Below are 63,269 nucleotides of genomic sequence, written 5' to 3' on the forward strand. Positions count from 1 at the left end.
ATCCCGTGATGCAACTTTTCAAGATGGCGACGGCGACCAATAGGAGCGGGTGTTTTAGAGCGCTCTCAATTATAGAGTGGTCCGCAATACGGCCCCAAGTCTCAAAGCCATTCCCGCCAGCCTATACGGAACCGCCACTCTGGGACGGATTCTTGTTCGCCATCCAGTGACAAGAACATTAAAGGAAAGAAAGGACTAACATGGGCAGACCGAGCCAAACAAATGCCACCCACACTCCATCCAGAGGCCCGCGAACCTGGACAAGAGGAGCTCCGGGCCCTGAGGGCGAAGGTAAGTCGACTAACCGCTCTACTCCATAACAGCCCCATAATTCCGGTTCCACAACACCACACCCCTCCCTCAGTGCCACCTCCACCCACACCTGACGCCCCAATGGAGGTGAATCACAACCTAGTGTAAGATAACTCTCAAGAAACCAGCTCCAGCCCTCCAGCAAAAAAGCAACGCATTACCCCCAACCCAAAAATGCAAACGATTCCATTCCAGCCAAACAACCCAACAGCAAATTCAGAACCTAGTCAAACAAGCTTCAAGGCTTGCCCTTACCTCTAGAGTCAGTATCAAACTCTGTCAATAAAGATTGCCAAATATAACGCTGGCCTAGAACGGTGCATGGAAGCCCATATGGAGGCTATGTTTGAGAAACTGGTAGTCATGCAATCGCCTTGCAAGCGCTAAATCGACCCACACGCCAACCTGCCTAGACTCCCTCTGACAAGTTTGGGGAGTCATCTAGGCAATGTTAAAACAGCCTGAAATCAGACTTTCAGCCTTTATCACAGAACAAAACTTGCCTTTAAATGCCATGGGGCATTCAGGTGACGCTGTCGATTCTGCATGAGATAGATTGCAGATCACAAGAAAACAAGTTGCAGCTGGACAAAGTGCACTGCCATTATAAGGAATGTTCTTGGAATGCTTTTGGGTAATCAGAAGTTCAGTCCTCTTGTGGATGAATCCCCTGCCAGAGGAATGGCGGAACATTTTACCCTTGTCCCCAGAGCAATGAAGGCCAATTGCGACGTAGTGGATGCGATTCTGGACCTAGTATCAGAACGAAGTAATGAACTCTTCTCCTGAGAGCGAGCGATCACAAGCTGTTTAAATGCACAGAATACCTCATGCTGCATATGCGTGTAAGGCTATGGTACTGCTGCTGTTGGCTTTTAACTTCATGTGCGCTTGTCACTGCCGTAATTATTCCTGCCTGTGACACACTGCCGTAATGAGTCCTGCCTGTGATAGGCAAGACAGTTCTTTCAGCAGCTGTTATCTGCACACGATTAGCTTGCCATGAAAGTAAAGCAAATAAAAAAAGAGTGGCACCACAGCCCAGCATTTCATCATTGTTGCCACAGTGCATCAGTGGTCCTTGCTGTTAAACAACCTCTGAGCATACAGGAGCAGTGATCTCCCACTCCCCTGGTACAAGAAATTTAGACATGAATGTAAAAAATCTTTTTTAAGATTTCTTGCCAAAGGTAACATAGAAGGCTAATTCAATTTTCTCGCATGACCATCCTCTCCGGGACAGCAAACAGCCAGCGCGCGTCCTTGACGGTGGGCCGCAGCACAACCAGCCGAGAGTATAAAAAGGCAGACCACAGCACGCCCGCGGCAGTGCACTCTGGGGAGATATAGTCTCTAGGCCCAGTCTCGCGGCCACTCGCTCTTCACAGAGCACGCGCTCAACTCATCGTTTCTCATTTTGTACGGCCGCCACTACCAATCAACTCTGTGACTATGACGCCTCATTGAACAAGAAAGCTGTGAGAATTCCTTTTCGCCACAGACTGTCGGTTAATTGAATATTGTTTTTGCCTTTGTTTAAACCCTGATTTGGCTTAGTATTTTACGCCGTGTTTTCTGTGAAACTCTTGCCCCTACTTATGTCTGGTATACCTGCTTTGTTATCGTTATAGTCTTATCGCAGTGTTTGTTCATTATGAGGTTCTTATTCCTCTCGTCATTTGCCAAGTCGTTGTTATCACTATCGGGTCATGGTGTTTCTTTTTGTGTTCAATTATTATGCATTGTAATTTAAGCTACTAGCTATTAATATCCAAATGTTTGTAAAGAAGTGACATTCTTGAACTTATTCCTCAATCACACATACCAACACACATACTTCATGGGTTGACAGGCCTAACTTCTGTGTCTTCAAACCTCATAGAGGTACGGCGGGTAACCGTAAAGGGGATAACTGCACTTCTGTTAACTGTTGGCCATAATGGGGGGTTTGTGATGCACACACTTTAAAAATGATAACAGTACTGTGCAGTAAGTTATGTGAGGTATTAGGGAGGATAGTATGCACAAGAGTATTCTGAGGCAAGACTACAGAAAGTATATTTGATGATGCAGAGTTATTTTTGAGCACGTCAGTTTCTGAGCTATGACTGCTTACGAAATGCTTATAGTATTCAATAATATGTGGCATAGAAATGATTTTTTGGGACTGGAATGCGAGATAATTGTACCCGTGTTATACCGATGTCTTCAACAGCAGTTCAGGCAGTTGAGCGTTTCAACTGTTAACGGTGATTTGCCTGGTGCTCCACAAGCAAATTCAAGTTCAGTCAGTTGAGTTCAGTTGACGTAACCAAGTGACCTCAAATCTAGAGCGAATTAAAAATAACAACAAACCAGCATATTGCTGCGAACCATTGGATGTTTTATTTGTAGTTTTGTACAACTACCGGCGCACGGCCTTATCACTGACTAAGGAACGACCTTATGCTAGTTGTCGCGAGCCGCAGCTTTATCACTTTCCAGGTAGCGCGAGATGACCAGAGATTATTTTTTAATGAATACAGCAAAGCACAACTGTTTCTGTATCGTTCAAGATAGTTCTTCACCCACTGTAAATTTGGCACTGACGACTGCCGAGCATACTTGCTGCTATCACTGCCATCAATTTCTCAGTACTTTTGCGGGCGCAAGTCAGCCCAATAAAGAGTACATTGAGCGCAACTCTAGTTTTTTCATTTGTCACTACAGCATTGTCACTACTACGCGGCATCCGGCGAAGGCACTGATCTGCATCAACGTGGAATACCTTCAAGGTGCCTGACAAACAAAAATCACCTCTGGTCTTTGCCCAGCCCCGGGAGCACACAATCTTCCAAGGACTGCCCAGAAGACTGGATGGACCTCTTCGACTGCGCAGCAGCATTCAATGGCTGGAACAGTGCGAAGCTAAGGCAAGTTTGAAAGATTGGGAGACATTCAAGACTGAGTTTTTGATGTCCTTTGGAAGTGCCGTCCAAAAGGAAAGAGCCCAAGCTTTACTTCAATTGAGATCTTAAGAACATTACCGTTACTGTGTGCGAAACTGTTCTCCTACATATCGATTTATCCACGACTTGGATCCCGATCCCGATGATTCAAGATCTACTCTATTCACCGAGCAAATTGGAGGAACTAGACGATGTAACGGACTGTGGATGGCTGCCACTCACGGAAGTGGAAGTCATGCTGAGCGGATGGGCCTCCCTGTCGAAATATCCCGAAATGAAGCCTTATAGTAGGCAAAAGAGATCAATATAAGGATCCCGAATGGATTAAGCAGACACACCCACATTGTCCACTTACGCCCTTGGTCAGGACAATACTGTCCTAAACCAATGGGTCCATTATCTGTCAAACGAAGAAACCGACCATCCAGAATCTTCAGAAACATCACCGAACAGCATTTTTGCAACCTCGTTATGTACCTCCACCGTTATCCCAGGCACATGCGTATATGTGAAGTCGGCAATACCCCAGTCCACTTCTTACATCATCCAGGTAAGAAATTATTTAATCATTTATTATATACTAATGTACATATTACAGACGAAAATCTGGAAGATGTCCAACCAACAGGAGAGTGGAAATCCGTATGGCCCAATAATCTACAGGGCAACTGTCTGCTGAACTCACCTACTAGCAGTGTGATTATTTTTGTCATATTATGAATGTGTTCAGAACATGCCAGAGTCGCTTGAAATGGTCGAAACCATTCTTAGCTTACAAACTAATGAAAACATAAAACACTTTGTCAATGAATTGTATTTAGTGATAGAAAAGTTGTTGCCCCCAAAAAAATACTATACATGTTATTTCTGAACCAAGCTCTGGAAATAACTGTTTTTGGTGCCATAAGGAGTTTTTAGTTGAATACACGCCAATTGGGTGATTTCAATCGGAACACTTCGTTTCCATTTCAAGACTGTGATTTAAGCAGAGTTATCCTTTGGAACGAACCAAACATTGAACCCTCTTATGAGACAGTCAAAAAGTTTTGAATGCTTCTGTTCATTTTTCATCACTACTTCAAGGACTTTCCATGCAGATCACTGCCATGGAGACAGGTAATGGAGATGAGTACTCGTTTCAGCTTGATGCTGAGGAAGCTAACACACCAGCTGCTGCATAAGTCTTTACAGAAGATGATCACACACAGCGACAGGGCGCAACAAACCCCAGCAGAAGCCAACAAGTAGTTGTTGGCACTACTACCAATAGCTGCAAAAGCAGAAGCGAACCTGGCTGCTGGAAGGGGAAAATCAGCTGTCAATGATAGCACAGCACCTCCTGAGACAAGGCTTGGAGGATTACCCTGGAAAATAGCTTGAGCTCTGCGAGCAGCAAGTAACCGGGTACTTTCTCTAGAATACTTTCTAGTACACCATAGTTTTATACACTTTATCAGTGGTGTGTATTTATTTCGGGAGAAAGGTTTGTAAATAACTACAGCGACACTTAAACTCCACTTTAGACGCATGGCGTAACAGTGGGATGTGGTCATCTGGGGTACTTCTGCACTGAGAAACTGAGCCAGGACGCTAATTATCACCAGCAATCCGCACGTCCATAATGCTTTTTGTAAAGATGAATACGTTTTGCGTCGCAGCACGGCATCAGCCAAACTGCAACGAAAAGTGCGTATTAACATGTAGGCACTTCACGAGCCACTACGCCTTAAGTTCTGAACCAATACATGCGTTTCAATACCAGCTCAGCCGGGAAATCTTTACAACGTTTTAACGAGGTTTCACTATGCAGTGGCAACATATGATCTTCACATGAACAACAAGCCGCCAGCCAGTCATTCACACAGCCAAATTCACTGAAAGGATTGACCACCTTTTCAATATAGCTAAAACAGCTCACAGAAGTGCACAAAGTTATTGTTTATGGGATCAGTTCACAGAGATTTGGGAGAGTGTATCTCAGTCTTCCAAAAGCTGGAAGTGCTTGGATCTGTGCGACCACCACTCTCCATTCGTGGCTTTTGCCCGACGTGTAAGGTCGGTGTGGTCGTTCTCAGGCACCTTCCATTCCACCCCATTACTGTTTCCAGTACCATTTAACACGACCATTCAATCATGATGCTCTTGAACACACATTTGCCATCATTCCAGGGCACAGTGATGCTGAGAACTTCATGGGTTTGCTCCCTTTCTGCTGAATTAAAGAATTAATTTGGTACCATAAAAAAATATATCTTTTTGCATAACTGCAGGTATCAGGTACTTCCGATTTTTATAACCTTTTTTTTCATTTCAAGTAGAACCTGAGATGGCCGGGACACAAGCAAGTTTCACAACTGTGAAGTTAAGGTCAACATGAAGTTTTTTTTTTCTGCAGGGAGAGTCTGAAAAGGGCATTCACACTGAGATGTCGCAAACACTTGGAGAGAAGTATCCTTACTTAAACAATGCCAAAACCTGTGCTGCTAGCTTCGAGACGAGGTGTTCAACTGAGGAGGTTCAGACCTGTGGTAGATGCCGCACAACCTCAACAGACCCGGCAATGAGTGATGCTGTCCATAAGCAGATTCTTGAGGATTGGCGAATATCCACCAAAATGATAAACCAGATACTGGACATCTCCCGGCTGCTGCACGCTGGTTTTATTATTACTAAAATCCTACATACATGCAAGCTCTCGGCAAAGTTGGTGGCAAAATGAACAGTGAACCGAAGGAGGTACAAGTTGAGGCATCCAGAGCTGCTATGACCCATTTCGATGCTACAAAAGAAGTTTTTGGATAGATTAGTTTGGATAGATTGGTGGCTGAGGATTTGGAGACGTGCAGAAGGGGCATGGGGTTGAGACGACCAAAAAGGGAAAAGACAGAAAAATTGTGCGACAGGAAAAGCCTCTCTGGAAGAGAACGACTCACGAACGCAGCCAGAGATAAGCTTCAAACTTACTATGCTTGGCCATAAGAAGAAATCCCGGAAACATATTAGATGGAGAAGGCCGGTTGGGCAACCAGTTTTTATCTGTCTGACAATGAACAATGCCACAGGCTGTAACCTATGGTGCCTGGCACCTAGTGTGCCTACAAGGAAGGTGTGCATAAAGGTAAACCGTTCGTGCACAAAGACAATCTTCCGTCACTTGTGCTAGACACACCGAAATCCGCTTATCGGCAGCTTTCACAGACAGCGCTTCTGGCAAAATGCCTGCACGGACAAACCCAGCACCCAAATGAGTCCTTCAATAGCGTTGTGTGGGTTCGTGCTCCAAAAAAATATCTTTGTGGGACTGAAGCCGTTAAGACAGCCACATGTCCTCCTAACATTCAGTAAAGGCAACGCAACAAGAACTAAGACAGCCGGGATTCGATCCTGCATGTTTGGGCAAATTAGTCGAGTGCCTAACCACTGCACCACATGGCAGGGGTATTTCAAAGAGGCAGGCTACCACCGCAAACATGTCCTCCTCGGTGCATATGAGGACAGCTGCATCAAGGCTGCTCAGTGGGTACTGTGGTAATGAAGGGCTCTGCTGCTCGATATGACTGCAGGTATGCGATGAAAGACAACTGCCAGAGCCCCTGCGCTGAAGATGATTTCAGTATTTGGCATATTACGATAGTCTGAGCAGGACGCCAGCAATGTCAACATATCAATTAAGCAATACGAATTCTTTCCAGCAGCAAGCAACAATGCAGACGAAAAGAAGCCATTATTATTCCAAAGGTCATTTGGCAAAATGGAACATGTCTTGCTTCACAACCTGCTGGTGTTCGAAATGCAAAGATAGGTGAGCTTCAGTGCAGCTGTCACTGCACTGCAAGAATATGCAACGAAACGCTTGGCAGTCATACATAAGGCTATCGTTTCAATCAGCAAAGGGGATGCAGACAAGAAAGCACACCACAGGCCAAGAAAATGGTGAGCCCATGTAATGCCGTTATTACTCCTTCCTCGTAGTCCAGCATTGTCATGAGCCATCTCCTTCGGGTTGACTGAACGGTTGTTCTCTGGCCAGGAAGTGATGGGCACCCGGAGTGGTTGCACCACGGGCAGGCAGGTCAGCTTTTCCAAGTCCCATCACATTCATGTGACCAAGAACTTTTGCAATCTGGAACATGGAAGTGGGTGGCTCTGCATCTGCCCCTGCACAGAAGGCTTCGCATTACTTGTGGGCTGGTTCATGTTGCTGTGGGAAAAACCTCAGCAACCCTACAGATGGCTGAATCCAGTCCATTTGGTGGAGCATGTCTTGGGGTCTTCGAAGAGGCACTGCATCGCATTTGCTACCACATTTATTACAGAGTAGCTGGAGGAGCTGTGGCAGCGGTGTCAGGCCGACACAAAAGTCCAGAGCATTCTGTATCGCTTGTGTCAGCACTGCCTTTCTCTTCTGCGTGTAGCCAGTGCCAGCCATGCGAGTAGCTACAAGACCTTTTTTTTTACTGCAATTAGGAGTGGCTTCTTGGTCTATAACGCTCGCAGTTCAGTTGCTCCACTTGTATCATCGAACTGCTTTTGCACCAGATTTCATCTGTCATTGAGGGAGTGCTGCCTGAATATGAGGTAGACAGCATCATCAATCTGTTGGTGCAGTCTAGCATGTCAACTATGGGTGCCTTGCCATAAAGCATCCTTCCTTAAAGGAAACGCTGTACCGGTAGGTATGACATGCTTGTATTTTTTGCATTTCGTATTTTCTTTAAGACTGGCAAAACACTGCTTGTTCATATTTCTTCAATAATTATTTTGTTGCCATTCGCTTTTTAACTCTGTGCCATGGGAACAGGCTAGTTAAAACAGAGCACGGAGCCTCGTGAACACCAAAGCCACTCCGTGTGACTTTCCCTGGAGCTCTGACAGGGTTTTAATGAAGCTCTGAATCCCTGATTCTGACAGTGTATAAGAAAACAACGCATGACAACTATATGGAGCAAGGCCAAAGTAATACAATGTACCGCAAGCATACGCCAGAGGGAAGTGTGCTTCTGGGTACTTTCGAATATCAGTCCCGGACAGTCCAGGACTACCTGATGACCACTGTCCGGCGCTCAATTTTTCAGCGCTCGATAGTAAAGCTCCTGGGCCAGCGGCCATTTTGAGTTAGACTCCAAGCACATTCTGAGTAGTTTTCTTGTTCCTACATACGGGATTGTGCGCTAAACAATGACAATCTCTCTAAGGTTTAATAATTACTTCACAAACATCGGCCCAGAGCTTGCAGCTAATATCCCTAATCTATCGTGCTCTGTTAATGACCCGCGTGTTCATGACACTTTCTTACTGCAATCCATTGACGATTGTGAAATCACAGCAATCGTGAAAACTCTCGCCGCAAACAAGGCAACAGGACATGACGGGATTACAGTGAGAGCGTTAAAAGACAACATTCACCATCTTGCACCATTCCTGGCAACACTAATGAATCACGCAATTTACGAAGGTATTTATCCGAATATTTTGAAGATCGCTAGAGTTACACCAGTTTACAAAAAAGGGGATTGTAATGATCCAGGCAGTTACCGTCCAATCTCGGTTTTGAGTATCATTAACACTGTGTTCGAAAAACTTATCGCAAAGCAACTAAATGACTACTTGGAGAAAACTAGAATCATATCTCACTATCAACATGGCTTCAGGAGTAACAGGTCTACATCTACAGCAGTAATGGCATTGTCTCAGGAGCTATGTTCATCTTTGCATAATAATGAAATGTCCATAGCCTTGTTCCTAGACGTAAAGAAAGCATTTGATACTGTTAATCATAACATTTTAATTCAGAAGCTAGAGCACTATGGTTTTAGGGATTCCACTCTTGATTTCTTTACTAGCTACCTTACCAACAGAAAACAATTTGTTCATCTAAAACACTTCAAATCATCTCGACAAGCTGTCTGTGCTGGAGTGCCCCAGGGGTCAGTTTTAGGCCCTGTGCTGTTTTCTATTTATGTCAACGACTTTCCTCTCTATTTGCAGAATTCAAAAACGGTGATGTACGCTGATGACACTGCAATAGTTTTTACAGGCAAAACTCTAACTGAAATTGAGGCTAAGACACGCGATTTAAGAAACATCTCTGCATGGTTTAAGGCAAATAAAATGACATTAAATGCTGTGAAAACAAAGTACATCCTGTTTAGGTCAAGGCACAAACATATCACAGATACGCGATTACATATTTACCTCGACAATGTTTTAATCGAGCAAGTTGACACCATTAAATACCTCGGCGTAACCCTAGATAAGAACCTTAATTGGCATGAACATATTGATAGCCTGTGTTCCAAGCTTGCTTCAGCTTGTTACATTCTATATAGAACACGGGGGCTGCTAGACATATCTGTGCTGAAGATAATCTATTTTTCTCTTTTCCACTGCCATTTGACGTATTGCTGCGAGTCATGGGCTAGCACATACAGATCTTACATTCATCAAGTTATCTCTTTGCAGAAAAGAGCACTAAGAATATTAACATACTCTAATAGGTATCAGTCCAGTGCTCCTTTGTTCAATAGGTTACAGGTTTTGCAGTTTCCATTGTTATATGAAATGAGAATCGCAATGTTAGTAAATAACATTATACAAAATAACTACCCGCTTTCAATTAATATTTTTGTGTTGCCTATCAGGAGCACTAGAAATGCTAGCAATATTAACTTTAATTACCCGGTAACCCGCAATGCCTATGGTCAGCGCCTAATTCAATACTGCGGGGCGAAAATATGGAATAGTGTACCACTCGAAATTAAAATGGCTAACAATTTCCTGTTTTCAGTTAAGCGCTTCTACTTCTCGATGATTGAGAATTATGTTTGTTGATCTTTTTATATCTGCTGTTGAGTGTTGCTCGCTATTACTTTGTTCACTGATCATTTATAACCGAGTCTTATGTTGGTGTCTTCTGTTGCTGTTATAACAAATGTGTACAATGGGCCTATACTAGCTTCGGCTATTGGCCCAGCAGTTTTTGCAAACGTTTTGTATATGTTATGTGAAAATAAAGAAAAGAAAAGAAAAAGAAAGCAGCTGTAAGAAGTTTGAATCTTGAGTCTTTCATTTCTTATCTTATTTCTCTACACACGGCAGCATCCAGAGCTGTGAGCCCGGATTGTTTGTTCATGTAGCCCAGAAGTACACCTTTCTCACAATCATTTCAGCGTGCAAGTCTGAAAGCACCGCAAGCGACTGCTTTGTGCTGGAGCAGCTAACTCCTGCTGTAAATACTTTTGCAAATGCTTTCTTCTGCTTTCGAGCGAAGTGAGGTAAGCCCTTGGAAGAACCTCATGAGTAACAATGACAAGAAAACCCTGCGAGACTGAGGTCTGTAAAACGCTCCACTTTCAGGCATGCCACGCTCTGTTCGCGAAAAGCACCGATTGATTTGCGCCTCTGTTATTCATCTTTAATATTATACATACACCAAAAGATAAACGTGTGTGCGGCGCGACTGCAAAAAAACTGAGTTGTGGTGAGTGATGGTTGGCATCGTCTACTAAGAGGGGAGCTTGCAAGGTCATGTGACCCTCACCTTCTCGAATTGCGGCGCTGAATAAAGCCCGGCAGGCTGAACAGTTTCACTGCGGCATCTGTTGAAATGGTTGTTAGAAGCATATTCGCCTTTTTCTTCAAGTTTGGCATGCCAGTGGAGTGAAAAGATGCCTGTGCGCTGGATGCTAAGGATTGTTTTCCACCGCGCAAGGCGGACGCTGCGGTGAGGAAGGCCTAACGTTCTCAAACTGCGACTCCATGGCTAGCTCGGCGAACCATACTGATTCCCTGTGGCCTTTTACTGAAATGGATACTTGAGGGGCACCTTGGCATCCACCTCCAACAGCTTCCGAATGCAACAGAGAATCAGTGCACTGAGAATGAAGCCGCCTGTGTGACTAGTTCACTGTAGTGAACATCGTGAACGGTCTGTTGGCTCTTGCTTCATTCTGACTCGATGCTGTTGTGTGCGCACCAATACAAGTTCTTGTGCTTGTTTTGTCGTGCCCCTGGCCTGCAGAATATTTCTGCCTTGACATAGCAGCCCTGAAGGATATGCTTGAAACCAAGTCATTGGGCGAAAAATGTCATCGTAAGTGTTTTGCCTTGTTCTGTCTGGGCAGAATATGCAACTAATTATTTTTGCATCTTGCATCATAATAGCATTATGCTGGCAGTCCAGAGTGATTTCGCGTGCTGCAGAACGATGACATATTAAAGCAGGTAAACTGTTTCAGGACATGTTGCTTTTGTCATTTGTACAATTATATGCCTGCACTCAAACGATGCATCATTAGTGCACTGTCAGTGAAGTATAAGAGTTAAATTTTGCTCAACACAGCTTATGTGCTCTGCCTAATCTTCTCATATGTCTGCACTGATGTTGTTGCTAGTGGAGATAGCTTTGCGGCATTTTTACTCAATTATGAACTCTCAGGAGTAATTGCCATTTTTGTTTCCGTGCGTATATGCAACATCTGCAGCCATTCACAACCTTCTTGCCTCATCGCATAATTGGGTGCACTTGATAGCACTTAATGTTTTTAACTGATCATTTCTTCAAAGGCCACAGTTCCTGGGAGAAAAAAAGTTTACTACCATGCGCGCTACCCCAAGTGCTCTTTGCCATGCTAAACATTTCTGAAGCGTGTTCTTGTGGCTATCAAGTAAACACTGTCACGCACGCTGGTGGTCAGAAATCCGATTAACTTTTCATTCACCACTGTTTGAAGTCGACTGTTTCCTGTGGCAACTTGTTTTAATGAATTACACTTTGAAAGCTGCATGTTTACGGCTCTGCCCCTCCTTCAAAAGTTTCCCTTTTTCATGTTGACTCACTGTGTTGGGTGTTTGGCATTGTTCATTTGCTCTGAAATACATGTCCAGAGTCAAGGGCATAACATTGGGGCACACGCTTTAGCTGTCAGAGTTGTTACGGCTTACCAAACGAAAATTAGAAAGGACTTCATACATTTTTTACCACATGCCACTGGTGCATTAACATGAAACTAAGGAACCGTCATATTATCTGTACGAATGTGCATGGAAGTTTCAAATGCTGAAGCATGCTGCCTAATTTTTTTTTTTTCTTCAGTCTCTGTATTCTAATTACTTTACTCCTGCAAGGGGAGACGCAAGTCTTAGAACGGTCCAAAATGGTCAAAAATCGGTTTCGTGAAAAACACATTTTCGGAACATTTATCCTTTCCACCACCTGCACCGATCTCCGTTCATGCAGGCAGTAAGTAGCCTCACAGGATTTGTGAGCGGTGCTGCTGACTTCTTCAGAGCCAAGAAGGGCACTTCAGCTGATTACCGCTCAGAGATGGACAGCAAGTACTTCGAGGAGTGGTTTTCGAGCAAACTGCTGCCAAACATCCCTAACAGCAGCATTATTGTTATGGATAATGCCCCCTACCATAACATAGTGTTGCGCTCTTTTTAAGATGGCAACGGCGACCAATAGGAGCGGGCGTTTTAGAGCGCTCTAAATTATAGAGCAGTCCGTAATACGGCCCTAAATCTCAAAACCATTCCCGCCAGCCTATACGGAACAGCCACTCTGGGACGAATTCCCGTTTTCCATCCAGTGACAAGAACATTAAAGGAAAAAAAGGACTAACGTGGGCAGACCGAGCCAAACAAATGCCACCCACACTCCATCCAGAGGCCCGCGAACCTGGACAAGAGGAGCTCCGGGCCCTGAGGGCGAAGGTAAGTCGACTAACCGCTCTACTCCATAACAGCCCCATAATTCCGGTTCCACAACACCACACCCCTCCCTCAGTGCCACCTCCACCCACACCTGATGCCCCAATGGAGGTGAATCACAACCTAGTGTAAGATAACTCCAAAGAAACCAGCTCCAGCCCTCCAGCAAAAAAGCAACGCATTACCCCCCACCCAAAAATGCAAACGATTCCATTCCAGCCAAACAACCCAACAGCAAATTCAGAACCTAGTCAAACAAGCTTCAAGGCTTGCCCTTACCTCTAGAGTCAGTATCAAACTCTGTCAATAAAGATTGCCAAATATAACGCTGGCCTAGAACGGTGCATGGAAGCCCATATGGAGGCTATGTTTGAGAAACTGGTAGTCATGCAATCCCCTTGCAAGCGCTAAATCGACCCACACGCCAACCTGCCTAGACTCCCTCTGACAAGTTTGGGGAGTCATCTAGGCAATGTTAAAACAGCCTGAAATCTGACTTTCAGCCTTTATCACAGAACAAAACTTGCCTTTAAATGCCATGGGGCATTCAGGTGACGCTGTCGATTCTGCATGAGATAGATTGCAGATCACAAGAAAACAAGTTGCAGCTGGACAAAGTGCACTGCCATTATAAGGAATGTTCTTGGAATGCTTTTGGGTAATCAGAAGTTGAGTCCTCTTGTGGATGAATCCCCTGCCAGAGGAATGGCGGAACATTTTACCCTTGTCCCCAGAGCAATGAAGGCCAATTGCGACGTAGTGGATGCAATTCTGGACCTAGTATCAGAACGAAGTAATGAACTCTTCTCCTGAGAGCGAGCGATCACAAGCTGTTTAAATGCACAGAATACCTCATGCTGCATATGCGTGTGAGGCTATGGTACTGCTGCTGTTGGCTTTTAACTTCATTCGCACAGTGACAAGCGCATCTGCGCTTGTCACTGTCGTAATTATTCCTGCCTGTGACACACTGCCGTAATTAGGCCTGCCTGTGATAGGCAAGACAGTTTTTTCAGCAGCTGATATCTGCACACGATTAGCTTGCCATGAAAGTGAAGCAAATCCAAAAAGAGTGGCACCACAGCCCAGCATTTCATCATTGTTGCCACAGTGCATCAGTGGTCCTTACTGTTAAACAACCTCTGAGCATACAAGAGCAGTGATCTCCCACTCCCCTGGTACAAGAAATTTGCCTAGACATGTATGTAAAAAATCTTTTTTCAGATTTCTTGCCAAAGGTAACACAGAAGGCTAATTCAATTTTCTCACATGACCATCCAGGAAACTTGTGCTGCACTGTGAGAAAGGCTGTAAGCCTGTCTACACAATACTATCACAAATCCTAGAAGAATGCAAAAAATTAAGCAACCTCACTGCAACCGTTTTTCCCCAACACCCCTTGTCGGGTATTTCATGCTGATTAGGAAAGAATGATTACTTCCAAAGGCAAGATGTATTGTGCATTGCTACTTCCAGGTGGATTTTTTTTTTCGGTCTGCATATATTACTGCCTCTGAATAATTATTTCAGTACGCTGCAGGCATGCATTTAGACTGGAATTTTATTTTGTGCATTGATGAAAAATACATAAGCATCAAATGTCTGTCAAATTCCGGACCACAGAACTTCAGTTACAACCAGGTATTCAGCATTGTTCTTACAGCAGCCTGCAATGCACATCACAGATATGCTGCATTCATTTCAGTAAAAACTCATTTTGAACTATGCTAATAAGTGTATGTCTGTATTCATTATTGTGAAAGGAGTGTGTATTGCATTCATTGCAATTCGCAAATTTAAATTCACACACTGTCACAAGCTACTCCACATATAGAGCAGAAGTTATGGGATCTCCTCACTCCTCCGAGCATGCTTCAACATGACTCTCCGGGACAGCAAACAGCAAGCGCGCGTCCTTGACGGTGGGCCGCAGCGCAACCAGCCGAGAGTATAAAAAGGCAGACCACAGCACGCCCGCGGCAGTGCACTCTGGGGAGATGTAGTCTCACGGCCCAGTCTCGCGGCCACTCGCTCTTCACAGAGCACGGGCTCAACTCATCGTTTCTCATTTTGTATGGCCGCCCCTACCAATCAACTCTGTGACTATGACGCCTCATCGAACAAGAAAGCTGTGAGAATTCCTTTTCGCCACAGCCTGTCGGTTAATTGAATATTGTTTTTGCCTTTTTTAAACCCTGATTTGGCTTAGTATTTTACGCCGTGTTTTCTGTGAAACTCTTGCCCCTATTTATGTCTGGAATACCTGCTTTGTTATCGTTATAGTCTTTTTTTATCGCAGTGTTTGTTTATCATCAGGTTCTTTTCCCTCTTGTCATTTGCCAAGTCGTCGTTATCACTATCGGGTCATGGTGTTTCTTTTTGTGTTCGATTATTATGCATTGTAATTTAAGCTACTAGCTATAGGGGAGAAAACCTGGGCCAGGGGGCGCTGCGCCGCTCTGTGCGTCAGCGCCCTCCATGGAGACCACGTCAAAATCTACGCGCAGCCCGGCCGCGTCGTCTGCTCCCCGCCTCATAGAAAAGTATGCTGTCGTCTGCTCCGCGCTGCTTTCCAGCACGTGTTTGCGCGCGCGCGCTCGGTTGTTTCTCTCCTCCTCCGGCCGCATTGTGGCCGCCGTCGCGCTCTAACAAAGGGGGCAAGGAAAAAAAAACTGGAATGAAAAAGTGACGGCGCGCTTTTTCGCAAAACTCGTGAAAGTGTTTTTCTCTCTTCTTCCTTTCGTGTTGAAACGATGGTTGTCGTTTTTTTTAGGTATCTCGCACCTCTGTTTGTAACTGGCGGTGCCGCAACAGCCATCGCGGAACCAAGTCGGCCTCAAGAAACAGATATATGTCATTAATGCCATCACTCGGCGCTTATAAAGGGAAACACATACGTCAATCGTTCTATCCTCATACGCGATCCTGCTTCGGGAGCTCAAAACTGCGCATTCGCTAGAGATAACTGAACTAGGGATTGCACAGCCTAGCTGTGGAATTAAGAAGACAAAGGTTTACTTGGAGAGATGTCCCCGCCTGCATGAAAAGTCGTCAGGCATTTCCTCGTTCTTCGTCTCGCGGAGAGAGGAAACTGCCGAAAAAATGGCATGCCTCGGCTTCTCGTCAGTGATCCAGGTCGTTAAGAAACCTCTCATCGTTAAAGGTAGATAAGTCATTGATTTCGGATGGCAGCGCCACAGCAGCGAACTCCCCCTGACCGCTGTCAGCAGGAACCAAAGGGTATACAAGGCGGCATGCTTTGTGCCTTTGTAGGGAACGCGTCCTAAACGCGCCGAAAACAGGCACCACGGCGCCGGCAGCATCGCCTAAAACGTCTGTCCCCAAAGAGTTTAATAGGCCCCTTTCAAGTGAGCAGTCACAAATGTAAAGGAAGCTCCCCAACCAGCGCCCGGAGCACTCGTCGCTGTGTACACGCGTATCAATTCTCAACGAGAAGGCTGGACCCTTTATTCTCTGAGCAACATGGAAGTGACATCAAGAGGTGCCGCCTCAAGTCCTTCAAAATACCTGTCGCTTGCCTCTGCCTTCGAGTAGCGAATTCGCGTTCATGTTGTTGTTGTTGTTTTGTCTGAGCCTGCCAAGGAGCGCTCTTTGAAAACAATGTCCGCGGCGATCAATTAATCATAATTTCTCACTTTCGAGAGCACCGATAAAAAGCGTGCCTCCAGCCAGCCTCTATGTCAGCCGGGGCACAGAAAAAAGCAAAGATAAGAAACACTACTGGCAAAGAGCGCCGGCTTGCGCGCACAGACGCACGACCATCCCCCCTCGTCCTCACTCTCCTTCTCCCGCTCCGCGTGCACGTGCGGCTGCCTGTAGCACGCGCTCCCGAGCGAGCGGGCTGCGCAGACTCCACAGACAGCCGCGCGCTGCGCGGGCGCGGATGCGCGTAGGTTTTGTAGTTCCTCTCCGCTCCGCTGGAAACCGAGCGCTGGCGTCGCGGAGCAAACTCCAGCTTTGGTTCCCTATAAATATCCAAATGTTTGTAAAAATGTGACTTTCTGGAACTTATTCCTCAATCACACATACCAACACACATACTTCATGGGTTGACAGGCCTAAGTTCTGTGTCTTCAAACCTCATAGAGGTACGGCAGGTAACCGTAAAGGGGATACTGCACTTCTGTTGACTGTTGACCATAAAGGGGGGTTTGTGATGCACACACTTTAAAAAAGATAACAGTCCTGTGCAGTAAGTTATGTGAGGTATTAGGGAGCATAGTATGCACAAGAGTATCGATGAATGGTGTGCTGAGGCAAGACTACAGAAAGTATATTTGATGATGCAGAGTTATTTTTGAGCACGTCAGTCTCTGAGCTATGACTGCTTATGAAATGCTTATAGTATTCAATAATATGTGGCACAGAAATTATTTTATGGGACTGGAATGCGAGATAATTGTACCCGTGTTATACCGATGTCTTCAACGGCAGTTCAGGCAGTTGAATGTTTCAACTGTTAACGGTGATTTGCCTGGTGTTACACAAGCAAATTCATGTTCTGTCAGTTGAGTTCAGTTGGCGTAACCAAGTGAACTGAAATCTAGAGCGAATTAAAAATAACAACAAAGCAGCATGTTGCTGCGAACCATTGGATGTTTTATTTGTAGTTTTGTACAACTACCGGCGCACGGCCTTATCACTGACTATGGAACGACCTTATACTAGTTGTCACGAGTCGCAGCTTTATCACTTTCCAAGTAGCGAGAGATGCGCCGAGATTATTTTTTAATGAATGCAGCAAAGCACAACTGTTTCCGTATCGTTCAAGTTAGTTCTTCACCCACTGTAAATTTGGCACTGACGACTGCCGAGCATACTTGCTGCTAGCACCGCCATCAATTTCTCAGTACTTTTGCGGGCGCAAGTCAGCCCAATAAAGAGTACATCTGAGCGCAACTCTAATCTTTTCATTTGTCACTACAGCATAGTCACTACAACGCAGCATCCGGCGAAGGCACTGATCTGCATCAACGTGGAATACCTTCAAGGTGCCTGACAAACAAAAATCACCTCTGGTCTTTGCCCAGCCCCGGGAGCACACAATCTTCCAAGGACTGCTAAGAAGACTGGATGGACCTCTTCGACTGCGCAGCAGCATTCAATGGCTGGAACAGTGCGAAGCTAAGGCAAGTTTACTTTGCTCTTGAAGGGCCTGCTTGAATCTGGTTTGAAAATCATGAGACATCTTTGAAAGATTGGGAGACATTCATGACTGAGTTTTTGATGTCCTTTGGAAGTGCCGTCCAAAAGGAAAGAGTTTTACTTCAATTGAGATCTTATGAACTTTACCGTTACCATGTGCGAAACTGTTCTCCTACATATCGATTTATCCACGACTTGGTTCCCGATCCCGATGATTCAAGATCTACTCTATTCACCGAGCAAATTGGAGGAACTAGATGATGTAACGGACTGTGGATGGCTGCCATTCACGGAAGTGGAAGTCATGCTGATCGGATGGGCCTCCCTATCGAAATATCCCGAAATGAAGCCTTATAGTGGGCAAAAGAGATCAATATAAGGATCCCAAATGGATTAAGCAGACACACCCACATTGTCCACTTACGCCCTTGGTCAGGACAATACTGTCCTAAACCAATGGGTCCATTATCTGTCTAACGAAGAAACCGACCATCCAGAATATTCAGAAACATCACCGAACAGCATTTTTGCAACCTCGTTATGTACCTCCACCGTTTTCCCAGGCACATGCGTATATGTGAAGTCGGCAATACCCCAGTCCACTTCTTACATCATACAGGTAAGAAATTATTTTAACATTTATTTTATACTAATGTACATATCACAGGCGAAAATCTGGAAGATGTCCAACCAACCGGAGAGTGGGAATCCGTATGGCCCAGTAATCTACAGGGCAACTGTCCCGATTGGCAAAGCGACGTAGCAGGCACCAGTTCAAGAGATTACACGGATAATGAACGACCTGATGAAGTGGAACAACCCAGAATTAGAGTCCTTCAGCGACGATCTGATCCCATTGTCAACACCATTTACAGCTTCATAAAGCAAGTGTGTGTGTGTCACCACCTAAAAGTAGTTGCAGAACTTTCTCTTGGTACCGTAGTCCTACGTCAGCGTATAGTGCAAATGACCCCGAGTACCAACTGGCGGTAAGAAAATGGGAAACTGAACTCACGTACTAGCAGTGTGATTATTTTTGTCATATTATGAATGTGTTCAGAACATGCCAGAGTCGCTTGAAATGGTCGAAACCATTCTTAGCTTACAAACTAATGAAAACATAAAACACTTTGTCAATGAATTGTATTTGGTGATAGAAAAGTTGTTGCCCCCCAAAAAATACTATACATGTTATTTCTGAACCAAGCTCTGGAAATAACTGTTTTTGGTGCCATAAGGAGTTTTTAGTTGAATACACGCCAATTGGGTGATTTCAATCGGAACACTTCGTTTCCATTTCAAGACTGTGATTTAAGCAGAGTTATCCTTTGGAACGAACCAAACATTGAACCCTCTTATGAGACAGTCAAAAAGTTTTGAATGCTTCTGTTCATTTTTCATCACTACTTCAAGGACTTTCCATGCAGATCACTGCCATGGAGACAGGTAATGGAGATGAGTACTCGTTTCAGCTTGATGCTGAGGAAGCTAACACACCAGCTGCTGCATAAGTCTTTACAGAAGATGATCACACACAGCTCCAGGGCGCAATAAACCCCAGCAGTAGCCAAAAAGCAGTTGTTGGCACTACTACCAATAGCAGCAAAAGCAGAAGCGAACCTGGCTGCTGGAAGGGGAAAATCAGCTGTCAATGATAGCACAGCACCTCCTGAGACAAGTCTTGGAGGATCACCCTAGAAAATAGCTTGAGCTCTGCGAGCAGCAAGTAACCGGGTACTTTCTCTAGAATACATTCTAGTACACCATAGTTGTATCACCAGCAATCGGCACATTCATAATGCTTTTTGTAAAGGTGAAAACGTTTTGCGTCGCAGCACGGCATCAGCCGAACTGCAACGAAAAGTGCGTATTAACATGTAGGCACTTCACGAGCCACTACGCCTTAAAGTGTGAACCAATACATGGGTTTCAATACCGGCTCAGCCGGGAAATCTTTACGTTTTAACCACAACTACTTGGTAACCGGTTCATATTAACGAGGTTTCACTATGCAGTGGCAACATATGATCTTCACATGAACAACAAGCCGCCAGCCAAAGTCATTCACACAGCCAAATTCACTGAAAGGATTGACCCCCTTTTCAACATAGCTAAAACAGCTCACAGAAGTTCACAAAATTATTGTTTATGGGATCAGTTCACAGAGATTTGGGAATGTGTATCTCAGTCTTCGAAAAGCTGGAAGTGCTTGGATCTGTGCGACCACCACTCTCCATTCGTGGCTTTTGCCCGACGTGTAAGGTCGATGTTGTCGTTCTCAGGCACCTTCCTTTCCACCCCATTACTGTTTCCAGTACCATTTAACACGACCATTCAATCAAGATGCTCTTGAACACACATTTGCCATCATTCCAGGGCACGGTGATGCTGAGAACTTCATGGGTTTGCTCCCTTTCTGTTGAATTAAAAAATTAATTTGGTACCATAAAAAAAAATATATCTTTTTGCATAACTGCAGGTATCAGGTACTTCCGATTTTTATAACCTTTTTTTCATTTCAAGTAGAACCTGAGATGGCCGAGACACAAGCAAGTTTCACGCCTGTGGAGTTAAGGTCAACATGAAGTTTTTTTTTTCTGCAGGGAGAGTCTGAAAAAGGCATTCACACTAAGATGTCGCAAACACTTGGAGAGAAGTATCCTTACTTGAACAATGCCAAAACCTGTGCTGCTAGCTTCGAGACTAGGTGTTTAACTGATGAGGTTCAGACCTGTGGTAGATGCCCCCACAACCTCAAGAGACCCGGCAATGAGTGATGCTGTCCATAAGCAGATTCTTGAGGATTGGCGAATATCCGCCAAAACGATAACCCAGATACTGGACATCTCCCGGCTGCACGCTGATTTTACTATTACTGAAATCCTACATACACGCAAGCTCTCAGCAAAGTTGGTGGCAAAACGTTTGAGCGGTGAACCGAAGGAGGCACAAGTTGAGGCATCCAGAGCTGCTATGACCCATTTCGATGCTACAAAAGGACTTTTTGGGTAGATTAGTTTGGATAGATTGGTGACTGAGGATTTGGAGACGTGCAGAAGGGGCATGGGGTTGAGACGACCAAAAAGGGAAAAGACAGAAAAATTGTGCGACAGAAAAAGCCTCTCTGGAAGAGAACGACTCACGAACGCAGCCAGAGATAAGCTTCAAACTTACTATGCTTGGCCATAAGAAGAAATCCCGGAAACATATTAGATGGAGAAGGCCGGTTGGGCAACCAGTTTTTATCTGTCTGACAATGAACAATGCCACAGGCTGTAACTTATGGCGCCTGGCACCTAGTGTGCCTACAAGGAAGGTGTGCATGAAGGTAAACCGTTCGTGCACAAAGACAATCTTCTGTCACCTGTGCTAGACACACCGAAATCCGTTTATCGGCAGCTTTCACGGACAGCGCTTCTGGCAAAATGCCTGCGCGGACAAACCCAGCACACAAATGAGTCCTTCAACAGCGTTGTGTGGGTTCGTGCTCCAGAAAAATGTCTTTCTGGGACTGAAGCCATTAAGACAGCCACATGTCCTCCTAACATTCAGTATAGGCAACGCAAAAAGAACTAAGACAGCCGGGATTCGATCCTGCATGTTTGGGCAAAGTAGTCGAGTGCCTAACCACTGCACCCCTATGGCGGGGTTATTTCAAAGGGGCAGGCTACCACAGCAAACATGTCCTCCTGTGTGCATATGAGGACTGCCGCATCAAGGCTGCTCAGTGGGTACTGTGGTAATGAAGGGCTCTGCTGCTTGATATGACTGCAGGTATGCGATCAAACGCTACTGCCAGAGCCCCTGCGCTGAAGATGATTTCAGTATTTGGCATATTACGACAGTCTGAGCTGGACGCCAGCAATGTCAACGTATCAATTAAGCAATACGAATTCTATCCAGCAGCAAGCAACAATGCAGACGAAAAAAGCCATTATTATTCCAAAGATCATTTGACAAAATGGAACATGTCTTGCTTCACAACCTGCTGGTGTTCGAAATGCAAAGACAGGTGAGCTTCAGTGCAGCTGTCACTGCACTGCAAGAATATGCAACGAAATGCTTGGCAGTCATACACAGTGTTGCCATTTTAGCGGATTTCCCGCTAAATTTAGCGGCTTTTTTGAAGCCTTGGCGGGAAAATTTTGAATTTAGCGGCTAGCGGTTTTTTTAGCGGATTATGAATCTTTATTTGGCGGGTCTCGTTGTTTTGGTGGATTTCAAGCTTTTTCAGCAGATTTTTAGTGGATCTGAACGAAATGTTAAGTTCTGTTATTCTTCTCGGTTTAAAAGATGCCTGCAGGTTATGGGCGAGAAATTACGGGGGTGATCTGAAACAGCGGCTGCCGCGCCTGGTCTTTCGCGCGATGCAGTTTGGTTGGCGTGGGCAGTTATATGATACGCCTGGGGTAGTGCCCCCTGCGTATATATTCGCTTCTGCTGCCTCTCTGCGCGCGACTGCTCTAAGGTGTCAAACGATCCCATGCATTGCCCCGAGCGCGCCGAGTGCGTCGACCCTGCGAGGCGCGCGGATATAAACACGTTGACGCCGATCGGTCCGCAGTTACTTGACATGCGTACCAGCTTCGCCTGCTTCGTAAAAGCGCAGGTTATTCTGCCGTAATGGCTCTCAAACACTCCACTTTCAACGCTATCTCTCACTGTGTTTTCCCCTTCCCTTGCTCTCACTGTTATATATGTGATCGATGCAAAATAAAAAGCAGTCCGTGCATTGTCTGTGGTTCTTGGCCAGAAGTCCCAGTTTGGCTACCCGGTGAACACGTGCAAGGGACATCATGCCAAAAACGCCGAAAGTGAAGTATGCTCAAAAGTTTAGAGACGAATGGCTTAAAGACCCCGACCTACGCAGCTGGCTTCTCTGCAAGGTAACATCCGATGGACTGAAGGTTGCCGAATGTAAGTTCTGCCGTTGCCAACTTGGATGCAAATACAACGATTTGAAGGCGCACAAGGACACAAAAAAGCACCAGAATGCTGCTAAAATATTTGGCCCGTCTCAAAAGCAGATTACTTTCTCCAAAAGAGCTGAAAGCGATGCAGCGAGCACAGCAGAAGGCAAGGCGGCGTTGTTCATAGCTGAACATTGCAGCATCATCACTGCTGACCATCTCGCAGAATTCATCAAGCAATCATTCCCAGACAGTGCGGCTGCCCAAGGCTACCGAATGAAGAGAACTAAATGTGCTGCAGTGCTCAAAAATGTTCTCTACCCCCACTTTAAAGAAGACCTTGCATGTGATATTGGCAACAGCAAGTACAGCATCATTGTTGATGAATCAACCGATATTTTGGTGACAAAGTATTTGTCAGTTTGTGTGATTTACCACAGTGAAGAAACGTCATCAATAGTGACAACGTTTCTGTCCCTTTGCGTGCTAGAAACATGCGATGCACGCGGCATTGTTGAGGCCATAAAATGTGCTCTGAAGGACCACAATATGAAACTAGAAAATTTGGTTGGAATCGGAACAGACAACGCAAGTGTGATGACAGGTGTGAACAACGGGGTTCATCAGCTGCTGAAAGCTGATGTGCCACACCTAGTTTTGATTCGCTGCGTCTGCCATTCGCTTCAACTGGCGACATCAGCCGCCGTGGCAGAAGGGCTCCCAAGAAGCTTAGACTACCTTGTTAGTGAGACTTACAATTGGTTTGCTAGGTTTTTTTCCCGGCAGCAAGCTTACAAGAAACTTTACGGCCTGCTAAATAGCGGGGAAGCGCCTTTAAAGATCGTGCAAGCTTTTTCGACCAGATGGCTTTCGATCGCGACAGCAGTGGAGCGAGTGTTGGACCAATGGGATGAGCTGAAGGTGCACTTCCAAACTGTTAGGCTGACGGAAAAATGCTACAACGCGGAAGTGCTGCACTCTATGTACTCTGACAACGCCAACAAAGCTTATTTGCTCTTCCTGAAGCCAATACTTCAGGATATCCAAAGAGTGAACAAGTCCTTTGAAGCTAAGAATGCAGACCAGACAAAGCTTCTGGACGACCTCGTACGACTTCTGTCTGCCCTCATCAAAAAAGTGGTGCTTCCAACTGTAAACATCGACATAATCACGACCAAAGTAGAGGACCATCTTGATCCAAAGCCGTACTTGGGCTATTTGTTTGAAAAACACATGCAGGAAATGAAGGAAGCGGGGTTTAATTCCGAAGATGAAGACATATTGCGAAAGCGATGCATCAAATTCCTGGTTTCTCTCATCGAGCAGATACGCCAGAGGCTTAAAAAACGTGGGACAGTTGGCGGTTGAGAAAGCCTTGTCTGTGTTGAAGCCTTCACTAGTCTCATGGAAGCAGTAGGTGTACCGCCAGCCAAGATAGATGCGGCCGAAAGCCAATGGAAGAGCATCACAACTGTCCCTTGGACGAATACATCATCGACTGAGAACTTCTGGTGTGAAGTAAAAAATTATAGAGACTCTTCTGGCGAAAACCCGTTCAGTCAATTAGCGGACTTCGCTATATCAATGCTGGTGCTACCCTACTCCAACGCGGAAGTGGAAAGATCATTCAGCCAATTGAGCTTGCTGAAAACAAAACTACGAAACAGGCTCGCGCCAGCTACTGTGAACGCCATTATGGTGATCAGAGCGGGGCTGAAGAGGAAGAACAAAGGATGTTTTGATTATCAGCTGCCAGAAAGGGTTACCCGACTCATTGGGACTGATACCACTTACAGCGGACTGAGCGAGCCGTCTACATCAGGAAGTGCTGTGTGTCAGCCAGTTCTCCAGGTGGATGACGAGGATTCCGAAGATGATACCGATTCGTTTGTGTTTTGACTGGTTTTGACTCTGCTTCAAGGCTTGCATAGCGTTGCTTTTGGCTAATGTTCTCTGGACACACCCTCATGTTCTGTTTGTAATTACGAGCAGTGTGATATGATATACGTACCCGTCTGGTGTAATCCTCATTTATATTTCAAGATGTTCATAATAAACCGGTGAAAAAATGCACATCTCCCTTCTAGCAATTTACTGCGCACTACGCTTAAAAACGGTACAATTGCCGGCCTATTTAGTTTCTCTTGCATATGAGAAAAAAATTGAGGAAAGAACGCTCGCTGAAAGGCATGAACAGTACTGTGTAGTGAGCTGCATTGGACGCTGGCCGGGAACTATATGCGCTACAATTAGTCCAAATATACGCTCGAAAAAAACCTTTTTTCTTTATTAGCCACATATATGCGATATAATTTGCCAGCTCTTCGGCTCGGGGCTGCTTGTAATGCACGCACAAGCAGACGCTACTTCCGACGGCGCTGCGTATTCTGGTTTCGCTTTTGCTTAGCGTGTTCTGCTGAAGGCTGTGGCACCGAATCATTACATTTCCTTCCATTTGTAAGCCATGCAGGAGGTCCAGTGCAAGTATTTTTACATCCAGCACCGCAGTACATATTAGCAGTTATTTTGGTGGTTTTTCGAAAATATTTAGCGGGTTTTTAGCGGATTTTTGGGTCCTTTTGGCGGAATGCTGGCCACCAGAGGTGGCAACACTGGTCATACATAAGGCTATCGTTTCAATCAGCAAAGGGGATGCAGACAAGAAAGCACACCACAGGCCAAGAAAATGGTGAGCCCATGTAATGCCGTTATTACTCCTTCCTCATAGTCCAGCATTGTCACGAGCCATCTCCTTCGGGTTGACTGAACGGTTGTTCTCTGGCCAGGAAGTGATGGGCACCCGGAGTGGTTGCACCACGGGCAGGCAGGTCAGCTTTTCCAAGTCCCATCACATTCATGTGACCAAGAACTTTTGCAATCTGGAACATGGAAGTGGGTGGCTCTGCATCTGCCCCTGCACAACACTGCTGGAAGGACTCTGCAAGAAGGCTTCGCATTACTTGTGGGCTGGTTCATGTTGCTGTGGGAAAAACCTCAGCAACCCTACAGATGGCTGAATCCAGTCCATTTGGTGGAGCATGTCTTGGGGTCTTCGAAGAGGTACTGCATCGCATTTGCTACCACATTTATTACAGAGTAGCTGGAGGAGCTGTGGCAGCGGTGTCAGGCCGACACAAAAGTCCAGAGCATTCTGTTTCGCTTGTGTCAGCACTGCCTTTCTCTTCTGCGTGTAGCCAGTGCCAGCCATGCGAGTAGCTACAAGACCTTTTTTTTTACTGCAATTAGGAGTGGCTTCTTGGTCTATAACGCTCGCAGTTCAGTTGCTCCACTTGTATCATCGAACTGCTTTTGCACCAGATTTCATCTGTCATAGAGGGAGTGCTGCCTGAATATGAGGTATACAGCATCATCAATCTGTTGGTGCAGTCTAGCATGTCAACTATGGGTGCCTTGCCATAAAGCATCCTTCCTTAAAGGAAACGCTGTACCGGTAGGTATGACATGCTTGTATTTTTTGCATTTCGTATTTTCTTTAAGACTGGCAAAACACTGCTTGTTCATATTTCTTCAATTATTATTTTGTTGCCATCCGCTTTTTAACTCTGTGCCATGGGAACAGACTCTAGTTAAAACAGAGCACGGAGCCTCGTGAACACCAAAGCCACTCCGTGTGACTTTCCCTGGAGCTCTGACAGGGTTTTAATAAAGCTCTGAATCCCTGATTCTGACAGTGTATAAGAAAACAACGCATGACAACTATATGGAGCAAGGCCAAAGTAATACAATGTACCGCAAGCATACGCCAGAGGGAAGTGTGCTTCTGGGTACTTTCGAATATCAGTCTCGGACAGTCCAGGACTACCTGATGACCACTGTCCGGCGCTCAATTTTTCAGCGCTCGATAGTAAAGCTCCTGGGCCAGCGGCCATTTTGAGTTAGACTCCAAGCACATTCTGAGTAGTTTTCTTGTTCCTACATACGGAATTGTGCACTAAACAATGACAATCTCTCTAAGCAGCTGTAAGAAGTTTGAATCTTGAGTCTTTGCTTTCTTATCTTATTTCTCTACACACGGCAGCATCCAGAGCCGTGAGCCCGGATTGTTTGTTCATGTAGCCCAGAAGTTCACCTTTCTCACGATCATTTCAGCGTGCAAGTCTGAAAGCACCACAAGCGACTGCTTTGTGCTGGAGCAGCTAACGCTTGCTGTAAATACTTTTGCAAACGCTTTCGTCTGCTTTCGAGCGAAGTGAGGTGGGCCCTTGGAAGAACCTCATGAGTAACAATGACAAGAAAACCCTGCGAGACTGAGGTCTGTAAAACGCTTCACTTTCAGGCATGCCACGCTCTGTTCGCGAAAAGCACCGATTGATTTGCGCCTCTGTTATTCATCTTTAATATTACACATACACCAAAAGATAAACGTGTGTGTGGCGTCACTGCAAAAGAACTGAGTTGTAGTGAGTGATGGTTGGCATCGTCTACTAAGAGGGAGCTTGCAAGGTCATGTGACCCTCACCTTCTCGAATTGCGCCGCTGAATAAAGCCCGGCAGGCTGAACAGTTTCACTGCGGCATCTGTTGAAATGGTTGTGAGAAGTACCTTTGCCTTTTTCTCCAGTGGGAGTAAAAAGATGCCTGTGCGATGGATGCTAAGGATCGTTTTCCACCGCGCAAGGCGGACGCTGCGGTGAGGAAGGCCTAACGTTCTCAAACTGCGACTCCATGGCTAGCTCGGCAAACCGTACTGATTCCCTGTGGCCTTTTATTGAAGTGGATACTTGAGCGGCACCTTCACATCCACCTCCAACAGCTTCCGAATGCAACTGAGAATCAGTGCACTGAGAATGAAGCCGCCTGTGTGAATGGTCGGTTGACTCTTGCTTCATTCTGACTCGATGCTGTTGTGTGCGCACCGATACAAGTTCCTGTGCTTGTTTTGTCGTGCCCCTGGCCTGCACAATATTTCTGCCTTGACATAGCAGCTCTGAAGGATATGCTTGAAACCAAGTCTTTGGGCGGAAAATGTCATCGTAAGTGTTTTGCCTTGTTCTGTCTGGGCAGAATATGCAACTAACTATTTTTGCATCTTGCATCATAATAGCATTATGCTGGCAGTCCAGAGTGATTTCGCGTGCTGCAGAACGATGACATATTAAAGCAGGTAAACTGTTTCAGGACATGTTGCTTTTGTCATTTGTACAATTATATGCCTGCACTCAAACGATGCATCATTAGTGCACTGTCAGTGAAGTATAAGAGTTAAATTTTGCTCAACACAGCTCACGTGCTCTGCCTAATCTTCTCATATGTCTGCACTGATGTTGTTGCTAGTGGAGATAGCTTTGCGGCATTTTTACTCAATTATGAGCTCTCAGGAGTAATTGTCATTTTTGTTTCCGTGCGTATATGCAACATCTGCAGCCATTCACAACCTTCTTGCCTCATCGCATAATTGGGTGCACTTGATAGCACTTAATGTTTTTAACTGATCATTTCTTCAAAGGCCACAGTTCCTGGGAGAAAAAAAGTTTACTACCATGCGCGCTACCCCAAGTGCTCTTTGCCATGCTAAACATTTCTGAAGCGTGTTCTTGTGGCTATCAAGTAAATACTGTCACGCACGCTGGTGGTCAGAAATCCGATTAACTTCTCATTCACCACTGTTTGAAGTCGACTGTTTCCTGTGGCAACTTGTTTTCATGAATTACACTTTGAAAGTTGCATGTTTACGGCTCTGCCCCTCCTTCAAATATTTCCCTTTTCCATGTTGACTCACTGTGTTGGGTGTTAGGCATTGCTCATTTGCTCTGAAATACATGTCCAGAGTCAAGGGCATAACATTGGGGAACACGCTTTAGCTATCAAAGAGTTGTTACGGCTTACCAAACGAAAATTAAAAAGGACTTCATACATTTTTTACCACATGGCACTGGTGCATTAACATGAAACTAAGGAACCGTCATATTATCTGTATGAATGTGCATGGAAGTTTCAAATGCTGAAGCATGCTGCCTAATTTTTTTTTTTTTCTTCAGTCTCTGTATGCTAATTACTTTACTCCTGCAAGGGGAGACGCAAGTCTTAGAACGGTCCAAAATGGTCAAAAATCGGTTTCGTGAAAAACACATTTTCGGAACATTTATCCTTTCCACCACCTGCACAGATCTCCGTTCATGCAGGCAGTAAGTAGCCTCACAGGCTTTGTGAGCGGTGCTGCTGACTTCTTCAAAGCCAAGAAGAAATTTCAGCTGATTACCGCTCAGAGATGGACAGCAAGTACTTCGAGGAGTGGTTTTCGAGCAAACTGCTGCCAAACATCCCTAACAGCAGCATTATTGTTATGGATAATACCCCCTACCATAACATAGTGTTGTGCTCGAAAGGTCACAAACGACATCAAGCTGGAAGATTGAAACCCAGGCATGGCTCACAAGGAAGGGCATATCCTGGTCAACAGATACGGTGCGAGCTGAGTTGCTTGATTTGTGCAACAGAACGGCGAGCAGACACACTGTGTATGCGATCGACACACTTGCCGCAAAGCATGGCCCCGAAGTGTTGTGTCTGCCTCCGTACAATTGAGAGTTTAATCCCATTGAGCAGGTGTGGAGCATGGTGAAAGAATTTGTAGCAAAGAAAAACAAAGCTTTCACCTTGGCTGAAGTTAAGGAGCTTCTGCCTCAGGCTTTGGATCATGTGTCAAAGGAAGACTGGCAAAATTTTGTGCACATACTGAGTGCATTGAGGATGAAGCCTGGGAAAGGGGTATTTTCAATGACGAAATTGACCCAATAGTTTTTGCCATTGGCAGTTCAAGCAGCTCGTCTGAAGAGTCCAGCTCTGAATTGAGTGGCATTGAAGAACTGGAATAATGCTGTTTTCTTTGCAGATTTTTTTCATTTATCCTTGGTTGGTTTATGGGGTGTCAGCGCTACGCCGACTAAAGCGCCCATATAGGCACTGTCTACTTTGACCATCCAATGCTGACGGCACTATCCAACACCATGCCCAGCCAAGGCTAGAACAAACTTTTCCCATGGATGTTGCCGCAGCACACGAAACCGCAGAGCAACATCACGTGAGGAAAGAGAGCAAGCCATCTCTGACATGTACAGCTGTGTGTGCGTGTGACTGGTGTATGTGTCGGTACCAGGAATTCGACCGTGGGAGAAACGAATGTGAGGGTGGTGAAATGTGAACGCCCGAGAGGGGCAATCGAAGCTGTACCAAGCGACAGAACAGAACACGCATCGCAATAGCGAAGTTTGCACAGGCGCTTTCTTCTTGTGGACTAACATTTTGCCCAAATTCCTAACGCGACCTCAATAAATTGACTCTCAATTTCTCCGAGTGTCTGCTAACATGGCGCAGCCGACAGGATGTCGGTCAGACGCAACCATTGAAGACGCAGTGGCTCACCAGCGAACGTCCTTGACTGACTCTGACTCAACGAGCATCTATTCTCTGCTGTCCTCGGTCGACTGCAACCTCTTGGGCAAGCTACGAAGAAGCAGCTTGCAGATGAATTGAAAGCAAGATAACTGCCGTGCTCTGCAAGCAAGATTGATCTAGTCTCACAAATCCTCGAAGACAACATGGTCGACGAGTCTCCGAAGATATGGACACGCAAATGCTAAACCAGGCTGCCAACGACTACGACAGGCAGGCGTACCTGGAGGCGCTGTCTGCACTCAAGGAGCTGCGTGCTGAGGTGGAGACTGTCCGAATGCAGCTTCCCAGGCAACCATGGCTACCCTACCTGGAGTGCATGGGCATGGCAACATCAGTGCAGACGCCCAATGCCAATTAAGAGTTGCGGGGCACTGCTCCACATACCTTAAAGCCAGCGGTACGTCGCACCACATTTGAAAAGCGCGCCTCTTCTGGGCACTCTGTGCGCTGCCCCATTTCCCCTCTCCTCTCCCGCTGATGGGGGAAACCGGTCCCCACTCGGACTGCATGGACGGACCTGCCTGCCCTCTGCAAGATAGATGCTTCTTCCACGGCCCGCTGTGTGTGTGTATCTTGCGTCTCCCTCAGGCAGAGGAAGCACCCATAGAGTTCTGCACCAAGCCCACCACCCGTTCATGTTCCCGCTAACGACACAAGAGCTGCAACTACAGAGATATAATGCCAACTTGCGCCATTGGTGATGGAGAACCGAACATGGCTGCAATTCTAGCCATGATTGCCCCCACGCAAGCGCAGCTGGCCAATGCGTTGACAGACTCCCGCACCCACAGCAGCAGTACAGATCCATTCAACGAGCGACATATCATCTGCCATCCCTTTGTATGACGGATCTCCACACCAAAGTGTAAACAGCTGGATTTCCCAAGTGGAGCACATTGCTGCTCTAGCGCACCGAAGGGAGTCACTAATGCTGGCTAGTGTGGCAACACGTCTAACGGGAGCTGCGAGAGACTGGCACCGCTCGTATGGGACAATGTGCAACACGTGGCCCGAATAGAAAGAAGTCCGTATATCGCGCTTCAAACGAAATCTCTCAATGCAAGAGTTCCCTGACCTCCAATGAAAACGACGCCTTGAATCGTTCGAATCCATTGTGGAATACATGTACTCGAAGAACTGTCCTCGACAAGGCGCCATACCCACTCGCCACTAAGGAGATGATCTCCCTAATACTGAGCGGAACTACCGAGTAAAACAGAAGACACCTGGGCAAATCCGCTGGCAGCGCAGTGTTGCACCACAGTGACTGAGTTGATCGGCCGAGCAGCCCAACTCAACTCACGACGCCGCATGACAACCTCGCCAGCTTGCAATGACAGGGATGCACGACCCCGCCTAACGAGTCAACTCAGGCAATCCAGCGGAGTGTCTAACCGAAAGAACTTTGCAGCTGAGCCAGCCTACCACAAGGTCATGCTATAACTGTGGTGGCACCGACCACCTATCCCAAGAATGTAGCAAACCCAAAACCGCAGCTACCATCAGGGCGGAGCAGCGACGATCTGCCAGATTCAACAGCGCCAACAGCGACATACCACCCAACAGGCAAGCAAACTGTTTCTTGCACTCCACCAGCGGCGCATTGCCAATTGTTATGGACAGCGCAAACAGGCCACTCAAGATCTGTATTGACAGTGGAGCCAGTGTGTCAATTCTGAGTAAAGAAGCCCTTTGCGCGGACATTGATACGCACACCTGGCACACTACACAGTTGATTCAGGTCCTAAACCAAACTATTAATTTGTCACGCGCGGCAACGCTCAGTGTCACAAATTTGTGTCGCAGTTCAGCAAGCTAACACACCCGCTGCGTCAGCTTCTTGCAAGTGATGCAACATTCGTCTGGACAAGCGAGCCCCAAAGGATTGTTAACATCGTGAAACGGCCCTAAAATGTCTGCCACCCTGGTGAACTTCCGTCTTGACTGTCCGACCTATGTGCACGTTGACGCCTCCCATACAGGACTTGGGGGAGTACTTTCCCAAACTCAAGACGGAAAAAGAGCGTGAATATGCAAGCCGTGCTTTGAACAAGCACGACAGGGGACTGCATTGAAACATGCTCAAGTGTATGGCCCTTCACTGGGCTATCACTGAAAAGTTTGTGAATATGCAAGCCGTGCTTTGAACAAGCACGACAGGGGACTGCATTGAAACATGCTCAAGTGTATGGCCCTTCACTGGGCTATCACTGAAAAGTTTGTGAGGAGGTCCACGATTCACGGTGTACACGGACAATTTCAGCTTATCGTACCTGGTGCAAAAGGGTGCAACCAACTACAGGTTTGCAAGATGGACCCCCGACCTTGCGGAGTACACCTTTGATGTGAAGCACAAGCCTGGATGCCAGAACACCACAGCAGACGCACTCTCAAGACAGGCAGAGCACACCAAATCAAATGAAGAGCGACATCGGCTCACGATCTCCTGTCTCACCGCAATCGTCAGCAAACGCGGTAGTCTATGCAAGCTGCAAGATGGCCCAGACTGTCAAAAGTTCCCAACCAAGGCTGCGAACGACGCATTTGACTACGAAATTGGTAATGGCATCGTTATCAAGTGGTCGTTTCAGAAAGGTCATAAATGCAAGCGAGTGTCCCATCACTCTCCAAAGTAATGTCATACTGGTTTTCTACGACAACAATGGACACCTCGGCCCCGAAAAAACCAAAGACCTCATTCACAGAAAGTACTGGTGGCCATCTATGACCAAAGACATTCGTCAGTACATGGAGACCTGCCACACGTGCCAGACAATAAATGGCCGCACCCCGCGAAACAAGGGATGCCTCAGGCACAGAGATATTCCTACCGAACCGAACGTTGTGATCTCACTGGACCACTCGACGGAAACAGCGGCTATGTGCTTGTGTGCATTGACCACGCAACACTATACATGGATGCTGTGGCCATGCCGAGCCCTTTGTCAGCGCACTACCTCAAATTTCTAACCAAAAGATGGATCCCAAGATTTGGCGTTCGGAACATCGTAATCACCCATCGGGCTAAAGGCTTTATGAACGAACGGCACAGTTTCACTACAGGCTCGGAATAACCCACATCAACTCTCCTCCATATTGGCCTCAATCCAATGGTCTTATCGAGAGAATGGTCGCGACTCTAATACAAGTGCTTCGCAAGACCATCGAGAACAACAGTTCATGGAAGAAGCAACTTCCCAAGGCCACTTTCGCCATTAATGCTACCAAACACCGTCACGGAAACTACAGCCCCTTCTGGCTAATGCATGGTTAATGCAGTTCGTTGTCGATAACATATGGCACATACCCACACAGGGGGATTGGCTAGGAAGTGGGCAGCAGAAAAAGTTTTTTTTATGTATACTTGCATGTCTAAAAAGAAAACGATTGGAGGGGATAGATGACAAGAAACGAAAACGTGAAGAAATTCAATTAAGAATTAAAAGTGGAGATGGACACTGGGATTTATAGAACAAGTTATATTAGAAAAAATAGCAAGGCAAACGATTTGATTGTAGTAAAAAAAAAATGCATGGCGGTAAAAACAGACCTGTGACTTGGCCAAGGATGATGGCACCAAATGATAATATTGGGCTACTTAAACTGAGGCCAAGCTGTTTCAACAGCTTTTCTGACGGGGTTTTCTATTCCCATGCAGTTTCTATTCCCATGCAATCTCCCCCGCCTTTGACTCCCTGCTCTTTCAAATTCCCTTTGTCAATCTTCCATTGCCTACAACCACTCCTAACGAAACCAGCATCCCCCCGCCCTTCACTTCTCCCTCCTCCCCATGGCGTGGCGTCCCGCAACCGCGTTCTGATAAAAAAAAAAAAAGACCATAGCAGCACCAGTCGGCTATGCAACGCCAGAGAGGAAGTGGGGGTGCAACGGCGGCGGGAGAAGGGCATGCGAAGCGCCTTTTGTGAATGCTTGCTTATTTTTGACCGCACGCGCTGCCGTTGTAAGAACTCTTGCACTAAAAACAAGGTGTGGAACTTGAAAGAAAAAGTTACGCTCGCCACAGTAGCTCTATCCTCTACTTTTTCTCCATGCTTCCTCTTAGTGAAGCTGTTTGATGTTGGCGGTGTGATATAACACTGAAGAAAATAAATATCACGTAGAAGAAATAAATAAATTGAACGAAGACAATTTACTTCTGTTTGAGAAAACAGTTCATGAAAGCTAAACCTACTTTGCATAAATGTCAGAATTAAAACTATTCCAATGTTCAAAGGATGCACTATTGAATATACAATTTTTATACAGTCTTGTCTAGTTACTATCGAACCGGTAGCCAACAAAGCGATCAGCCCGTAATCCCTAATCACGAAGGAAAACGAGAAGAAATAAAACCTCTCTGGGGAAACATTTTGGCATTAATATCTGCTTATATATCATTACACAGGGAAAGCATATAGGAAGTTAGAAAAAAAAATGAGCGTTGCTGATTTGTTATTCTGTTGAGGTGCCTGGAATATAATGCAGATGAGCTTGAAATGCCTGCGAGATACCTAACGATGTCCCATGGCGGAATCGCGTATCTCCCTGTAGCAATGTGAACACCTTATATGCGCTCACCCGACTGGCATCAGCTGAATGCGGTTTTTGACGTGGAACCAGAGACAGAGAAAATTTTTTCACAATCTTTCGTGAATATAACAAAAGGTAATGCGCGTCAGCAACGGCCATCGCACCTAAGAATAGAAGTGCATAAAGCCAAGAGGACACCATTCACGCATTTGGTAATTGTCAGTGCCTTTTGGTGGTTTCCAGCAGCCAAGTGCAGGCAAAGAATTATCTTATTAGTGAAGTAGAGATTTTGCTGCCATTGCAGTCCAAAGTATCGTGGCAAAAATACAAAACGGTACTGTGCAATGTCTTAGAGGGAGTCGTCTGGACAACCAGTTCTCATATTGAAGAGGCGAAAACACGTTTCAGAATTTCAATCCCAATAAAATTTGTCCTTGATTCGTCCTACATATAGACGATGTAACAATAACGGGCGTACTGTGCTTTTTGTGTCGCCAATTTAAGAACAAGCTATATTTAAAGGGACACTGTGGCACGCTCCGTTCAATCATTGCTATATGTGAAAGTTGACTCCTCGGCTTTTTTCAGCTTGTGAGCCTTGTGCCGCAGTAAAGGATGATTTATCGCTGAGAAAGTTGAGTTGAAGCATCCTTTGACCAGCGGGTGCGATTCATCGTAGGTTGTGGCAACTTGCCAGCCCGCATTTTCTAAATCATCTTGAATATAACTCCCAAGAGGTTAACGGCTCATTTATAATCGTTGAACAGCAAGGAAGAACCCTTCGTAATATTTAAGTAACTTTGGTGGTTGCTCATAACACCACCCAAGCAGTGGCTGGTCCACCTCTTATTTTCTTTACTGGATATTATTAGGGTTCGGTCGGGTAATTACAATAACGGTATCTGCCACTGTTTTTCCACTTCTCCCGCAATTTTTTGAGGCAAAGGCAAATTGTGGGCACGATGTAACGTACCGAGCTTAAGAGATCTATTTATGGCGAACTTTAGTTACGAATAAAAAAAAAATGTAATAGCAGCAGACAACTGAAAGTTATTAGAGTGAATTTAACTGAATAGAGTTGCTGACGCCTAGCTTTTTTCTTTTTTTGTAGCAACAAATAATGCCAAGGGTAGCTTCTATTGCCTGTGTGCAATTACGTTCATCATGAGAGCAGTAACCCAGAGCAGCCGTAATATTAAATTGCACATTGCGCAAACATATTTATAAACCGACATAATGCCTTGCTTCCATTTTTGTAAATTGTTATAGCACCACAAGGTTCAAAACGATGTGAACAACAGAAGATTAAACACAAACATATTTAGAATTTCATGCTCGCCGCACTCATTAGCCTGCATATTAGTATTCACAAGCTTCAGAAACATGTTACATAATGGCAACACTGTAATATAGTTACAGCTCTTCCAGTCAATCCCTCGCGAAAATATACTGTTTCGTGGATGTGCCCGCCTTCATCAAGTGCTTGCACCGTGCACGGGTCACGACGATGACTCTGCCATTTCATTTCTAACTTGTATAACGCAATACTCAGTCCCTGTAATCATGATTGGTTACATGATGCCATGATGTCACAAGATACAGAAATACAGGGGAAAATTGTTTATGCAACTTCATACTAATCATGAGACGTCATGACTGTCATGATAAGAAGTGTCACTGATTAAGAATGATTCCCAAAAGGTTATGGTGTCACACCAGAGTCACATGGCAAATTAAGCCGCCTCAGTACAAGTTGCATTTGCCACTCAAGTCACCCCAGTTTCCAACGCACATAAAATTCCCACATGCAGAATGCTTGTACGGTGATAACACAACACATCAAGCCGGGGCAAAACATTTTTCTGTCATTCGAACGCACGAGTGCAGCAGATCGCTCATCCTCGGTGTCACTAGGGCATGCATTTCAATTTTAACCTTTCCAGACCGTTTTGGTTTCATTACTTAAAGCATGACTATATTGTCATCACAATATTTCTTCTGCACGATCTCCCACAAATCGATCCTACACTACTGGTCTGCAGGGTTGCAGTGACAGAACATCATCACACTCCGTCGAACAGCGTACAACCCGTGAAGAATAATTACAATAAAAAGAAGGCTGTGGCTAAAGGTACGTCGGACGGACCCGATCAATGGTCTTAAAGGTACGTCCGACGGACCCGGTGCGTTTTTCTTCGGGATCCGTCCGACGGATCCGGGAAATATTTTTCAGAGGTACGGCGGACGGACTCGATCGGTAGGGTTCTTCCGACGGACCCAACGCATTTTTCTCCGATATGGGCCTTGGGATCCGTCGGGAAAGCCGGACGGATCCGAGACATGTCCGAGATCCCCAGATGTGGTTGTAGCAACAACATGGCAGCCATATGTAGCCAAATCGAAGTTGGTATGAGGTGTACGTGCAAGGTGCAAGAAGTATGTACTACATACTGCATGCGTGAAATGTGAAATTACAAAGAATAGTACAGTGGCAAGAATAGTGCCTAGAATGGGTAATATACTACGTGATGGCATGATGATAGGTTTACGTGAGTTGGACCGCGGCAGGGTGGCAAGCACAACCAGAGCGCAAGCGCATGTAATCGCGGTGTTGACGGCCAGCCCGCGGCCCGCACGCCCGCTCATTTGGTCCTCGTTATTATGTGGATTAACGTCTACGACGGTCGTTATGTAATTATGTAGTTTTGATTCTTCAAAGTTTCCTCATTTCCATCTGTGATGAGATGCGTCACGTAACGCATCGCTTTCTGCTCGCATTGAGGTTTAGTGCTGCAAGTTCTACGTAGTACAAGCGGCGCTGAAAAAGCTGGGTGCCGCCGGCGTGTCTCTAGCCCAAGCATCGCGTCATTCGTGTTTGAGGTGTGGTTTGTGCTTACCGTGAGATGCTGTGATTACGGATTACGTTCTACTAGAGTGCTGTGTGAGACTACGAAGAGTGCTGTGATGAGTGCGCCGATGTCCGGACGGAGATCAGTGTGTCCGTTTATGATCGGCGATGTTGCACGTGCATGTCAGTGTTTATTATGTGCAGTGGTAATTTATTTACACGCGCTGTGCAACAATCAGACGAAAATAAGTCATCGACAATTTGTTAGCCTGTACTACAGAGCTCAAAACTCGGAAAATGGGAATGCACATGATGCAGTTTTCGCATGTTGGAGTGGACCGAAAAATAAGTGCCCAGCCTACACCGCCGGGATGCGCATTACTACAGGTGAAATGGTTCAGGTTTCTGTAAAATAGCTGCCTGGCACAGCACCTTTCTAAATGTTCAGACTTTGTACTATTGTTGAAGGCCGCTTTATCATTAATAAAGGAACGAATATGCTTTATGTGTTAATGACTAGTGCTTTTTCAACATATTATGTTCATTTTTTTTTTTTCGTTTTTCCTTAGTTTTCTTTGTTTTTCATGCTAGACAAAACACAAATAGTACACTTTTAAACTTGTCAGTCCAAAGCTGAACATGAATATCTGCCATGCATGTGACAGCTTTAATGCTAGAAAGGTTGACATGTATAGCATGTACGTACACGCTGCGACATCTTAGTGGCACGTTAGGCTACTTGCCCCAAGGTCGTGATGTTTAATACCAGTGATGGCAGTCGCACTTTGGTCCAGGTGAAATGCAAATGCTTCTGTTTTCTGCAAGATGTCAATGCAAAGTACAAAGCCCGGCAGTCAAATTAGTCTGGAGCTCTCCACTACGGTATTCTTCATAGCTACATATGTCACTTTAGGATGTGAAACCCTACATGCCACAGGTAGGCTGCATTGTTTTTTAGATTTTGTAACCTCTCATCTATGTTTTGCAACATTTGGCTAATTTTAGTTCCCCAACAGTTGCTAAAGATGAAACCGAAGCAGTTCTTGGCATGGTTTGCTGCTTAGATTAATTTGCTAATTGCAGTTCTTTGAAACTTGCATCAATGCTGGACAGTTCAAATAGCAAGCAGTTGAATTACAGAAATAATGTGGATCATGCATTCAGTTCTGACAAGTGGAAAGTAACGGTCCCCTCCTTGCATGCATAGGTGCCTTTAGACAAATACATACTCGGGTGTGTGATTGTGACGCATATCAAGGGTCAACAGAAGGCCATGTGGAGCCAGTGTGATATTCTTCATGAAGGCTAAAGTAAAATTGTACAACAGCTGCTGTACCATGCAGAAAAAAATTGATCATTTAGTGTATGATTAACTGACCATGAATAGCATCTTACTCAGAGTGTGATGTGATATATATCTGGTTTAGCATCCCAAAATAACTACGGCTATGAGGAACACAATAGTTGAGGGCTCCAGTATAATTTCGACCATCTGGGGTTCTTTTACATGCACTGACACCGCATGGTGCACGACTGCCTATTGTTTCGCCTCTATTGAAATGCCCCTGCTGTGGCTGGAACCAAATCTGCATCTTTGGGTTCAGCAGCCAAGCACTCTAACTACTGAGCCAGCACAACGGAGCCAAGTATCAAAATGCATACCATTACATTTCTTTCTAGCCTGTGGTTTTCTTCACAGAACTAATGTATACAAGGAAAAGTAAACAGCAAGAAAACACTAGTTTTATTGCACATTATATTCACATTTCAGCGAACATTCTCTAGGAAAAAATTTCTCATAATGTTTTCATGGAAACCATGAACAAAACAAAACAATGCACTTACTCCACTCGAATTATTAATGGGCAAGGTTGCATCTATGCTACTACACTGCACTTATCACAAAACCACAAGCCCCATCTGCTTTGGCCAATCACTTGATGAAACTAACGGAGACAGATGTCGCACACCACAGACTGGTCATCTCGCAACATATCTCTGCATATGTTGCATTTCAATTTCATGCCTTTCCACTTAGTTTCAACTGTTGCCAGCATTACTAGTCACCCATCTTTTCTAAATTTTTTTTTACGCTGTTGGGATCAGCATCCTTGTTAACGATGGTCTCTGGCATTTTGGATGCTATCATTTTCACATCTTCCTCATCTGGAAGAACGAAGGAAATGACAAGCTTTGAGCAGACAAAAAATTAGGGAGACTCCTAATCTCCACCTGTAAGGGTATGGTGTGCCAGCGTTAATGGTTCTTGTCTGCAGATCCCACTGTGGATTCTCGTTAATTTACATGCCCTTTGCTACAAACATTATTACTAATTCCTTAATTCATGTCTCTGTTATCTCAGATATACTCATTAGCATACGGTTGTAGGCTGCCCTGTTAGGTGATAGACAACCTGGCATAGACCTCTGTAAGCCTCAACCTTTCTTAATTGGAGCTGAAACGTTGAAGCTGAAATATTTCAAATATAACTTTGTAAGCTTGGCTTAACAACTCCTGCCATGTAGTGTGGCCTCGTGACAATTGGCTCGTGGCACTTTCGGCTTGTGCACAGGGGTCATCTGTTAAATACTGGTTAACATGCATGAAAAATACATTTTCACACAAACTGGTGGCAAATGGTCAAGTGATGCACTGCAGATTCTGAAATGTATACCTATATTCATGCAAAGATCGCATCATCACATAACATGATCAAGAGTTCTATCAGTACCTGTAGTTACATAGCATTTCAATGCCCATTAAAGGACCACCTCAGACAATGGTTGTTGTTATCTCAAGACCTGTTCTAACAGCGTACTGACGCCATTCCACTGAGCGATGGACATGTATATGCATACCCTAGATAGCTCATGATTGTGGATCTCATTTATTTCTATGACTTCGAAGGAGTTCCTGTCGTCAGAAACTTTATGAAATCGGGACAGTAGTCTTGAAAGGTGATGAAAAGAAATAACCAGGTTACCTTGACGCAATGCTAAATTACAGAGGGTGAATATGCTGCATGAAGATACCAAGAAGCTTGTACAAAGAAAAGTGAGCGTGAAATGGCAGGATTTTTGAAACATTGAAATAAACTACAAACTATACTTGTCAAACCTGTCATTAAGGAATGGAAATCATGCAGTAATCAAAAACACAACATGGAGGACATTTTAGGTCATCTTCACAAAACACATACCCAAACCTCACACACAGCTTCATACTTATGAAAGAGGACAAACCAATATGCAAGGAGTGTGGAGATGAACTAACAATAAACCATATCTTACATGTGCGCCAGAGTCGAGAAAAGAGGAAACATTTTGTACAATTTGCAACAGATCCCTTTCCATCCCAGCATGATCCTAGGAGAGACGTGCAAATTTCCTGCATTTTTGGTTTCCTAAAATGTTCCTAAACAAGCTACATCCTAAAGAACATTTTAGTCATTACACACAAAATAAATACATTAAACCTTGTTCTTGGTGCATGGCAGCATTAGTCGCTTAGGCACCATAAAAATCAACACAATTCTGTAAGGTATACCTTGGTTAGCTATGTTATATGAGACAAGCTTTCGGCCTGGTGTGGTCCTTATTCACGTGACAGCGCTGTCATGAGGGTCTATATCCCAGCGATCGGAAAGTGACCTATTCCAATAATTTTACAAACTGAAGGTGATTGTACAGATTTCTAAAGACTGGAGTGCTCAACTGTTTTATCAACGTCCGCCTGCTTTGACAGCCTGGAGTGAAACTGTTGAAGAGAATACATTTTTGAACATTTAACGCGTTTCTGAAGGCGTTGCTTTCAATTACGGGGCCAACAAAAAGCAGGTGAATGTCAAACGCCGCCTAGATAGGCTTTCTAGCAAGACAGCGGTGTAGCGTGGAAAATCGCTCCGCCGATCCATCGCTGGCGCCGCTGACTTGAAAGGCGAACTGTTCAAACTTATATAGCTGCTGACCACACCTGAAACACTGAATTGCGCATGATCAAGGCAGAATTTCTCTAACACTGAGCACTGGTAGCTATCGATTTCGCGCCCAATATTGTGAAAATCTGTCCTCTCTTCGATCATTGATACGTCCACGGTTGAACATTTATGCGCCTCGGGGTAGGCCAGCCGTGGGAACATGGATGCGTGGTTGTAGCAACGATCACTTGCATGGCACACTCTGCAAAATTCCAAGAGTCAGCTTCTTCAACGAAATGTGCAGCACACATTTTCTACCGCTTACCTAAGTCCGGCGATGCATGCATATCGATCCCGATCGTTTCAAAGCTGCGCGGCCGTTCAGTCGGGTCACGCTAACCTCGAGCATGCGGGGGTTTAAACTACATGTACGCAAACTTCAACGACAAGAAAAAGATGCAGCCTAAGCACTTTAGTCTAGTCTTCCCCTATATACCAAAGAACATTGCTGTTCACAGGGAATTCGGATCATTCACGCTTCCGGTTTTCCGATTGTGCACTCTTGCGGTTCGGTGCAGTAGGTCTTCGCCTCGACGAGTCGATGTGCAGGCCTCTAGTAGATTCAGCATGTCTTCTGCCACGGCTCTGAGGTAGAATTTAAACGAAGAATTTAGCTAAAAACATCCTGTTTCCTCGGTCTGCATGTGAGGAACGAGCATAATGCCATTTCGCATACATACTTTGGACTGCCGAATGTTCAGCTGCACGGCGAGGTGTGTGTGTGTTGTGCCGGCGCTAGATCTTCGGAGGTCGATGCAGGACCTTAGACAGCGTAAATGCTAGGAATAGCTCGCTCGCATTACGGGCAGATCGAGGTGATAGTTTAGTGCGAAGCGAAAGCTGCTCGTGAATGTGCGTATCTCGATGCCAGCTGGTGGAGCTATGTGCTTGACAGCGATGTTTGCCGTACACAACCCTAAGTGAAGACCGTGATCTATGTTAGAACGGATGCACTCTTCGTAGCACCTCATCGAGAGTCGCGGCTAGCTGATATCATAGAGGATGAGATCCATTCACGCGTAGCAAGCGGAATGTGGCCGCGTTCGACGTGCATATAGCCATGAGCCTGTATATCGACGTCCGCCGTATCTTTACGAGAATCGAATGGATACGTCGGACGTACCTTTAGACACTTCGTAAAAAGAAACGTTCACCAAGTTTGAAATAGCGATTCAAACATCGCGCGCTGGTCCCACAAAATCACTCCAAACATAACCGCGCCTATCGGAAGTCAGTGTCAAAACAAAAAAAAGAAAACTTTTAATATTGCGGCCATGGAGCGGTGCACGCCACAGCAGCAAGCGACTCGCGTTGGCCTCCAAGGTCAACGCGAGCGGTGTAATCTCGGAGGCCATATTTGGACGGTGGCAGCAACGTTTATATCTATGAACGTTCGGTGGCACTGTGGCGCTGCTATTTTTCGAGGGAGACTTAACGGAGGTTCTACCATACGAACCACGTGACCTAACAATATCTTTTATTTGTTTTTATTTGCTTTTAGTCGCATTTCAACAACTGTAATAACATATTAAAATCTTAAAATTCGAACAAGGTGTGGGCCATTTATTCAGCGCACACCTTTTTGGAAACACAATTCAGGACGTAGCGTTAACATTATTGTTCAGCCTGCTCCTCCTTTCCACTAGAAATAATATTCGAGTCAGCAAATGCACCTATCAACTCTGAGACAAGTAGGCAGCTATAAAACTTGGCATTACCACATCTGCTGCGAGAGTTTTCAAGTTGGCTTGGATTCATTCATGTGTGGTACGTGTGAACCAGCAGCTGACATAGAGTTAGCACCGATTGCATTCTTGGCTGGTTACCTTGTACCTCCATGTGAAGAGAAGGTATGAATATTTTACGATATCGCATGAAACATTTTTATTTATTTTGGCTATTTTCAGTGCCTGCCCTTGTTTACATTATTTATATATAACCAAAGTTAAAATATCTTTGAGTGCTTGCTTTAAAGCACCATTAATTTTATTTTATTAGTCCCCATCCTTCTATTACTGTTTGTACTCGTTTTCAGCTTGGTGCATTGTGATTCCTGCAAAACCCTGGACTTATCAAAATTCTTGATGATGGACGGCTAAGGTATCTCAAAATCACCATGCACCTTTGTTAGCAAGGTGATGATGTGCCCGGAGGTTAGAAGAAGCAGCAAGCTATGCAACATGTTGGTTTCATCCCTTCTCCCCTACTTCGTGCAATGTCCGAAATTGATTTGCGAGAGAGAGGAGCTCTCGTGGAGGACAGACGTGTCGCTCTGACCTCCCTCCTCGGCCAGCAGTTCGCCCCTATTCTCCCGCTCTTCTCATTCGCCGCCACTCTCCGCTCCGCCCCTTTTTGAGGCTCCGCCCCCTTTTCTCCGCACTCGCGTCACCGAGCTCCTCGGGAGCGGACGCGCGTCGGCGGGCTCCCACCGCTTCTACTCTTCCCCCTTGGATTATCTTCATTGGATTACCTCCTGGCGGTTTTTGGAATACGTCGCATGAGCGGTGAGTTGGCCAGCCGGCCGTCTTCCTCCCTCAGAACCTCACACATACACCCATTATGTGAGTGTCGCCCTGTCCTCTTCCGCATTGCCCCAGTGGGCCCTCAGAGCCTCACACATACCTTATAAGTGATGTCGCCCTATGCTTTTCCGCGTTGCCCCAGTGCGCTCTCAGAACCTCACACATACCCAATAAGTGTGTGTCGCCCGTACGTTTCCGCGTTGCCCCAGTGCGCGTTCGTGCTTTTTTGTTTCTCAGCTCCCTTGCCTCTGCCCGTTCTCTCAGTGCCCGTTCGTGCTTCGCCTGCCGATCAGACTCTGTGTCCGGGTTCTCCCAGTGCGCTTTCGTGCTCCTAGCCCATATCTCCGCCTCCATGTGTGACGTACGGCTCTCTTGTGCATCCATCGGTGGGGTGTTGTGCGCCATGCCTCTCCAGTGCCTTGAACTTGGACCTAGCATAGCTGGATAAAGCGTCGTATTTAAGAGACACATCGACCCACAATAGACGCCAGCGCAGATATCCTCTGGTTCAAACTTCCTGGTCTCCACCGTCGCCCGGGCAGCTTTGACTGCTCCCGCATGCTTCGAAAACTGTGCGAAGAGGCCACAAAAATTTTAGAGGCTAACGTCGAAACACAGAAGATTGTGGCTGCCTCAGAGAGAACCCCACCTTCGGAGGGTATCCACACGCCACCACAGCGCCCAGCAAGCCCTGTTAACCTCTCCCTTAGGGATCAGGGTGAAACGCCAGATCCACCTGTCTTCAGACGGTTCGATGCCTCCTGGATAGACTCTCCCACCCCTGGCCAGCAAGCCAATCCATCCATCTTGCCTGCCGTACTCCCATGCATTGCGCATGAGGAGAACCCTCCAGCTTCAAGTCCATCCACCTTGCCTGCCGTACTCCCAAGCATTGCGCAGAAGGAGAACCCTCCAGCTTCAAGTCCATCCACCTTGCCTGCCGTACTCCCAAGCATTGCGCACGAGGAGCACCCACCAGCTTCAAGTGAGGGGACAACTTCCTCCCAAACTTCCCAGTCTGGGGTTTCCTCACAACTCACAGCTCTGCAGAGAGCATCAGCCATAGAAGATGCCTTCACTAAGACAGACTATGATACCGAGCCTAATTGGGTCGAGATACAGGAAAAGTCTCGAACAGCTGAGGCGAACAACCGCAACCACGCCACCACTTCCAAGGATGCCGATCCTGGGCAGGATGAGTTTCCTCCCCCCAACTCCGAGTACACTGACCCTCGCATCTGCCCCCTGACCTCCGGGGCATCGTCTGCTCTCAAGAGCACCAGTATTGCTGCCCCTCCCGGACAGCAAAACCAATCTGTGAACAACCTCACACATAAGGACACGTCCATCTAGGCCACTCAACCCAAGCGCAGCAAACACAAGTCTCGCCGCGCGGAGCAAAGAGTGCCCCAAGAAAAGCCCTCTGCCAGTTTTCCTAGCAATACCTCCAATGCTTCCTCATGCATAGCCCCAGTGGCCCGCTTCTCTGCTCCACCCACGGACTCTGAGGCTGCCAGCTCAGCAACCATCCTCTTTTATCCTGTGTGGGAAAAAAGACAATTTCCTCTCTCCCAGCCGGGACTCCATCGCGAAGTTTCTGGCCGCCTTACCTGGTATTAAGGCTGTCAGGGTGAACCTCCGCCGTAATGTCTGTGCTGTGGATACCCATCCTTCAAGTGATCTTGATCCTCTCCTAGCTGTCAATGACATCTGTGGTGTCCAAGTGAGAGCTAAGGAAGCTGGTGGGAAGACCTCCTCTGGCCTCATTGTCTCAGTCGACCTCAGCCTCTCTGAGGACATCCTCAACGGACTTGAAAGCAGCGTCCCTGTCCTTGGATGCTGGCGCAGAGGCAAAGATCTAGTCATCCGCTTCGCAGGTACTGAGCCACCACAAGAGGTGGCCCTGTACAAACTCCGGCGCTCTGTTCGCACTCGCCTCCCACACCCTTTACAATGCCTCAAGTGCGGAGTTTATGGTCATGCCACGGCGGCCTGCACCTTCCCCCGCTGTCTTCGCTGCGGTGCTTCTCACCCGACCGACGACTGCGACGCGATCTCCCCTCACTGTCTCAACTGTAAGGGGAGGCATGCCACACAGCCAAGGTGCCCACGCTGGCAACAGGAGAGGCAGGTCGCCATTGCGTTGGCCACGTCCAAGACCCGCATCACACGGCAAGAGGCCGTTAAAATAGTGAAGAAGGACTGAGCTGAGCCTGCCAGCACAAGTTCTGGCAAAGCTGCAGAGTCGACTAACTCCATCCAACCCCCACGAGATCGCCCAGCAACCACCGCTGAGCCACGCAACTCGACTTCCCACGACCCCCAGTCTTACTGCGGTGGTGCGAAGTCGCCCCCACGCGCAGCCCCCGCATCACGCCCTGCTCACACTGACCAGCACGAAGCCATCACAGCCGCACTTGCAGCTGCCGTTGCGGCTCTCATCGGGCATCTTCCTGTCAACTCACCTGCGCGGCGGCTCTTGCCGCTCATGATGCCTTTAACCATCATGGCTAATAACCAGCATGCACATCGGCCGCGAGTGATGCAGTGGAACTGTTCTTCCCTCCGCCGCCATCAACCTAAGCTCGCAGCTGTTCTGCCACTCAAGCAGTGGGATATCCTGGCTCTCCAGGAGACCCACGCTCGTGCAGAAGAAGTCCAGCGTGCGTTCTTTGCCCTTCTGGACTACCTCGAGTCCACCCACCTTATTATGCGCCTATGACATCTTGGCGGTTTGCCTCACCTATGCCACAGGGCATTTATCTACTGTACCCAATCTGTGGCTACCTCGCGTTATGCTGTGCGCGTTTGACTGCGCTCCTCTCCGTGTGCCCAAAGTGTGACCTCACTGACTGTGCATTCGCACATTGTGCCCATCCTGTGTCTCGTTACTGTGCTCAGTTGACTGTCATGTTTGTGTTCACTCAAGCCACTGTGCTTCCGAGTGTTGTGCCATCCCTGACTATGCCTTTGTTCGCTCTGGCCAAAGTGTGACTTCACTGACTGTGCCTTCGAACATTGTGCTCATCCTGTGTCTCGTTACGTCTCTCAGTGGCTGTGTCGTGCTCGTGCTCACTCGAGCCACTGTGCCTCCGAGTGTTGTGCCCTCCCTGACTATACCTTTCTTCGCTGTGCTCAAAGTGTGACTTCACTGACTGTGCCTTCGCACATTGTGCCCATCCTGTGACTCGTTACTGTGTCATGTTTGTGCTCACTCAAACTACTGTCCCTCCGAGGGTTGTGCCCAGACCGTGACCTCAGTGGCCCTCCCAGAGTGACCGCCATCCCCCTGAGTGACTCCTTCCTTGTGCCTGCACCGGTACGAACCCTGGACCCCTTCACCAGCTCCGCTCTTCCGAGCGCCGCTCTCCTATTGTCCGCCCATCCAACAGTGGGCCAACCTTCATTGATCTCGTCTCCATGCCTTGCGCTTATCCCGGCGCTCAAGGCTCACCGGATCCTCTTGCCCTTTACCTTCCTTCTTTGTCACTATCCCAGTCATCCTCCCTTCCTTTTACCCCCTTCCCCCTTAATTCGGCACAACGGCGGTGATCCTTCATACCTGAGGAGACAGTTGAAAGCACCGATCCCCCTTTCATCCTCCCCAATAAAGAACCACTTCTCTCTCTTTGCGAGAGAGAAGACCGCAGTCACACTAAGGATCTCTGCAGAGTATTTCTAACCAAATTAATGAGACCACTGCTGACCAACCGAACAGGTAACATCAATCTGACAGTGGAAAAAATCACGCGCACATAACCCTCTTTCGAGGAAAGTTCTTCGCTTGTAAAATAGGCTTGCGTGTCTTCTATGCATAACGCGGCTTCATAATAAAACGGGAAAAGAAATTGCTTGAGCCTGCGGGTGTGTCGCTGAACTGGCTGTCTCGTGTTGTTTCTTTTGCAAACAGTTTGTGTCAGCTAGTATATTTAGGTGGTGGTGCTCACTTAATGCTTGCAAGATGGCAACCTGCACAAAGCATGGCAAAATGTGTATAATCTCATTCCATATTTTTTTTTTTGTTTCGCTAACAGTACCTTCAGTATTTTCTAGGAAGTGAAAACTGCAACCCTTGCGTCAACTTTGTCGTTCCCGCCATTGAATTGCCTTAGGCTGCTAAAAGCGATACTACAAGATCGCTGTTGAGGGCCTTCTTTAGGACGTATCGGAAGCTGAAAATAAGAGATTCGGATAAATAAAATGCACTAGTATTGCGGTACTGGGCGCTTGTTTTTGTTTCATTTCCGAGCACGCATTTAATTGGTGGCCGGTGGCTAGAGTTGAATTAAGCACAAAGTGAACCATGTTCGCGTGCCATGTTAAGAATGTGAATGTAATTAGGTCATAGACACAGAAGTGGTCATACGCATTTGGGATCGGTCGTGCTGTTGCTTCTCTCTCCATCGTCGCTGTTTGGCTGTTTTCGTTCGTCCCTTGAAATAAGTTTAAAAAGATTATCTTTTTTTTTACTTCAAAACTCGTCGCATCTTGTCTATACTCCGTTTCATACATCAAGTGCAACACTGCCAAAGCTACAGCTCTTGTTTGCGCCCTCCGCATCCGCGATGAAAAATAGTGCCTGCTCTTGACGAAAGGAAATAATAGTTATTTTGTCTGCAAGCTTAATACATCTTACATTTTCCATCAACTTCATAAAGAGCACCTTTTTTAGGGAGAAAGGATCAAACTCGGTGAACTTGTATGCTTTTTATGTCGTTTTCGTTCGTGTCACATTTTCGCTGCCCTGGAACCTTGCCAGCTGCGCCACTAGATGGCGCTGGCTGTGCCATCTGCGCTTTGCATCTTTTTTGAGTAAATTGTTCTTCGGTGCGCATTTTTTTCTATACGATCCGCACTACGAAGATGTCTAGGCATGCGAAGCAAGTTATTGCAAACATGCATGCTCGGAATAGAGCTCGTTTCCGCAGGAACCACTCGGCCAAAAAACGAGCGCGTAGTGATACGCCTCCTTTTTTTTTTCTTGTGGACTACTTGCGTAGCTTTCGCTGCGTTGCACCTGATGTATGAAACGGAGTATAGGCGAAGGAGAAAAGACCTTTTAATTTGTTTCTAATTGCTTTTGAGTTTAACAAGAACAACTTTTTTAATCTGGATGCTTGGGCGAGTTGGTGTTGCATTTTTGATCCGCCGTGCCCGTGTGTATTTTGTTTCTGTCCCCTTGTAACGTCCGCGGCCGTTGCGCTGTATCAAGGACTTTTTTTTTACCTCAAAACTCCTCGCAGCAACTCGTCTAAGCTAAGGGAGAGGGAGAAATGCCACTTGGGCCATTGTAGCCGTGACCGTGGCAGGGGAAGTTTCACAGCCAGTGTACACATCCGCAATCAACGCAAGGAAGAGGGGAAATAAACTTGTACTTTCTAACAGAAATAGTGCGCGGCTAGTTGCACATGTCCACATGACAAGAAAATGTAAGCACATCGAACATGATTTTGACGAAGTGACTTCATTTGGACAAACTGTTCATTCAGAAATTGCAGCAAAAATCTATCAGCTTGTGAGAGAAGGCAGGAAGTAAGGAAGTGCTTGAGGTACTATGTAGAAGATGTGATGTTTGCAGAAAAAGAAAAACCTGATATCACCTGCCGAGCATTCTATCTGACAAACAAAGATATAGTAAATCACATTCATTATGCACTTAAAGAACAAAGATCAAGTAACACTGATCAAGATGTGGAAGCAATGGTTGAGGCTCCTCAGAGCAGTAGCACAGGTGACAATGTCAAGTTCCGACCATACCACAAAAGAGTTAATTCCGAAACTAAAGGGGGAAATGATTATAAGTTGGAGGCAATTGCAAAGGAATATGAGCAGGCATGTTACCAGTCGTGTTTTATGAAGTATTTGCTTTTAAAATATAGGCAGATTGCTGTTAGTTTAGATACCACCAACAAGACAACAGACTAAACGCTGCCTCTTTTTTTCATAGCAGTGAAAAATCCGACTGGCTACATGGCTGCCGGAGTTTTCACAGTTCAGTTCGAGATAGCATCTTGCATAGTAGAGGCACTTTCTGTCTTTAAGCGTTGGTGCCCAGAGCTTGAGCCCTAGTACTGGATGGTGGACTGTTGCTCGGCAGAAATGAGAGCAACTGAAGAAATTTTCCCAGTGCCGTGATACTTTATGACTTCCACAGGGAACAGGCGTTTGACCGGTGGCTAAGGAAAAAGGAGAGTGGAGTAGCTGACCATGAGGGTGCACATTCTCAATTGAGGAAGCTGGCCCATGCTATGTCCCAGGAGGAATACGTCGATGCATTAAAACAGCTGAAAATTGGTTACACCGGGCATTCTGGCGGTTAAGGCAAGAAATTGTATGCACAGCAGCTCCTGCCTAGCACAATGCCGCAGGCATTTTACGACTCTTTCGGAAGTAAAGTAGCCACCATCATTGACTGCTTTGAGGTGAAGATAGAGCGCCCATCTTCCCTCGAGCCTAGGAGTGAGACTTGGTCACAATACAAGGGCAGTAACACTGCTAAATATCTTATAGGAATTGCTCCACAAGGTGTAATTACCTTTATTTCTGATAGCTGGGGTGGCAGGGTCTCGGACAAGCACATCACCAAGAACTACGGCATTCTCGACAACCTAACACAAGGAGACATAGTCCTTGCAGATAGAGGATTTGACACATTAGGTTTTTACTGTGCGAACCTGCACATACCTGCTTTCTACCTGCTTTCACCAAGGGCAAGAAGCAGCTTTCAGCTGTTGAAGTTGAAAACACTCGAAGGCTGGCAAATGTACGCATTCATGTCGAGCGTGCGATCGAATTAGTGCGTAACAAGTTTATAATCCTGAAGGATAGCCAGCCAATTAACTTTGAGACAGCCAGGTATACAGACAAGTTCACACCACTGGACACGATAGTGTCAGTCTGCTGTGCACTCACAAACTTTTGTCCTTCTATGGTCCCCGCAAATTGAGAGGTGCAGGTTTTTGTTGGGTGTAACATTCCAGTAGAGTAGGAAGAGATTGCGAATCAGTGAGGAATATGGCATGTTCATTGCAAGTCGAGAGGGCTAAAGCGATTGCAGCCTTTTCTGCTGCGTCACTATCATCTGTTAGAATAGTTGCAGAAATCTTTTCTGTAAATGTGGACTCCATGACGCTAATAGAGTGGGCTTGCCTTCCAGGGTACCTTGCTGCATCAGTATATCTGGTTTCTGGATTTGTTCTATGCACTTTGCTAAGGGCCCGAACTCTTGACTGACGTCAGTCTTGGTGGTATGTGGGATGCATATTTCGTGGGATGCATGCTACGGTCATATATGAGGTGATTTTGCCCGGGATTTGCTGTTTGGTGCATTTTATTTCCGCGCCTTCTCTGTATGCCAGTTTCTTGAGGGTTGCACGTCCTGTTTCTGTTAGCCTTAAGCGATTTTGCAGGATGGGGGCTACAATGATATATGACCAGATTTCGTCCGGAATGTGAGGTTTGGTGCATTTTGTTTCCCCGCCCTCTCTGTGTCCCAGATTCTTTGAAGGTTGCACGTCCCGTTTCTGTTAGTTTTAAGCGTTCAAACTGGTTGACTTTGTAGGCCTCGGCAAGCTCCTCCCATGTGTTGCGAAGGCCAAGGTAGAGAAGGTGTTGCGTAGAGGCGCGTTCAGATATACCAGTGGCAATTTTGATGGCTTTAAGGCCAAACAATAACTTGGACAAGAAAGAACCATTGAAAGCAACACTTTTCCTGCACAGGTTGTTCATGAGCGATTTCATAGTGCCTTAGTAAAGGCAGTTGACGTGCCCTACAAAACTACAGATGCTTCCTCATCCAGGTTATAATACATAATAATAAGGTCATAATATACAGATGTCATAAATGCTTCGGTTCATAATTATTTGACCTGACACAAACATGGGCATCGGCAGGAAGTTGGCTGGGGGGGTGGGGCCAAGTGCCCTCTTTGCACCCTCTGCCGATGCTCACGTACACAAACATTTGTGCGCAAGACAAGTCCTATAATTATGTTCCTGTACAGACAAAACATGTGGCAATGTCGTGCTTTGGCCAAGCACTTTTGTTGTATGCAAATTTATTTCAGTGCCTTTAGCTTTTTTCTGGTCATTGAATGTAATATCTGCAATCATTTAATGGACTGTTGTTTTTATTGCATGTATGATTGTTTTTAGCAGAGCTCTCTAGCCTGCTTTTTTGTAGCAATGGTTAAATTGACTCTATGCATCAAAGGCTGAGTTTTCCAACACTCGAGTGTGCTGTCATTGTGTTGTCGTAAAACTAATCTGAAAGTTTGTGTACGTTTTCTGAAGATTCCAAGATGCTGTATGTAGTAGTATCTGTGGTAGCTTCCAGCAAAGGAAAGGTGAGAAAATGTTTTCTGTTAGCAAACTACGCTGCCTTTCAAGCAGTTTAGCTCAGCACTCTGGCTGGCTCGGTTGTGAAGGAGAGGCCTATATGTGCACAGTTATGGTGCAACAAGGGCTCACCGACTACTGCGCAGTGATAGCAGCGAACCCGTGCCTGACGCTCTTTGCTTTGTTTGCCTAGCTGTTACTTTTGCATGGTTTCTGATTGAGGTTTACGTGTTGGGGTGATTTTTTTATGGCCTTCACCAGTGCACAATCTCTTTTAGGTGATATATGTTGGCCGGGTGAAATCTGAACGTAGAAAGAGTAAGCTAATGTGTTAAAGACGAGCATTTCCGCGTAGTATCTACGGGACCATTATTGTAAAGACTGCAGGGAAAAAAAAGGTAATGCACAAAGCCGGAAAACCGGAAACTCATGTGTCGAGAATTGTCATCTGCGACGAAAAACTGCTGGGAATGTGCTTTAAAAAAAAAAAAAAAAAGCAGTAGAAAAGGAAATGCCGAGGTGCTCCGATAATTTCGTCCTCTCCGTTTCTGAAAACATGCATTCCACCTGCGCATTTATTTTCAGTGCTCCTAACACGCACTGTAGACGTCTAGCTGGTAGCCCCTGTGTTGTTGCCGCCCGCATATCAGATATTTTTATCGAATGAAACGAGTAGTCGGCTGTCAATGCAGCTTTTAAAACCAAGGACTAACATCGGGAAATGGAGCAATGCTTGGATATCACTGGTAGAAATCTTTGCCGCGTAGCTTGATTTGCATATTTTATGTGGGTACACACGTGAGGTTCGATAAATCATTGACCATGTTCGTAACTTTATTACTTTACAGATTTCTCGCGTTTATTCTGTTAACACAGTTTCGGTAAAAGGTGAATCATGATGACATATATTTTCACTGTAAATTTTCCAGCTGATGCCAGGATTCGGCAGTCTCTGCTGTGTGCCCTGGTGAAACGCAGCATACGTGCAAGAGGTCTGGACCTATATCCCGCCCCACGAGTCAATAGGTTAAAGCTTTCAATTTCGGCTTGCCATTCTACGTGACAATGTGCACATCAGGTATTTATACAACAATATTTGTGTTACTCAATATGAAAAATGTGTTAATAGACATAAAATAGATGTCCCAAATGTTTCCTGAAAATTAATATCAGTACATATTTTCACATTCCAACAAATTGACCATCTGAGAACATTGCAAGCTAAGCTTGATTGGTTTCTATTTACCGTCGCAAGGAGACCCAGGCTATAACGACGCACATAATAGAGGAACCATTCTTATATTGACACTGTTGCGCATTCTGGCTATGAATTTAATGAGTGCTAGTTACATTGTCATTGTAAAATAAATATACAAGGTACTTTGTAACATGAGTCAATGTTTTCCAGCTTATTTCGGGCTTACAAAATATTTGTGTTTAGAAACCCTTCAAACTTTCTGAAAAAGGTAGTGCTGAGGATGAAAGACATGACCGTCAGCTAGAATTTCGCTGCCAAGGTCATATCCAAAAACATGTGATGGTATGGGGAAGGGTGCGCGTTTAAGCTGAAAGCAATATGGTGTGGCATAATACCCAAGACAACTTGAAGTATATTTGCTTGAAATCTGTGTTTAAAATGAAATACAGGGTATTCTGAGGGAGCTGCGAATGTATTTCGAGCATAGTGTATGTCTATTTTCTTGCGTATCATTTTCCATATTTTATATATCTGCATGTAATGCTACATTTGTCTACCTATGTATGATTTCTTGCCTTGTGCAATTTTTTTTTTTCTCTTTTTTCTAATGTACACATGGGCTGATGTATCTTCGTTTTGTCGGTCTTCCTAGTTGCTTTCATGCACCAAACTGTGATAGAATTGTATAGGTTTTAGGTTTTGTTTTTGTATGAAGCAAAATAAATGTTCATTCCACAGAGCTCCTGGCATCTTTCCTGCAATGCTGCTGTTTGGCAAAGGCATTGGCGCCGCTGCGTTAATGGCCAGTCAGCAGTAATTGTGACCTAATTTTACATTTTATTGCTGAAAATAAATAGAAAAATAATACCACACCATACAGAACAGAAATAACGTACAAACAGGGCACAGCAGTACGACAAGTGCTTGCTAGCATTCAAACTGCACGCCATAGCGCAGCGCATTTCAACATTCAAACTGCGCGCCTTTAACAAAAGCGGACATGCGTGGAGCCCCAGCCGCTTGGTGCGCTACAGTCAATTGGGCCGCTGGGCCCTATGGAAGTGTCCGCTCTTTACTCAATCCCTTTCGCTCATAGAGCTAATACAAAGACTCTAGAGGGAAAGCTGCCCATTCTGCCAATGCATTCGAGTGGTGACCGCGTGATTGCCGCCATCACCATACGTTTAATTGGTTGCCAGATGATTTTTACTAGCTAAATCTGGCACATGAAGCTGGTTTGAAGCTGGCAACATAGATCGTGGGAAGATGGCGGCGTGCAGTTAACCAGCGGCTACTGTAGAGTAGTTGCTGTAAACAACGGCAGAATCGTCGTGTCTGGAGCATTTCTGGTGGTATGTTGCGTCGCGTACCTACTGTAACATCACATAGGTGTCCTTCGTCTTCTGAGTTGTTATCGCAAGGCCGGCTATCCCTGCGATTGTTACGCGCTTTGCGTGCATTTCGTCTGTCGAGCACACATGCAACTCCTCTGTGCCCGATCACCTGAAAACATGTCATAAATTTTCTTTGGTGCAAGACGACCACAGTATACTAAAAAAAAATACACTGACGAATTCCACAGCAACGGGGCCCTTCATGGTCTATCCGGGATGGCTAGTGCTGCATACAGTAAATGTCAAAGGGTGCTCATGTGTGTTTACTGTTGATCTGCTACGTCTGCTCACAAACATGGTTTCCAATCGTTCTACATCATTCTTTACTACCGAGAAAGTGCCTGAAAGATCATATAATATGCTTGGAACTTGAAAATAATGTACAGAAATTTCCTACAGTTGTGTTATCTGCAACAGTTTTTAAAACTTTTGTTCAAACCTTTATTCATTTTTGACACAATGAGCAGAAACTGTGCTGAGCACAATGATAAGTTTGATGATGGTGACCAGGGAGCCCCGACTGAGAAATAACGGGCGCCGTTTTTTTTTTTTTTTTTTTTTTTCATTTTTCTTTTAACTTCTATTACTTTTACTTTTTGGCTCCGCCGCTCAACAAGGCAGCGACGACCCACTACAAAGGGCATAGCCACCATCACCATCAGAGGCAAACCAGCGGGAAGCGCATTTCCCTGTTCAGCTTTCCCTCTAAAATTGGTGTAAAGATGCTTTGCCCCGCCGAGTTGACGCAGTCATTCTGCTTCTGGACGCCGTAGTGTGCAGACGCAGGATGGCTGGCTCCTCGCGAGCTGTGGTAACGGCCAATGATGGCCGTGGAACATCGTTTTTGGAAGGACTTCATGAATACAGGATTGTACTGCCACCTCTGCCTACCAGGGAAGGACTGAAAACTATGCTTGTTTTTCACTGTGACATCAATGGAAGGCCTTACAGGATAGAAGATTTCTGCCAACCGATGAAAGACGCCGGTGTCATTGAACAGGTAGGGGGTATCGGCGCATACCAGATGTCTCACGTCTGGTTAATCAACTTTCGAACCGAAAAGGCAAAGAAAAAGTTACTTGACTTAGGGCACATCCTCGTTAAAGGAAAAAAGTGCATGCTTTTTGACCCCAAAAGGCAAGAAGTAAGACTTAAAGTGCACTGGTGCGCGTTCAAAGCCAGCAATGATACGTTGAAATGCGTGTTTACCATATACGGCGAAGTGAAAGAAGTATCTGCCAACAAATGTAAGACCGGTGGTTTTCAAAACGCGACTCGACCACCCGAGTTGTTCGGCTGATACTTCGTGAAGGTGATAGCCTGGATCGCATACCACATCAGATGCGTATCAGGAACGCCACCGTTTTAGTCGTTGTCCCAGGGCGGGCGCCGATATGCCTGCGCTGCCACAAGACTGGCCACGTCCGGCGTGACTGCAGGGTACCCAAACGCAATGAGTGCCACGCTTTTGGGCACGAAGAGGCGGTATGCACGAGATCGTACGCCCGAGCTGCTGAAAGAGGAACGTTCGGCGATAACAGCAAGCTGCTCATGGATGAGGATGAAGTGGAGAAGGCAGCCTCGAACGCAAGCAATTAATAAACAAACGTACGCAGTGCAGAGCAATGGAGAGGGATGCGCTGAAGATGATACTCCTGCATCAAAGCATAGTCCACCAGAGTCGGATACCACGAGCAGTACTACTGTTTTGCCGCAAGTAGCCTTGAACTCCGCTGGAAAAACAGCATGACAGCTATGGACTTTGACTCTGCGACGGCTAAACGGCGTCATGATGAGGTGACTAGAGAGAGCCAGGAGCAGCGACTGTGGCGTCTAGAACGTCAGCGTGTCACGAGAGGGATACGATGTTTGTCGCTTCCTCGCGGCGACAATCTGGAATCCTAAACAATGGCGGGACGGCACTACATGGTGCGGCGCTGTGCGCGCAAAGGTAGGCCCCATACTGGCGTCCTGGTCTTGCTAAGCGATGGCGTCGTTTGAAAGGAGCATTCTAGTAGCAACGCTCAATATCAGGGGTCTGTCCTCCAGAAGGAAGCAAAATCAACTGTTGCAACTAGTTACAGAGCAGGAACTAGATATTGTAGCGGTGCAGGAGACCAAAATCGGGAGTCAAGACCAGACCGACAGTATGGTGCACCCTTTCAGCAGTCGATAAGATGTTTGTGTGTGTCATGCGGTAGGGACTTCGGCAGGTTGTATGCTTTTGATTCGCCAATCGTTGGGTGCGGTTGTGGAAAGCGTTGTGACCATTGATAGCGGCCGTTGGATTATCTGTGACTTCACATTAGCTGCTCTGAAGTGGCGCATTATCTGTATTTACACGCACACTAATTCAGATGAGAGGCGAAAACTTTTTGAGAATATCGGCTATTACTGTGACACAGAACGTGTGGTCATTTTACTTGGTGATTTCAACTGCGTATGCACGGCCCGGGACAAGACTAGTACTACGCCTTTCAGAGATGCGAGTACTGCCTGTCTGAGTGACATAATTGAGCAATGCCATCTTGATGATGTGGGCGATTGCATTGGAAACACTACTGGAGCGCTTTTCACTCATTTCCAGGGAAGAAGCCACGCAAGTTGGGATAGGGCATACGTATCTGCCGAACTAATACCATACTGCTGTGAATACCGCATACAACCAGTGCCGTTTAGTGACCATTGTCTTGTTGTCTTTGTGATATGAAAAAAAAAAAAAAAAAAAAAAAAAATGGAAAACGAAACAAATTTGTATGAGAAAATTGGAAACTTATTGAGAGGCTTCTGAAAGACGAAAATTTTGTGGGACAAGTAGTGTCAGCTTTAAATATGATGCAAATATGCCAGTAATGAATCTCAAGGGGAAAAATGAGAATGATTTAAACAGGAAATACAGATGAATGCGATTGAACAATCGTGTGCTATAAAACAGCAAGAAAAGATAAAAGAAAAGGCGCTTAGAAACGACCTCACGTTTCTACTGACGCAAGAGTGCAAGCAGCCAAGCTCGTGCATGGAAAAAATCCGCTCCATTAAGCAGAAATTGGAGGCAATAGATACGAAGAGATATCAAGGTGCGATGGTGAGGGCGAGGGCACAGCGCCTGTTAGCGGGCGAAATGCCCACAAAACCTGCTCTTGGATTAGAAAAGCACGCCAGCAAGAATGACGTATCAAAAATAGAATGGAAAGGTGTAGTCTATTCAGATAAATCGAATATAGAGATGGCTTTTTATGAATACTAAAGCGGACTTTTCACACAGAAGGTAAAATCGAACAATTCAAGTCCAGTTTCCTTTCTCTTATGCCAAGGCTGGATGACGAAACAAAAAAACGTTTAGAGCTGCCAATCTCCGAAGGAGAGGTGAATAAAGCCATAGAAGACCTCAACCCTGGAAGGTCTCCAGGACCAGACGGGCTTGCAGCCGCCCTTTATAAAAAATTCAAAGACGATTTCGCCCCAGTTTTGACTACATTATTTAATGAGGTCTACGACAAGGATATGCTTCCCCCGTCTTTTCTAACAGCCCATACAATTTTAATACCAAAAAACGTTAACGAAGCCAAGTTTCAACAACTTACCGCTTACAGACCAATATCCCTGACGAACACAGATTATACAATCTTCTTGAAGATTCTAGCTAAAAGGCTTCAAACTGTAATGAAAGAATTAGTAGGACCGCATCAGACCTGCGGCATTAAAGGCCGAACCATATACACTAATATCCACAAGGCACGGTTTGTGCTGGAGTGTTGCGACGCCTTGCATGAGAGCGTTGCCATGCTCCAGCTTGACCTAGAGAAAGCCTTGGACAAGGTGCCGCATGATGTCTTGTTATCAATTTCAGAGCATGCAAATGTGGGCTAAGTTATTTGCAAAGGAGTCGCAATGGCGTACAGAGGGTTCACGACGCGCCTGATAGTAAATAAGAAGGTGGGTGAGCACATCCAAGTGCAACGCTCTGTACGTCAAGGCTGCTCCTGTCGCCATTGCTTTTCTGCTTGTATATTGAACCATTTTGTCTGAGCATTATCGAGAGCAGCAGTATCCAAAGTTTTTGTTTGCATGCAGCAGAGGTCTGCATACTCGCGTATGCCGATGACATTGCCGTCTTCTGTACCGACTACGAAAGCATTCGCAGTGTTGTCAAATTGGTGAAGGACTTTTGTTCTGTGAGTGGTAGTGCTGTGAAATGGAATAAGTGTCTGGATTTCTGGCATGGAGAGTGGCACACAACCTCTGCGAATTTCGTGAACATGCCTTGGGTAACAACCCCAGTGAGGTATTTAGGAGTGCCACTGGAAAACTACCGAGATAGTGAGTCATATTGGAACAAGCAGGTTTTAGAAATGCGTAAGAAGGCCAACAGACTAAAAAGGTTTGGTTGGTCTATGTTTGCACGTGCTACGATTTGCAATTTATTTCTTGTTACCAAGATATGGTGCGTGTTACAAGTACTACATTGTTCTTGTGTGAATGTGCAGGGATTTCCTTGTGTATTCGCCATGTTTGTGTGGGGAAGTACTTCGGAGCGCACCCACCGAACCAGCTTGTTTCATCGCGTTCGCTCTGGAGGAGTTGGTTTGCCGCATTTGTATTTTCACCAAGTGGTTAACCGTTTTATGTTCTTTCGCGATACAAAGGACCCATTTTTACGAACTGTGTGTCACGTTAGATTGAACAGAGTGCTACCAAATTTTGTTGTAAGTTCGGCGAGCATGCAAGGGAGGATTTTCGTTTGAATATTTATCAGCTGTGACACAAAAGAAACTTTACAAGGACTTGTGCAATGTATTTCTCCCGATCCCATTGTACAGATCGTTGTACAGGTCCATGGAAGTCAGTCCTTAACCAAGTAAAATATATGGCTTTACCAGGGGGAACAAAAACTTTCTTTTTCAAGCTCCGTAGCAATACACTAGAAGTTGAGACTTATTTAGAAATGAAAGGTTTTTTTTTGCACCTTGGGGAAATCACTGTTTCATATGCCGCAAACCGGAAACTATCGAACAGGTTTTCTTAAACTGTTGGGAAGCCTTTTTCTTCTGGGACATTCTACAACGAACAATTAAAAAAGACCTACCCGTGGATGCATTCGGAATTAGATTTTTACCAATTGAAGATGATGATGGGCTACCGCTGGACATGATCATGCTATTGGACCTGCACAGTATCTGGCGATCCAGAATGGCTTTCAGGCATGCAGACGTTGATGCGAGGAAAATACGGCAGCATTTTCGCAAAGCCGTTGCGAGTGTTATTGAAGTTCTCAAGACACAAGACGAAGTGCCTGAGTGGCTTCCACAAGTGGAAGTGTTGCCGCAAATGACTGATTTGTAATGGATCACGCAGCCCAAATCGCGTGGTTTTAACCCATGTTGTGTATTTGTCGCGTAATATTCTGTCTGTCTGTCTGTCTGTCTGTCTCTGTCTGTCTGTCTGTCTGTCTCTCTCTCTCTCTCTCTCTCTCTCTCTCTCTCTGTGTGTGTGTGTGTGTGTGTGTGTGTGTGTGTGTGTGTGTGTGTGTGTGTGTGTGTGTGTGTGTGTGTGTGTGTGTGTGTGTGTGTGTGTGTGTGTGTGTGTGTGTGTGTGTGTGTGTGTGTGTGTGTGTGTGTGTGTGTGTGTGTGTGTGTGTGTGTGTGTGTGTGTGTGTGTGTGTGTGTGTGTGTGTGTGTGTGTGTGTGTGTGTGTGTGTGTGTGTGTGTGTGTGTGTGTGTGTGTGTGTGTGTGTGTGTGTGTGTGTGTGTGGAGTAATGTTCTTTATGTGTAAAATCTGATAATAAATTAGGCAATAAAGAAAAAAAAAAAAGCCGAGGTGGCGCAGTGGTTACGGCGCTCGAGTGCTGTTCCCAAAGATGCGGGATCGAATCCCGGCCTCGGCGGCCGCTTTTCGATGGAGGCGTCTCTCATAGCCTGAGTCGCTTTGGGACGTTAAACCCCACAAACGAAACCAAACCAAACCAGCTCTATGCTTTCCCTGTGATGCGGCGGCCGCCGCCGTTTTTCGACGCTCTTGAGGAATGAGCGGAGCACCTTAGAAATGCACTCGGTCATCGCCTCCTCTAGAGGCGATGGCTCGGTGCTAGCAAGCTTGCCTGTGCTTTACTCACCCATTGCAAGTCGAAAGCCAAGTTCTCTGCCTTGAAGTGGTGATGTCGCAGGTCGATGAAAATTTGTACCTGGTGTCACATGAGAATGACCGCTTCTGACTCGGGTATGGTGCTTCGTCCCTCTTGCCCCGTTTGCCGAACTAGCTTGTTCACCGTGAATGTTCTTGTCACACTTCGCAACACGCGTCCCCGACGCCAACCACTGCAACAAAACGCAACAGGTGGTGTGGTGCGTCTCATGCATGGCCCGCGTCGATTCTAGCATCATGTGACCATACGACCATACTACGAACAAAGCGAAATGTCTGCATTGCTCTTCAGCAGGACTATGGCACGGAGCCCCATAGCACGGCTATCGCACGACAAGTCCGGCGAAACAAACACAAGTATTACGAACACAAAACTTTTTCTCGCGAGTTAACCACGTGCAACGTCTGCGCCGAAGGGTGGGAGACTCGAAAGGCCGCAGCCCGCAAGGCCGTCGTCACTGCGCCATGGTCACTGATGCAACTGATGTGCCCTCATGGATGAAGGAAAAAACTTGTGTGCCCGCTTGAAACGCTATGTTCATGTGACGTGACGACTATTCGTTTTATTATTGAATCAAATGTGGGAAACAGTAATGTGTTGTATTTAAAAATGACGGAAAGTTCGCAGCACGGTGGTACAGTCGTACAGTGGCTAGAACGGTGGTTCGCAGTATCAATACACCGTAGTATCAACATTTACGATAACAGCACAAAGTTCCGACAGTAAGCAATCCAAGTCAAGGCAGATAATGCTTTTATTTTTTGTTTGTGCGCTGGCACTGCGCGCCATTGAATATGCTTCCCTCAACTGAACCGCTGAATCCTTGGAACTCATTTTGCACAGAAATAACATTTGGTTGGCGTACATTTTTTCCCAAATTTATGTGGGGTGCTTCCTGAATCATCATTTGATTAAGAAGTCGGATTTGCATCGCCTGTAGCGGCGGCAAAGCAAAACAAGCATGGGTGGTTAGAAGGGCATGTTGGTAATAATAACGCAATAATACTTCCCTTTTTTTTTTTTTTTTTTTACATTCACTGTGGATGACCCAGGATGACCAAAAGGCAGTACTGCCAATACCAGGATGGTTTGGTGACCTCGATTGACCAGGGACCCACCAAAGGTGTCCAAGATATATGTGAGGTGAGAAAGGAAAGGGACGAAATATATGAGAGCAAGAGGAACGCAAGAGAAACGAATAGTATGGAAAAGAGAAAAAAAAAAAAAAAAAACAACGGAGGAATACTAGGCATCACAGCGTTCAACCCCCGGCAGAGCGGCTGCAGCCACTCGATCCGTTCCCCACGCATTGGTGGTGTTTTGGCCAGCTTGGCTTTCGGCTCTCGTGTCAGCTTTTAGCGCGATCCGTTCAGACTACATTATAGTTCGGACCATGCACAAGAGAAAAATTGGTTCTGACTGGGAACCGCCACCACGCGTTCCACTGCGCGTGCCCAGATCACCTCGACGGCGCTAGATGGCGTCACGTGTTGAAGTACTTAGCGTATGCACCGGCGGCGCGCGGTAGCGGTTCAGTGATAAATCGCAGATCGCGCTATACTATCTCTAATTTTGTTTGTTTGTTGGCGAGAGCTATCGGTTCCCCTTTTATGTGCGACGCCCGCTGTGCATTGTAATTGTCTGCTGCCCCAGGCACAACGCGCTCGCCCTCGTGTGCATGAGGTCATAGGTTTAAGCTAGCTTACAACTTTTGTGTTGCAGAAAAGATTGATAGAATAACAATTAATTATGTACATTTTCTAGTTTCATAAGCTTTTTATGGTACCTTTAAGGAAAGTGAAACAAAAAATGTGCAACTGAACTATATATATTGGCTATATATCTGAAACGGGGCACTA

At 45.9% G+C, this 63,269-nt stretch overlaps 2 pseudogenes; both read left to right on the top strand.

Annotated features, from left to right (window-relative positions):
* Nucleotides 1–200: 200 nt before the first annotated feature.
* On the top strand, nt 201–29,882 carry LOC146181500 (uncharacterized; annotated as a pseudogene).
* A 26,172-nt stretch (nt 29,883–56,054) lies between these two features.
* On the top strand, nt 56,055–56,866 carry LOC146181501 (uncharacterized; annotated as a pseudogene).
* Nucleotides 56,867–63,269: the final 6,403 nt, after the last annotated feature.

This window comes from Amblyomma maculatum, chromosome 8 (assembly GCF_055883805.1).
Source record: "Amblyomma maculatum isolate TAMU_Amacu chromosome 8, ASM5588380v1, whole genome shotgun sequence".
In the NCBI taxonomy this organism is placed as follows: domain Eukaryota; kingdom Metazoa; phylum Arthropoda; class Arachnida; order Ixodida; family Ixodidae; genus Amblyomma; species Amblyomma maculatum.